Below are 72,089 nucleotides of genomic sequence, written 5' to 3'. Positions count from 1 at the left end.
TTTTATTTTATGAAGAAGTTGAAAGAATCTTGGGGGCTCCTGGTATTTTATTTTTAAAAGAATTACAAAAATCTTGGGGTACCTAGTGTTTAACTTTTTGAAGAAACTGAAGGAGTCTTGAAGACCTTTAATGTTTTATTTTTTAAGAAGTCCAAAGAACTTTAGAGTTTCCAGTGTGTTTCTTTATTTATTGCAGAAGATAAAAGAATCTTGGGAGACCCTTGTGTTTAATTTTTTGAAGAAATGAAAAAATCTTGGAGGTTCACAGTGTTTTATTTTTTGAAGAACTTGAAAGAATCTTTGGGGCACCTATTGTTTTACTTTTTGAAGAATTTGAAAGAACCTTGGGGTTTTTGGTGTTTCATTTTTTGAAGAAATTTAACGAATCTTGGAGATTCGTAATGTTTTATTTTTTGAAGAAGCTGAAAGAAGCTTGGAGACGTTTATTAATGTTTTAATTTTTGAAGAAGTAGAAAGAATCTTAGAAATTCCTGGTGTGTTTGTTATTTGAGAACGTTGCAAGAATCTGACCTCTAATGTGTTATTTATTGAAGAAGTTGTAATAATCTTAGGCTCACCAAGTGTTTTATTTTTTGAAAAAGTCGCAATAATCTTGTGTATCTACAGTATTTTATGTTTTGTAGAAGTTGAAGGAATCCTGGGAGCATCTGGTGTCTTATTTTTTGAAAAAGTTGGTAGAATCCTAGGGGCTCCTAGTATTGTATTTCTTGAAGAAGTTGAAAGAAATATGGAGTCTTTGGCGTTTTATTTTTTTAAGGTTTTAAAAGAATTTCGGGGGTTAGTAGTGTTTTATTTTTTGCAGAAACTGAAGGAGTCTTCGAGATTTTTAATACTTTAATTGTTGAAGAAGTAGAAAGACTCTTAGGAATTCCTGGTGTATTTTTTTTAGGACGTTGCAAGAATCTGAATTCTAATGTATTATTTATTGAAGAAGTTGTAATAATCTTAGGGTCACCAAGTGTTTTATTTTTTGAAGGAGTCGCAATAATCTTGTCTATCTATAGTATTTTATGTTTTATGAAATTTGGAGGAATCTTGGGAGCATCTAGCGTTTTATTTTTTGAAAAAGTTGGAAGAATCCTAGGGGTCCCTGGTGTTCTGTTTTTAAGGTATTAAAAGAATTTTGGGGATTAGTAGTGTTTTATTTCTTGGAGAAGCTGAAGGAATCTTGGAGACTTTTAATGTTTTAATTTTTGAAGAAATAGAATCTTAGAAATTTCTGGTGTGCTTGTTTTTTGAGGACGTTGCAAGAATCTGACCTATATTGTGTTATTTATTGAAGAAGTTGTAATAATCTTAGGCCCACCAAGTGTTTTATTTTTTGAAAAAGTCGCAATAAGTGTTTTATTTTTTGAAGGAGTCGCAATAATCTTGTCTATCTATAGTATTTTATGTTTTATGAAATATGGAGGAATCTTGGGAGCATCTAGCGTTTTATTTTTTGAAAAAGTTGGAAGAATCCTAGGGGTCCCTGGTGTTCTGTTTTTAAGGTATTAAAAGAATTTTGGGGATTAGTAGTGTTTTATTTTTTGGAGAAGCTGAAGGAATCTTGGAGACTTTTAATGTTTCAATTTTTGAAGAAATAGAATCTTAGAAATTCCTGGTGTGCTTGTTTTTTGAGGACGTTGCAAGAATCTGACCTCTAATGTGTTATTTATTGAAGAAGTTGTAATAATCTTAGGCTCACCAAGTGTTTTATTTTTTGAAAAAGTCGCAATAATCTTGTGTATCTACAGTATTTTATGTTTTGTAGAAGTTGAAGGAATCCTGGGAGCATCTGGTGTCTTATTTTTTGAAAAAGTTGGTAGAATCCTAGGGGCTCCTAGTATTGTATTTCTTGAAGAAGTTGAAAGAAATTTGGAGTCCTTGGCGTTTTATTTTTTTAAGGTATTAAAAGAATTTTGGGGGTTAGTAGTGTTTTATTTTTGCAGAAACTGAAGAAGTCTTCGAGATTTTTAATGCTTTAATTTTTGAAGAAGTATAAAGACTTAGGAATTCCTTGTGTATTTTTTTTGAGGACGTTGCAAGAATCTGAATTCTAATGTATTATTTATTGAAGAAGTTGTAATAATCTTAGGCTCACCAAGTGTTTTATTTTTTGAAGTAGTCGCAATAATCTTGTCTATCTATGGTATTTCATGTTTTGTAGAAGTTGGAGGAATCTTGGGAACATTTGGTGTTTTTTTTTTTTTGAAAAGGTGGTAGAATCTCTACAGGCTCCTTGTATTGTATTTCTTGAAAAAGTTGAAAGAACCTTGGGGTTCCTGGTGTTTTATTTTTTTAAGGTATTAAAGAATTTTGGGAGTTAGTAGTATTTTATTTTATTTTTTGAAAAAGCCGAAAGAATCTTAGGAGTTCCTCATGCGTTTGAGAAAGTTGCAAGAATTTGGTGGGGAGAGTTGTAGTGTATTATTTCTTGAAGAAGTTGTAATAATGATAGGGTCACAAGTGTTTTATTTTTTGGAGAACTTGAAAGAAGTTGAAAAAATCTTGTAGGTCCTTAATATTTTATTCTTTGAAGAACTTGAAAGAATCTTGAGGGCTCCAGTGCTTTATTTATTCAATAAGTTATGCGTGTATGGGGTGTTTCAACCCCTCTCAGGTATTGTGTAAGTTTGCGTAGTTGTTTACTAATGTTGTTAGTTTTATGGTTTAATTTTTTTCCCAATGTGGAATATGTTTCAGAAGTGAATTTAATTTCATTTTGGAAATTCATGTTATTTATTTGTTGTTATTATTATTATTAAAAATTGCAATTCTTCTCATTCCGCGTCTGTTATGACAGTGTTTTTCGCCCCGGAAAGTTCTCCGATAATTCGCGTTTTTTGCAAGATAGTGCGGAATAAAGCGGCTTTTTAATATTCAGCGGTGGGATGCTCACGTTTAGAGGTGTGCGTGGAACGTGCCTTCTGGTGAAGTTGCTGGCGCTGCAGCTTCCGTTATATTGGCATTATTTATTTCTCTGACATGTGTTCGATATGTATATTGTCGGTCAATCCGTATTGCCTTTCGGTTTTGGTGCGGCCCGGCTTTCCCTCTCGTACTTCATAAATATGCCAAGGAAACGGACGATGGCTCTGCGGACCGCCGCCAAACTGCAGCTAAACGATTTATAGTTTTATATATTGGGGATGGACGCACTTGGCGAGGTCGTTGAGGGAGCAATTGATTTAATTGAAGGAGGACACAAGTTTTTTCTGATTTAATCGACCCATCAATAATAGGTACACATACACCAGAGTCAGAAACATTTTTGCTTTTTCATTTTATGAATTTCCTAAAACGCGTGCGTCTGTTTGTTCCTTTATTTTCGATTTGGGGTCTTATTTTCCGAACACGCACTTGGTATAATAGCGGCAATCATCGTCGGGTGCAGTTTCTAGGTTGTCCGGTTGTTTGTGACAAGAATCGCAACGGTTAGGGCTCGATTGAGAGTAGATATCGATTGGGAGAGTATCGAAATGTGGAATCCCCCGATCCTGCCTATTTACCGGAACGAACCCACATTTGATTCTGATTGCGCTCATATTCGTAAGCTTTGAAGTGGATCCGGTTGTGCGTTCCGCTCCGGCCGGATTAGATTAAACAAAGTATCAGTTAAGACATAATCCTGCGAGGCTGGCCGGAAGACTCCGGGGCCCGGATTTATATCAATCGAATATTTATAATCCGGCGCGTCCGCTCAAACAGGACAAATTAAATATAATGCCGGACGAGGGGCAGCGAGCTGCCGCGGCCCGGATTTATTGGATTGCCGGATGGTGGGACACTCGGACGGAGTGAGTTATTCTTCTGTTTGTGTGCCGGCTTTTAATCAGCTTAATTTGGGGGAGTATGAAAATATTATTTATAAGTTGTCTTGGGGCGAAGTCGCGAAAAAAGCGAGAATTTCAAAGGTTCTAAATACTTCTAGTTATGAATAAAAAAAAACGAGAAATCAAAATTAAAAAGCCGAAAAAATGAAAGATCGAGCAATTCAGTGAAAAAAATATCTTAAATTTAAAAAATCGAAAAATGAAAATATCGAAAAATTGAAAATTTCGCAAAACCGAATTGTTGGAAAATTGAAAAATTGAAAACCTGAAAAATGGAGAAATCGAAAAACCAAAAAGTGGAAAAATTTTAAAAACAGAAAAATGGAGATGTGGAGAAATTGAATATTCGTAAAATCATAAAACTGAACTAGGTACATATTAAAAATTTAAAATTGGGAAATCGAAACATCAAAAAATCGTAAAATCGAAAAATGGCCAAATCGAAAATGTATTAATTTAAAAAATCGAAAAACTAAAGAAAACAAAAACTGGAAATCGAAGAATCTGAAGTTTAAAATATGGAAAAGTTCAAAATTCCAAAAACAGAAAAATCGAAAAATCGAGAAAGTGAAAAATTTCAAACTGAAATGTCGAAAAATTGGAAAATCGAAAAATTGGAAAACCGAGCAATCGAAAAAGCAAAATTGAAAATTCGAAAAAACGAAAAATCGAGCAATCGGATTATCAAAAAAAAACCTAAAACTTAAAAATTGAAAAATGAAAATATCGAAGAATTGAATTGTTGGAAAATTCAAACATCGAGAAAACGACAAGTCGAAGAGTATAAAAAATAGAAAAACCGAATGTCGAGAAATAGAAAATTCGAAAAATCATGAAATTGAACTACAAATTAAATGAAAATTAACTAACACAGGGAAATCGAAACATTAAAAAATCGTAAAATTGAAAAATGGAAAAATGGAAAATGTAATTAATTTAAAAAATCGAAAAACTAAAAAAACGAAAAAAAATTGAAAACTAGAAATCTGAAGTTTAATATATCTAAAAGTTCAAAAATCGAAAAATAGGAAAACTGAAAAACCGAAAAATTGGAAAATTCGCAAACTGGAATTGTTTGAAAATTGAAAAATCGAAAATTTGGAAAATCGAGAAATAGTAAAATCAGAAATACAAAAAATTTTAAAAATTGAAAAACCGAGATGTGGGAAGATCGAAAATTAGAAAAATCGTACAACTAAAATACATATTAAAAAATTAAAATCGGGAAACCGAAACATGAAAAATCGTAAAATCAAAAAATTGGATAAATCTAAAACGTAAAATTTAAAAATCGAAAAACTAAAAAACCAAAAAACTAGAAATCGAGAAATTTAAAAAATGGGAAAATTGGAATTGAAAAATTCCAAAACTTAAATGTCGAAAAATTGGAAAATTCGCAAAATTTAATTGATGGAATATTAAAAAATCGAAAACTAGGAAAATCGAGAAATCGAAAAAAGAAAAGTCGAAAAATTTTAAAAATCGAAAAACCGAGATGTCGTGAAGCAAATTCCAAAAACCATAAAACTGAACTACATATTAAAAAAATTAAAATCTGGAAATTGAAAAATCGGAATATCCACATCTCCATAAATCGAAAAATCTAAATACTGAAAAACCAATAAATCGAAAAAATCGAAAAATCGAAAGATTGAAAAATTTAATATCTAAATTCGAAAAATTGAAAAATAGAAAACTCAAAGAACTGAAAAATCGAAAAATTCAAATATCTTAAAATTGAAAAATTAAAAAATTAAAAAATTGAAAAATTAAAAAATTGAAAAATTGAAAAATCGAAAAATTTAAAAAGCCAAAAAATTTTTGAAATATGTATCGAAAAAGTAAAAAATCAAAAATTCGAAAAGTCAAAAAATAGAAAAACTGAAAAATCCCAATATTGAAACATCATAAACTTAAGAAAATCTAAAAATGCAGAAATAAAAAAATGAAAAATTGAGGAATCGGAAATCAAAAAAAACAAAAAATCGATTAATCGAGAAATTGAGAAATTGAGAAATTGAAAATTGAAAATGAAAAATTGATACATCAATAGGTACATCGCAATCTCAAAAACATCGAGAAATTGAGAAGTCAAGAAGTCGAAATATCGAAGAATTGAGAAATCGAAATAGTCCAAAATCGAAAGATTCAAAACCTTTAAAAACCGAAAAATTGAAAAACAAAAAAAATCTAAAAGCGAGGAGAAGTCAAAAAATCGAACGATCGAGAAAAGGAAACATCAAAAAATCGAGAAATCCAGAAATCGAGAAGTCAAAATGTCGAAAAATTGAGAAACCAGAATAACCTAAAATTGAAAAATCGAAAAATTTAAGTCGGAGAATTTTAAAATGAAAAAATCGAAATATCGAGAAATAGAAAATTCGAAAAATCATAAAACTGAACTACGTATTAAAAAATTAAACTTGGGAAATCGAAACATCAAAAAATTGAAAAATCGAAAAATGGAGAAATGAAAATGTATTAATTTAAAAAATCGAAAATCCAAAAAAACAAGAAAATTAAAAATACAGAAATCTGAAATTTAAAATATATCTAAAAGTTCAAACATCAAATAATAGAAAAATCGAAAAACTGAAAAATCGAGAAATTGAAAAATTACAAAACTGAAATATAGAAAAATTCGAAAATCGAAAAATCGAAAAGTTAGAAAATCGAAAAACCGAGCAATCGAAACACCGAAAAAAATCTAAAACTTAAAAAAATCGGAAAATGACAATATCGAAAAATTGAAAAATTCGCAAAATTGATTTGTTGGAAAATTGAAAAATTGAAAACTTGTCGAGAAAAATATTCGTAAAAAATTAAAATCGGGAGATTGAAATATCGAAACATCGATACCTCCATAAATCGAGAAATCGAGACATTGAAAAACTGAAAAATCAAAAAGCAAGAAGTCGAAAAGTCTGAAGACTGAAAAAGTGCAAAATTTAAAGTTTAAAAATTCGAAAAATTGAAAAATCGAAATATTGAAATATCGAGAAATCAAAATATCAAAAAATTGAAAAATCCCAGTACTGAAACATCATAGACTTGAGAAATCGAAAAACGAAAGAACCCAAAAATTAAAAAAATGAGAAATCAGGAGGTCGAGAAATCAAAAAATCGATTAATAGAGAAATTGAGAAATCGAAAAATCGAAACTGAAAAATTGGTACATCAATACACCGAAAAAATTCATAACTGAAACATCTAAATCTCGATAAATCGAGAAATCAAAAAAATTGAAAAATTGAAAAATTGAAAAGTTGAAAAACTGAAAAATTTAAAAACCGAAAATCTAAAATTTGAGAAGTCAAACAATTTTGAAAACTCGAAAAAGTAAAAAATCAAAAAATGTAAAAATCCCAGTACTGAAAACATCATAAATTTGAAAATCGAAAAACAGAGGAATTCAAAAATTTTAAAAATGAGAAATCAGGAAGACGAGAAATCAAAAAATCGATTACTGGAGAAATTGAGAAATCGAAAAATCGAAACTGAAAAATCGAAATCTCGATAAATCGAGAAATCAATAAATTGAACAATCTAAACAATAAAAAATCCTGAAATTTAAGAAATTCAAAAATCAAAAATTTTAAAAACCAAAAAATTGAAAACAGAAAAGAGAGGGGAACTCGAAAAATCGATAGATCCAGAAATCGGGATATCAAGAAATCGACAATTTGGAAAATCGAAAAATTCAGAAATCATAATAGCCCAAAACCAAAAAATCCAAAAATTCAAAATTGAAAAATGGAAAAAGCTAATAAAAAACGAAAAAGTAAAATATCAAAAAATCGAAAAGGCGGAAGACAGAAAAATTGAAAAATCGAAAATTCGAAATTGAAAAATTGATAAATCGAAATGTCAAAAGATCGAGAAATCTAGAGGTAGAGAAGTCGAAAAATCGGAAAATTGGGGAATCCAAATAATCCAAAATCGAAAAATACAAAAGTCAAAATTGAGACATTTAAACTTAAAAACTGGATAAATCGAAAAATTGAAAAACCGAAAAATCTAAAGGCGAGAAGTCGAAAATCGGAAGATCAGAAAACTGAAAAATCGAAAAATGGAGTAATCGAAAAAATGAAAAATTGGAAATCGAAAAATCGCAAATGAAAAATTGATGCATCAATACATTGAAACCTCAAAAGATCCAGAAATTGAGAAGTCAGGAAGTCGAAAAATCGAAGAATTGAGAAATCGAAATAGTCAAAATCGAAAAATTCATAACTGAAACATTAAAATGTCGATAAATGGAGAAATCAGAAAATTGAAAAATCAAAACATTTAATGTCCGAAATTTGAAAAAAATAAAAATATTAAAAAGCGAAAAATTGAAAAACAGAAAAATCGAATGATCGAGAAATCGAGAAATTGGGAAATCGAAAGAGCCCAAAGTCGAAAAATCTAAAAATTGAAAACTGAAACAAGTAAACTAAAAAAAAAAAAACTATAAAATCGAAGAATAAAAAAATTGGCAAATTGAAAAATAACACTGAGACTTCATAAACTTGAGAAATCGAAAAATTAAATAACTGAAAATTCGAGATTGACAAATTGATAAATCGAAACTTCAAAAGATCGAGAAATCTAGAGGTCGAGAAGTCGAAAAATCCACATATCGTGAAATTGAAACATCAAAAAAGTGAAAAATTTAAAAATTCGAAGAATAAAAAAGTTGAAAAATCTAGAAACCAAAATATCAAAAATTCGAAAAATTGAAAAATTAAAAAACTGAAAAATTGTAAAAATGAAAAATCTACAAGCGAAAAATTTTTAAAAATCGAAAAAGGCAAAAATCAAAAACTTTGAAAAATACAAAAATTGAAAAATTCCAATACTAAAACATCATAAACTTGAGAAATTGAAAAACTGATAAATTGAGAAATCAGGAAGTTGAAAAATGGAAAACACAAAAAATCGAGAAATCGAAAAATCGAAAAATCAAAAATCGATTAAACGAGAAATTCAGAAATCAAAAAATTGTAAAACTAAAATATTGGAAAATTGAGAAATTGAAAAAAAAACAAGAAACCGAAAATCGAAAAATGGACCCTATTACAACACTTCCTTAGATTCACCTCGAGAACTAACAAACACAAATGGCGGATGCGCCGGTACCCACATCCTTATCACTTATCAGTTATCACCCCCAAAATTTCCGCCTCTTCCATAATTCGTGGGTCTTTCTCTTTGCGGTCCTTTACAAAAGCCCGCAGCCCTTGTTAGCCGCCGTGTCAATATCGAGGTGATCGACAAATGTTGGAGAGGGCCGGGGCGAACGTGACGTATCAAAGATCTGACCCTGTAAAAGCCCGAACACAACCAACCACCCTCGTTAGATACTTGTCCGATAAAAAATATTCCTCCGCAGCGCATTGTCCTTGTATCAAGTCCGAACCTCACCTCGGAATTTTAAATAGGACAAAACGTTCCTTGGAATTTAAATCAGGACCGAGACTTGCTCGAATTGATATTGGTTGTTTTATGGACAGTTCTCTCGAGACGCGGATTCGTTTATTTGGTACGAATGGGTTCGGAAACTTGGAACATGGTCGAGAGTAAGAGGATTGCGGAGATCGACGCTCGGAAATATTGTTTTCGAATTTAAATTTGGCCTGAAGTGGATAGAAAGGCAACTGGGAAAAAATGGGTAAATACAGGATTTATAATCGATTCTGTTTACATCAAGCGACTAGAGTGTGAATGTCATTTTGCAACAAATCATTGATGAATATAAGAAATAATAAAGGAGCCAAATTTAACCCTTGTCGTACTCCAGATATCGGAACAACATATGAGAAACGTACACCCTGATTTTTAACAAACTAAGCAAAAATACGGTTTTAGGTCAAAACTGATGTTTATCACTTGAAGGTGATTTATACTACTCTGATCTCCTTGTGCTAACCTACTCCGATAATACGATCAGTCTGTTAATTAAATTAGCCGGTTAATTGAGTTTTTAGTGTCGTATTTGTGTACTTATTTCCTGAAAATCAGCTAGTGTGTAACCCCGCACGTGCGTATTCCCAAATCGCCAGTATCATAGTTCTCATCAAGTGTTTGTGACGTGTTTGCGCGTCCTACCGCTAACGACTTCTTCGATCCGTTCTTTTCTCGGCTAATTGAGTGTCGGTCGTCGCAGGGGTGTCCGCAGATGCGGTCATAATGAAGTTACCTTCGGTGGCTGCCCTAATGGTCGCTCCTGATAAAACCTCCGCTCCAGAAATAATGGTGTCGGACCGTGGGGTGCATTTATCACTGGCGGTAAATAACGCAACGCTTTGTCGTGCTGATTACGTGTCGTTAAGTGCGATGATCGCTCTTTATGGTGCGTAAACGCCGCTAATTCGATTAACTGCCGGTGGCCACAAAATTAAAGTAACGCGAATGTAGAATACTCCAGAGCACGACGTAGGTCCCGTTCCGCCGTTATTTTTCCAAGGACTTCGGCCACCTCCGGGAGCCGTGTCCTGCGGGAGCGTTTCCTGGTGCGTCAGAAGCCTCGCTATCGTCACACATAAAGTCAAGCCGTCGTGATTGGATTACATTTAGAGGGTAATCCGGTTGACGAGCGCCGAGGGAGTCCGGCTCTCTCCCGACTTTAATGACCCCTCGCGACAAATCGAGCGCTTAACCTCGCTCCCTCGGGAGCCCCGATCCACCGGAAGCCAGACATATTTTAGCACGTATGATCGGCCTTCGACTCCGGCCCTGATTTACGACCGCCTCCTCTTTATGGCCCAGTTTGTTCCGGTCGTTATTATATTAGAGCTGGATGCCGCAGTTTATCTGACACCCTTTACTAGTCCTGACAGTTATGCGGGGCTGGAGGTGCTCGAGGCCGTGGTTAAGTGGCGCGCTCGGACGCTTTGTTCGGGCACGACCTCCTTGGTATTCCGACGCGCTCCGGACCGGTCGCCCGGAAATGGCATTACCGGAGCGCAGACATGACGGGAATGCGCTAATTAACGGGCGGAGGCGGTCAGCGGCTAATTGAATGACGAAAGAATTCAAGGAGGGAAGCTGCGGACGTCTTACTGGCGGAGATCCTTATTACACATTTTTAGGTTTCTCTTAGAGTTTTCGAGGAACTTTTTTTATTTCATGGTGTCTCTAACTATCGGATGAAATAAAATCCATAAATTTTGTCCTAGTGGAAAGTTCTAAAACTTTGGCAAGTTTTTCAGTTCGAAAACAAAATGGAGCTCTGAACTGTGAATCGTATTATTTCTTGCTTTATTTGTCTCTAGGACTTTTTTTAATCTTCTAAAGCCTGGTTACCGAACAGATGGAGCTATCACGTGCGCTGCATCTCCCTATAAATTTATCTTGCATTTCTGTCATGACAAGTTTTGTGGTAAATTAATGGATGGATTGTAAAATACAGTCAACTTAAGGGAAGTATGTATTAATATTGGACAAAAATGAGTAGAGTTTTAAAAATCACGTGAAGATCACACACTTTTACAACTCCATCGGTTCGCTAAACGGTGTATAGAATTTTCTTGAAAATCCTTGTTTGCACCCTTTTTTGACAGTACTATTTTACACTATTGAAATTTCCAAAAGTAGTGTTTTTTCGAAGAGAACCTTCTAAATGCGTCTTCATGTTTACTTTGAATTTTAGCTCATTCTAATTCTGTTCACTATTACTTAAATTATTCTAAAACGTCCATTGTCAACTCTATAGAGAATATAATTCTTCTAAAACTTTCTTTAAATATCGTCACTTATACCACAATCTTTCTTCTCTGAAGAGAATTACTACAGAGTATTTTTTTTGTCGGATATTCTCTAATTTTTCTAAACACCACTACTACGATTGACCTAGTTTATAGGTCTATTGTTCAAAATTGTTCATCCTGAGGGCCCCTTGTGTCTTTTTTTTAGAGAGTGTGAAGGATTCTGGAGGGCTATTAGTGTCTTTTTTAAGAATTTGAAACAATCTTGGGTATCTCTAGTGGTATTTTTTCACTTTGAAAACTCCTTGGGGATCTCTGGTGTTTTATTTTTGAAAAAGTTTGAAAGAGTAATGCGGTCCTTGATGATTTTTTTATTAAATTTGAAAGATTCTTTGGAGCCCTCTGTGTCTTTACTTAAAGAACGAGACAGAATCTTGCTGAGCCCTTGCGTTTTGTTTTAGAAAGGGTTTTAAAAATTCTTGGAGACTCTTCGTGTTTTTTCTTTTTTTAAAGATTAATGACCTTGTATTTTGTTTTTGAAAGGGTTTGAAAGAATCTTGCGAGTATTTGGTGTTTTTTTTTAATTTGAAAAATTTTTGGGATCTCTGTTTTTTTGTGTTTAAAAAGATTTTGAAGAATTTTGTGCTGCAAGTGGTTCTTTTATTAAAATTGAAAGATTCTTGGGAGTTTTTCTGTCTTTTCTTAAAGAATGAGAAAGACTCTTGCGTCCCTGGTGTTTTGTTTTAGAAATGGTTTTAAAAATTCTTGGAGGTCCTTCGTGTTTCTTCTTTTTTTTTTAAAGATAATAAAGGAATCTTGGGGGCCACTTGTATTTTGTTTCTGAAAGGGTTTGAAAGAATCTTGTGGATTTTTGGCGTTTTTTTTTTAATTTGGAAGATTTGGTTTTTGTGTTCAAAAAAGTTTTGATGAATGTTTATTCTTTTTTTCAAACAATATGAAAGAATTTTGGGAGCCTCTGGTATTTTGTTTTTGAAAGAGTTTTAAAAAATTCTGAGGGCCCTTTGTGTCTTTTTTTAGGGAGTGTGAAAGATTCCAGCGAGCTCTTAGTTCTTTTTTCAATTTAAAAGGTTTGAAAGAATCTTGAGGCCCTTGGTGGCATTCTGATTAAATTTGAAAGATTCTTGGGAGCCATGTGCCACTTTTCTTATAAAATGGGAAATAATCTAAGGGATCCCCTGTGTTTTGTTCTTGAAAGGATTTGAAAGAATCTTGGGGATCTCTGGTGCTTTTTTCAATTTGAACGATTTTTGGAGATCTTTGGTTCTTTGTGTTTAAAAAGGTTTTGAAAAATGTTGTGCCTCAGGTATTATTTTTTATTAAAATTGAAAGATTCTTCGGTGCCCTTCGTGTTTCCTTTTTTTTTCAAACAATATGAAAGAATCTTGAGGTCTCTGGTATTTTGTTTTCTAAAAGGTTCGAAAGATTCTTGGAAGCTTTTCGTGTTTCTTCTCCTTTTTTTAAGATAATGAAAGAATCTCGAGGGTCTCCTCATTTTGTTTTTGAAGAAGTTTAAAGAATTCTGATGGTTCTTTGTGTCTAAGAATCCTGAGGGCCCTTTGTGTCTTTTTTTTAAGACTGTGAAAGATTCCAGTGAGCTCTTAGTATCTTTTTTTAAGAATATGATAAAATCTTGGGCCCCTGATTTTATTTCTTCAATTTGAAAGATTCTGATGACTTCTGGCGTCTTGTTTTTGAAAAGGTTTGAAGGAATCTTGGGGCCTGGTATTTTTATTAAACTTGAAAGATTCTTAGGACCTTTTGTATCTTATTTGAAAGAATGTCAAATCATTTTGGGGGAGTCCTTGTGTTTTGTATTTGAAAAGATTTGAAAGATTCTGGAAGGCTTTTCGTGTTTCTTCTGTTTTTTAAAGATTATGAAAGAATCTTGGGAGCTTTGGGCGTTTTTCTTGTCTCTTTTTTTAAAGAGTGAAAGATTCCAGGGAGCTCTTAGTGTCTTTTTTAAGAATTTAAAAAAATCTTGGGACCCTAGTGTAATTTTTTCAATTTGAAAGATTCTTGGGGATCTCTGGCGTTTTGTTTTTGAAGAGCTTAGAAAGAATCTTGGGGCTTGGTGGTATTTTTATTAAATTTGAAAGATTCGTGGAAGCCTTTGTGTTTTTCTTAAAGAACGAGAAAGAAGCTTGCGGATCCCTTATGTTTTGTTTTAGAAAAGGTTTTCAAAATTCTTGGAAGATCTTCGTGTTTCTTCTTTTTTTAAAGATTAATGACCTTGTATTTTGTTTTTGAAAGGGTTTGAAAGAATCTTGTGAGTCTTTGGTGTTTTTTTTAATTTGAAAAATTTTTGTTTTTTTGTGATTAAAGAATGACAAAGAATCTTGCAAATCCCTTGTGTTTTGTTTTAGGTTTTGTTAGGATTTTAAAAATTCTTGCAGGCTCTTCGTGTTTCTTCTTTTTTTTAAAGATAATGAAAGAATCTTGGAGGTCAATTGTATTTTGTTTTTGAAAGGATTTGGAAGAATCTTGCGGGTCTCTGATGTTTTCTTTTCCAATTTGAAAGATTTTTGGAAACCTCTGTTTTTTGTGTTTAAAAAGGTTTTGAAGAATGTTGTGCTCCAGGTGGTTTTTTTATTAAAATTGAAAGATTCTTCGGGGCCCTTCGTGTTTCTTCTTTTCTTCAAACAAAATGAAAGAATCTTGAGGCCTCTTGTATTTGGTTTTTGAAAGGATTTGAAAGATTCTTGGAAGCCCTTCGTGTTTCTTCTTCTTTTTTTAAGATTATCAAAGAATTTCGGGGACTCTAATATTTTGTTTTTAAAAGAGTTTTAAAGAATCTTGAGGGTCCTTTGTCTTCACTTTTAAAGATTGTGAAAGATTCCAGTGGGCTCTTGGTGTTTTTTTTAAGAAATTGAAAAAATCTTGGGCTCTTGGTGTTATATTTTTAATTAGGCCCTTTGTGTGTTTTTTTTTTTTTAGAAAGTGTGAAAAATTCCAGTGAGCTCTTAGTGTCTTAAAAATTTGAAAAATTCTTAGACCCCTGGTGTTATATTTTCAAATTAAAAAATTCTTAGGTATCTTTGGCGTTTTGTTTTTGGAAGGGTTTGAAAGAATCTTGGCGCCCTTGGTGGTATTTTTATTAAATTTGAAAGATTTTTGGGAACCTTTGTGTCGTGTGTTTTGTTTTAGAAAAAAATTATTTTTTTTCTTTTTCTAAAATTATGAAAGAAATTCGGGGGCTTCCTCATTTTGTTTTTGAAAGAGTTTTAAAGTATCCTGAGGGCCCTTTGTGTCTTTTTTTAGAGAGTGTGAAGGATTCCAGCGGGCCCTTAGTTTCTTTTTTTTAAGAATTTGAAAAGATCTTGGGGCCCTGGTGAAATTGGTTCAATTTGAAAAAATCTTGAGGATCTGTGGTGTTTTATATTTGAAAAGGTTTGAAAGAATCTTCGAGCCCTTAGTGGTATTTTTATTAAATTTGAATTATTCTTAGGAGCTTTTGTGTCTTTTCTTAAAGAATGAGAAAGAATTTAGCGGATTCCTTGTATTTTGTTTTAGAAAGGGTTTTAAAAATTCTTGGAGGGTCTTCGTGTTTCTTCTTTTTTTTTAAATATCATGGAAAAATCTTGAACGCGGCTTGTATTTTGCTTTTGAAAGGATTTGAAAGAATCTTTGGTGTCTCTGGTGTTTTTTTTAAGTTGAAAGATTTTTGGAGATCTTTGATGTTTTGTGTTTAAAAAGGTTTTGAAGAATGTTGTGCCCCAGGTGGTTCTTTTATTAAAATTGAAAGTTTCATTTAGGCCTTTGTGTTTCTTCTTTTTCAAATAATATAAAAGAATTTGGGAGGCTCTGGTATTTTGTTTCTGAAAAGACTTGAAAAATTCCTGGAATCCCTTCGTGTTTCTTCTTCTTTATTTAAGATTATGAAAGAATCTCGGGACCCTTTAGTACTTTGTTTTTGAAAGAGTTTTAAAGAATCCTGAGGGCCCTTTGTGTCTTTTTTTAGAGAGTGTGAAATGTTCCAGCGAGATCTTAGTGTTTTTTTTAAGAAATTGAAAAATTCTTGGGCTCTTGGGGTTATATTTTCAATTTGAAAGATTCTTTGGGATCTCTGACTTTTTGTTTCTGTAAAGGTTTGAAAGAATCTTGGAAACCCTTCTTGTTTCCTTTTCTTTTTCTAAGATTATGAAAGAATTTCGGGGGTCTCCTCATTTTGTTTTTGAAAAAGAATCCTGAGGGCCTTTGTGTCTTTTTTTTGAGAGTGTGAAATGTTTCAGCGATCTCTTAGTTTTTTTTTTTAAGAAATTGAAAAATTCTTGGGCTCTCGGTGTTATATTTTCAATTTGAAAGATTCTTGGGGATCTTTGACTTTTTGTTTTTGGAAAGGTTTGAAAGAATCTTGCAGCCCTTGGTGGTATTTTTATTAAATTTGAAAAATCCTTGGGAATCTTTGTGTCTATTGTTAAAGAATGAAAAAGAATCTTGCGGATCGCTTGTGTTTTATTTTAGAAAACGTTTTAAAAATTCTTCGAATGTCTTCGTGTTTCTTCTTTTTTTTTAAGATTATGAAAGTATCTTGGGGATCCCTGTTTTTTTTTCAATTTGAAAAAATTTTTAGAGATCTCTGGTTTTTTGTGTTTAAAAAGGTTTTGAAGAATGTTGTGCCCCAGGTGGTTCTTTTATTAAAATTGAAAGATTCTTCGCTACCCTTCGTGTCCCATTTTTTTCAAACAATATGAAAGGATCTTGAAGGCCTCTGTTATTTTGTTTTTGAAGTGGTTCAAAAGATTCTTGGAAGCTCTTCGTGTTTCTTATATTTTTTTAAAGATTCGGTATGAAAGAAGCTTTGGAACCTCTCGGGTTTTCTTTTCGATAGGATTTGAAAGAATCCTGAGGGTATTTTCTGTCTTTTTTTAGAGAGTATGGAAGATTTTGGGATCCTCAATGTTTTTTTAAAGAATGTAAAAGAGTTTTAGGGGCAGTTGAAAGGGTTTTGAGTTGAGTTGTTGTATTTTTTCTAAGATTTCTCATTCTGGACAGAATATTTCTAGAAATTTCTTTCCTCAACTTCAGTTCTGGCGTGAAGTCCCTGAGAATGGAAATTTTATGCATTTATTTTCAACCGACGTGAACTCTCTTGAAACTGACCTGACTTGACCTGGAGTGACCTGGCTTGAACTGGCATAACCCGACTTAACTTAACCTGACCCGATCTAGCCTGACTTGGCTTGAGTTGACTTGGTTTGACCCGATCTAACATGACCTTACCTAATCTAACTTGACCCAACCTAACCTAACCTGAGCTGACTTGACTCGTTTTATTCTGACTTATCAGAGACAAAAATTTTTCCATTGTTTCTTCTTTCTAGATAGTATTTTTCTGCAACTTTTTTTAAAATTAGCGATTACACTTTTTTCTCAGTTTCAGTTCAATCTTGAAGTCCCTGAAAATAGAATTCTTCTAGAATATTGGTCTGACTTGATCTAATCTAACCTGACTTGACCTGCCCTGACCTGACCTGACCTAACCTAATGTACCCTGATCTGGTAAAAGAGTGTAGTGATCATCAATGGTCTGTTGATTTAAAAAAAAAGGTATGGTTTTTATAGCGCACCACCGAAAACACAGCTGTTGGATATAAATGAGTCCACAAATGCTTAGAATTTGACTTAATATCATAATTTAAGTCACAAATATAGACTTTGTAAGAAGCTTTGACACCCTTTTTAATTGTTGATCTTAGAATTATAGAAGAATATGACAGGACACAGACACAGCATACTCCAATTCTCGTTTAATCACTTTCCTTACACTTCCACTATAATCCAAATACCGCCCCTCAGATCGGGGCATAAATTGGCACCGCCGCCCGCCGCCAATAATCAGCTCGTGGTCCCCGGTTTGTAATTAGATGCGTGCAAAATCCATAAAAGTGACCGTGCGGGGTCGTCATCTGCTTTTTTACTGTTTCCGCATAATAATAAAAGGCTCGCCTTAGACGCCGTTACTGGCAAATGTTACTCGGCATTTGCGTTTTTGGACATTTATTATACGACTGGAAGTGATGTCCACGTTCTTACGTCCGTCCCCCTTCTGATACCGCCGCCGCCGCCGTCACCGCGCTTCGCTATATCCCACTTCGGTTCCCCCGCAGATGGGATTTGTTTTATTGAGTCTCCTACGCTCTATTTGTTCCTTATTGTGCCAGATCCAAAATCCTATGGCGTATTGATTATTACGGGAGAATCCATAAAGCAGTGAATTCCTGTTGTAAAAGTGGGAGGATGGGATTATTGGGGGAGTTTATGGTGAGGTTTCGTAACTTTGTGAGATGTTATTAGATGATTCTGAGGAGGACTTAGTTCTAGTAGTTATATGTACATTTACTGGAAGTGTAGGGTTAGTCGGGTGTGATAATGAGCCTGGAGTCAATTGAAAGCAACCAGTAATACATATCTAGGACTAATACCATGTATTTAATAGGGTAAGATCAAGATTTAAAAAAAAAAAAAACAAGATTGATAGGAAGCTATTTATTTTGACATAAATATATACAGTATAACCTCTATAAACCTCTATCATTTTTAAAAATTGCGATATTTCGGTGAGTCATTCTGGAGAAACGGTTGGAGTTATCCGGAAGTGACTTATGCGGCCCGAAATCTACAAGAAAATGTAATTAATTTCGAAAGTCGTCGAAAATAAGTCGAAATTTGCATAAAGGGGGAAAATCAAAAAATTAAAAACTAAAACTAGGAAACACCAAAGACCGAAAAATCTAGAAGTCGAAAGATTGCACAATTGAGAAATCGAAATAGCCGAAAAATCTGAAAAACCGAAAAATCTAAAATCGAATGATCGAAAAAAAAATTGAAAAATTACAAACTGAAAGACGATGAATTGGGTAATCGGAACATCGAAAAATTGAGAAATTGAAAAATTGATAAACTAAAACATCAAAAGATCGAAAAACAGAACAATTGAGAAATCGATGTGACCGCAATCGAAAAATCGAAATTTAAAATAAAAACCAAAAAATTGAGAGACAAAAAATCTAACCGAATGATCGAAAAATTGAATGATCGAGAAATCGAAACATTCAAATTAAAAAATAAAAAAATTCCAAACTGAAATGACGAGCAATTGGAAAATTGGTACATTGAAAATCCCAAAACCGAAATACCGAAAAAATGAAAAATCGAAGAAAAATTAAAGAATCGAAAAATTGAAAAATCGATTACCCGAAGTCGGAATATCGAAAATTTTAAAAAACGGGGAAATCAAAAATCTTATAAATCGAAAAATTGAAAGACAAAAAACACAAAACCGAAAAATCGAAAAATCGAATGATCGAGAACCAAACTGAAATGACGAACAATTGGAAAATCGAAAAATTGGAAAACTAAAAAATTGATAAACTGAAGCATTGAGAAACGAAACATCAAAACATCGAGAAATCGAAAAACTGAAAAATGGAGAATTTGAAAAATCGAAACCAAAAACTGAAAAATCGAAAGATTTAAAGACAAAAAAATTAAAGAATCGAAAAATTTAAAAACAAAAAATCGAAACAGAGAAATCGAACATCAAAAAAATGAAAAACTTAATACATCAAAATTTGAAAACTTGAAAAATGGAAACATGGAGGAATTGAAAAATAGAGAAGTCGAAAAATCTAGAATTTTAGAAACTGCAAAGTCAAAAAATCAAATCTTAAAAAACGAAAAATTGAAATACAAAAATCGAAAATAAAGAAGTCGAGCAAAAGACCTGAAAAATCTAAAATTCAAAAATTCGAAAAACAATAATGAAAAAATGAAAAATCGAAGAAAAATTTAAAAAATCGAGAAATCGAAAAATCGAAGCCGAAATATAGAAAATTAAAAAAATGGAAAAATAAAAAATTTTAAAAACCCAAAAATTGAGAGACAAAAAATCTAGTCGAAAAATCGAAAAATCGAATGATCGAGAAATCGAAACATCCAAATTAAAAAATTAAAAAATTCCAAACTGAAATGACGAAAATTGAAATATTGAAAATCCCAAAACCGAAATATCGAAAAAATGAAAAATCGAAGAAAAATTAAAGAATAGAAAAATTGAAAAATCGATTACTCGAAGTCGGAATATTGAAAATTTTAAAAAACCGAGAACTCAAAAATTTCATAAATCGAAAAATTTAAAGACAAAAAATCTAAAACAGAAAAATCGAATGATCGAGAAATGGAAACATCTAAAATTAAAAAATAAAAAAAATCCAAACTGAAATGACGAACAATTGGAAAATCGAAAAATTGAAAAACAAAAATATCGAGGAAATGAAAATTTTAAAAACTGAAGGATTAAAATATCGAAACATTGAAGAATCGAAATACTGAAAATCCCAAAACCGAACTATCGAAAAAATGAAAAATCGAAGAAAAATCTTAAGAATCGAAAAATTGAAAAATCGAAAAATCGAAGTAGAAATATCGAAAATCAAAAAAAAAAAAAATGGAAAAAGCAAACATTTCAAAAATTAAAAAATCGAATGATCGAGCAATCGAAACGTCGTAAATTAAAAAATAAAAAATTGAAAAATCGAAAAATTTAAAAACCAAAAAACTGAAATTTTAAAAATTGAAAAAGTGAAAAATCGAAAAATTGAAAATATGAAGAATCGAAAAATTAAAGATTTGAAATATTGAAAAATTGAGAGATCGAATATATGAAAAATCGAAAAATTGAAAAATCGGAACATCGAAAAATTGGAAAACTGAAAAATTGAAAAACTGAAGCACTGAGAAACGAAACATCAAAAGATCGATAAATCGAAAAGTCAAAAATTAAAAAATCCTTACATCGAAAAATTGAAAAATCGAAAAATTGAAAAACTGAAGAATCGAAAAATTGAAAAATCTAAATCCCAAACATCAAAACATACAAAAACCTAAAACAAAATTCGAAAAATTGAGAAATCGAATGACTGAAAAATCGAAAAATTGAAAAATCGGAACATCGGAAAATTGGAAAACTGAAAAATTGAAAAACTGAAGCACTGAGAAACGAAACATCAAAAGATCGATAAATCGAAAAGTTCAAAATTAAAAAATCCATACATCGAAAAATTGAAAAATAGAGAATTTGAAAAATCGAAACATCCAAAAACTGAAAAACTGAAAAATTTAAGGACCAAAAAAATTGAAAAATCGAAAATTTAAATACAAAAAATCTAAAATCGACATCCAAAAAAATTGATTAAATTGAAAAACTGAAGAATAGAAAAATTGTAAACTCGAGACATCGAAACAGCAAAAAAAATTGAAAAATTGAAAAATTAAGAAATCGAATAACTAAAAAATCGAGAAATGGGTAAATCGAAAAACTGAAAAATAAAAACTTGGCAATTATTAGGAAAATTGAAAATCGACAAACCAAAAAACTCATTAAAAAATCGAAACATTCAAATATCGAAAAATTTCAAAACCGAAAAAGAAAAAAAAACGGAAAATTGCAGAATCGAAATATTGAAAAATCTCACAACTGCAATATCGAAAAATTGAAAAATCGAAAAAAAAAACTCAAACCGAAACATTGAAAAATTGAGAAATCGAATAACTGAAAAATCGAGAAATCGAAAAATCGAATATTAAAAAAAAAAACATTAATCGAGAAATTTTAAAACTTGAAAAATTGAAAAATCGCAAAATTAAAATATGGAAAAGTTGAAAAATCGGAAAAAATCCCAAATCGAAACAATGAAAAATTGATTAATCGAGAAATTGAGAAATTGAAAAATCGAACATTTGGAAACGTCAAATACTGAAAAATTGAAAAATCGAAAAATTGCAGAATCGAAATATCAAATAACTGAAAAACCGAAAATTTAATAATAAATAGAAAAATTGAACAATCGACAATACAAAAAATTGATTAATCGACAAATTGAGAAATTGAAAAATCGAAAATTTGGAAACGTTAAAAATTGAAAAATCAAAAAATTTAAAGATCGACAAATTAAAGTATCGAAAAATTGAGAAATTGAAGAAAAAATGTCCCAAAACTGAAACATTAAAAAATTGAGAAATCGAATAACTGAAAAACCGAGAAATCGAAAAATCGAAAATTTAAAAATTCAAAAACCTGAAAATAAAAATAAAAATTCAAAAATCGACAATCCAAAAAGTCAATTAACCGAGAAATTTTAAAAATTGAAAAATTGAAGAATCGGAAAATTGTAAAATCGAGACATCGAAACTTCAAATCATAGAAGAAATCGAAAAATCGAAAATTTAAAAAATCGAAAAACTGAGAATTAAAAACCTGAAAATAAATAGAAAAATTGAAAAATCAACAATGGACAAACTTCATTAATCGAGAAATTTTTAAAGTTGCAAAATTGAAGAATCGGAAAATTGAAAAATTAAGAAATTGAAACATCAAAATATCGAAAAATCTAAAACAAAAAACGAAAAATTACAGAATCGTAATATTAAATAACTGAAAAACCGAAAACCTGATAATAAGTATAAAAATTGAACAATCGACAATCCAAAAAATTGATTAATCGAAAAATTGAGAAATCGAAGAAAAAATATCCCAAAACTGAAACATTAAAAAATTGAGAAATCGAAAAATCGAAAATTTAAAAATTCAAAAACCTGAAAATAAAAATAAAAATTCAAAAATCGACAATCCAAAAAATCAATTAACCGAGAAATTTTAAAAACTGAAAAACTGAAGAATCGAGAAATCGAAACATCAAATCATAGAAGAAATCGAAAAATTGAAAATTCAAAAATCGAAAAACTGAAAAATCAAAAACCTGAAAATAAATAGAAAAATTTTAAAATCGACAATCCAAAAAATTGATTAATCGAGAAATTGAGAAACCGAAAAATCGAAAATTTGGAAACGTTAAAAATTGAAAAATCAAAAAATTTAAAGATCGACAAATTAAAGTATCGAAAAATTGAAAAATCGTAAAACTGAAAAGTCGAGAAACCTAAAAGCCGAAAAATCGAAAATTCGAAAAATTGAGAAATCCAAAAATTGTTATAATAATTGCATTTATTAACGCCAATAAAGCTATTACAGAGTCAAATAAAGAAAAAAACTACAATAAACTACAAAATATAAATTGATTTTTTTTCCAAAAATGTGTCAGAGATAAAAATTCAACACGGATTCATAAACCGCAAGTAAGATGACATCATCGATTCTTGGGGAGGGGAGCATGAACGGAGAAATTAATTTAGGGATAGCAAAATTAGATTCATATTAGAGAAGTTTCCGCAGTCATAAAAACATTCGATTGTTACTTACTGACGCTCAGCGCGTTGACGTGACTGATTCTTCCTGTTTTCGCATGCTTTTCACACAGAGACTGTCCCCTCCAAAACACCAGCAACATATTTCATATTAAAAATCCAATTTTTTAATCATGAAAGACAAAGTTAAAACAAACCTGTAACTGCTTTTATCATCCTCCACGTAAAATCACAGTCCGTAATTTGTTATCGACGACGTGTTGTTTCTAGTTATGTATAACTGGTTGCCCAACTAATTATCTTCAAAAACCAATAACGTTTTTTGCGCGATTCGATCCGAGCCTCCCTCTTCCGGCTCCCCACACGGAACGTCTTCATTTCGGCACCAGCACCCCATTACCCTCCCGCCGTCCGCCCCCATCGCTCTTCCTTGTAAAATCGTCACCGTGTCCGCCCCCTCTGCGAACATTTTTAAGGCCCCACTTATCTGGAATCAGAGAGAATTTATGCGCGCTTCCCCTTGTCCGGTGCAGCTGCGTCTTTTTTATTATAATCGTCCGGGCTCGGAGGGGTCGTCGGGCATCTAATTACGATAGTTGGCGGCCCATCGGCTGATTATGGCCATCGACGGCGATGCGCCCATATTGTGTATTCCGCCTCCGAGGGTCCGAATGGCCGGAGTCGATCTGCTTTATCGAGGTAGCTCGGCACTATTTATTGACTGCTACTGGACATCGCCCATAAAATATATCGGATCCGGTCCGTCCGGACCAGGGAGGGACCATTACGTCCGACGTCGTAAAAAGTTAGCGTCGCACCGAGCCATGCGTCATTATGGCACACACCAGATACAAACAGCTTCTTATCGAAAGAGGAGACACAATAGCTGTTCCGGGAATGTCGACGACATTCTTCTTGGCCGACGGTACGTGATGTTTGCCGGTGGATGGAGTCGGAGATGATGGGGCAGGGGGTTAGAGCCGAGAGGATTTTCTTTTTTAGACGGGAGGCGGCGGGGTGAGGAAATGAGAGCTCGGTTGTTTGTGTAAATTGATGGTTGTTTTAATAACCAACTTTGTTATAAATAATATTGCGCGCTTTGGTAATAGGCGAAGGTTATCCACCTCGTGAGCGCAGTGGCGTAACATAGGTGTCCATTTTCAATCTGGGGTTTCAAAATATCGTAAAGAACTTCAAAAAGAAATTATTTTGTTTGTGGTAAAGTGGAATAAAAATCCATCAAAAAATCTAGGACAGATCGCGACGTGGGGCAAGATTTTCGAAATATTCGATTTGGAAATCAATTTTTTTTTAATTCTCAAAATTGTCATATTTCATATGAGCAATTTTGGAAAAATGGCCGGAATTTTCAAAGAAATTTGGAACATAAAAACTGTAGTTTCTGAAAATTTTAAATAGTCAAAAATTCGGAACAGTCCAAAAATTGCCAAAACAATTTCGAAATTTAAGAAATCCGAAAATGACTAAAATTCGAAAGTACTCTGTTTTTAAAAATTAAACTACTTTCTAAGATTTCAAAAATAACAATAACTGCACAAAAATGAAAAAATAGCTAAATACTTCAAAAGTTCTAAATATTAAAGTAAATTGGAACTTCCAAAAAAATTTTTGAAAATTTGAAAACCCAAATTCGGAATAGTCTAAAAATTAATAATTAAAATTATGAAATACACTATCTCTTTGACAAAGAAGGTAACATTCAAACGACTTGATAAATTAAAAAAAAATCGAACATTGTGAAAAAACAATTAAAAAAAACTAAAAAAGCTTCAGAAACTTTGAACTTCAAAAATTTAGTACTCTTTGAAAATTTGAAAACTAAAAATCTCGGAATAGCCAAAAAATTTCAGAATAATTTCGAAATTCATAAAACTGGGAAATAAATAAACTTTTCAATTACACTGTTTCACCAAGGAAAGTTACACTGAAACGATTTGGAATATCAAAGATTTTGAAAATTAAATTAATTCCTAGGACTTGATAAATGAAAATAAATTCAAATATTGTCAAAAAACAAATAAAAGAAAAAGCTTCATATTTTAAAATTTACAAATTATTATTAAAGAAATTTTGAACTTTATGAAAATATGAAAGCTCACAATCTCGGAATGGTCCAAAAATTTCAAAACAACCTCGAAAATCATGAAATTCGAAAATAATTAAATTTCTGAAATACATTGTTTCACAAAGCAAGGTAACATTGAAACGGTTTGGAACATCAAAGATTTTGAAAATGAAATGAATTCCTAAGACTTGATAAATGAAAATAAATTCAAACATTGTAAAAAAACATTTTAAAAAAATTAAAAAAGCTTCAGAAATTTTGAACTTCAAAAATTTTGTATTCTTTGAAAATTTGAAAACTAAAAATCTCGGAATAGCCAAAAAATTTCACAACAATTTCGAAATTCATAAAACTGGGCAAAAAATTAACTTTTGAAATACACCGTTTCATCAAGGAAAGTAACATTGAAACGATTTGGAATATCAAAGATTTTGAAAATTAAATTAATTCCTAGGACTTGATAAATGAAAACAAATTCAAATATTGTCAAAAAACAAATAAGAAAAGCTTCATATTTTAAAAGTTACAAATTAGTTATTAAAGAAATTTTGAACTTCGAAAAATTTTACACTTTTTGAAAATTTGAAAACTCACAATCTCGGAATAGTCCAAAAATTTCAAATCAACTTCTAAATACACTGTTTCACAAAGGAAAGTAACATTGAAACGATTTGGAATATCAAAAATTTTGAAAATTAAAGTAATTCCTAAGACTTGATAAATGAAAATAAATTCAAATATGGTGAAAAAAAAAAACTAAAAAAGCTTAATAAATTTTTAACTGTTTTTTGTTTTTAGTAAAGTTGCATAATAATCCAAAAAAAATCTAGGACAGATCCCGACGTGGAGCAAGATTATCGAAATATTCGATTTGAAAATAATTTTTTTTTAAATCCTGAAAATTGCCATATTTCATGAGCGATTTCGAAAAAATGGCCGGAATTGTGAAATAAGTGAAGCTTCTGGATGTCGTAAACTAAAGAAAATTTTCTTTTTTTTTTCGAAGATAGTTAAAAAAAGTCGAAAATTCCATGAAAAATTGAGCTTTTGAAAAATTCTCGAAACATACATAAAAAGTTCTAGGAAACAGATTTCGACGTTGTGATTCGAAAAATATAGTGTATTTATGGTCTTGCAGCAAGATTTTCGAAAATCCGGTTTGATACTAATTTTTTAAAATCCCAAAATTTGTGATGTTTCTTTTGGGCGATTCTGGAGAATTTTCGAAAAAATGGAACCGAAAAAACTTTTGGAGGTCATAATCTGCAGAAAAATCTGTTCAGGTAATTTTCGAAGGTGGAAACTTTTACAAAGGAGAAGGAAATTGAATATAACACTGAAAGCATCCGAAATATGGAAATTTTTGAAAATCAAATGAATTTCCAAGACTTGAAAATTGAAAGACAAAGTCAAACTTGTGAAAAAACAAATAAAAAATACCAAGAGGCTTCATATTTTGAAAGTTGCAACGCTAAAGAAATTTTGAACTTGAGGAACTGCACTTTCTGAAAATTTGAATAGTCAAAAGTTCGGAAAAGTCCAAAAATTTCGAAATTTATGAAATTCGAAAACGTCTAAAATTCTAAAGTACGCTGGTTTTGAAAATTAAATTAATTTCTAAGATTTCGGAAATAAAAATAATTGCAAAAAAAACTAAAAAAGATATCTAAATATTTCAAAAGTTCTAGACGTTAAAGAAAATTGGACTTCCAAAAAATTCTACTTTCTGAAAATTTGAAAACCTAAAATCGCGGAATAATTCAAAAATTAATAATAATTAAAATTATGAAATACAATTCTCGAAATTGCCATATTTCATATGAGTGATTTTGGAAAAAATGGCCGGAATTTTCATAAAGTGAAGGCAAAAATAGCTTCTGGATGTCGTAAACTGCCGAAAAATTTCTTGAGTTGAATTAAAATTTCGTAGATGAATGAGAAAAGGTCGAAAATTCCAGAAAAAATTAAACTTTTGGAAAAGTTTTCTAAAATCCAAAAAAAATTCTAGGATATAAATTTTGACATGTTGATTCGAAAAATATAGTGTGTTTATAGTCTCGGAGCAAGATTTTCGAAAAATTTGGGTTGAAAGCTAATTTTTTTTAAATCCCAAAAATTGTCCTATTTCTACTGGGCGATTTTGAACAATTTTCGAAAAAATGAAAATCTGTTTAGATAATTTTCGAATGTGGTCGAAAAAACGACGTTTTTGAAAATTAAATTAATTTCTTAGACTTGACAACTCAAACTTTGTGAAAAAAAAAAACAAAAAAAAATACCAAAAATTGTACTTTCTGAAAATTTCCATTGTCAAAATTTCAGAATAGTCAAAAATAACTAACAATTTCATAATTCATGACATGATTCTGAAATTATTACAATTCTGGAATACAAGGCGGTTTGACAAATGAAAATAATTCTGAAACGATCTGGAATATGAAAAAATTGAAAATTTAAATTAATTTCCAAGACTGAAAACTGAAAATAAATGTAAACATTGTGAAAAAAAACAAAACTTAATAAGTATTTTAAAAGTGAAATATTTTAAAAGTTGCAAATAATAATGAAAAGTGGAACTGTGGGGTCCAAAAATTTCAAAAAATTTTCGAGATTCGTGAAATTCAGAAATAATTAAAATTCTAAAATACACTATTTGACAAACAATAATAATGCTGAAGAGTTCTAGAATATCAAAAATTTGATAACTGAATAATTAATTTATTCTATAATTCTAAGACTTGAAAAATGAAAATAAATTCAAACATTGTGGAAAAAACAAATCATAAACACTACAATGTTTCGTATTTTAAAAGTTGCAAATACTAAAGAAATTTTGAACTCGAAAAATTCTGTATTTTCGGAAAATTTAAAAGTAAAAATTTCTGAATAGTCCAAAAATTTGTGAACAATTTCAAAATTCATGAATCATGACATTCAGAAATGATTAAAGATCTGAAATAACCTGTTGACAAATGAAAATAACAATGAAAAGATCAGGTATATGAAAGATTTTGGAAATTAAGTTAAATTCTAAGATTTGGGAAATGAAAAATTAATGAAAGTATTGGCTAAAAAATATGAAAAAAAAGTTGAGAGGCTAAATATTTCAAAAGTTGCAAATACATTTTAAAGAAATTGTGTACTTCAAAATTTCTGTTTTTCTGAAAATTTTGAACTCACTTTTAGAATAACCCAAACATTTCAAAACAGTTTCGAAATACACGAAATTCGGACACGATAAAAATACTGAAATGTATTGTTTGACAAAGGTAAATTACATTGAAATGAACTACATTTTCAAAGATTTTGAAAATGTTATTAATTTTTAAGACTTAAAATTGAAAATAAATTTGAACATTCTGAAAAAAACTGAAAAAGCTTCAAATTTTAAAATTCGAAAACACTAAGAACATTTTAAACTTTCTGAAAACTTAAAAAGTTAAAATTTCCGATTAGTCCAAAAATTGCCACTAATTTCAAAATTCATGACATTCAGAAATTTAATTAAAGATCCGAAATATCCTGTTGAAAAATGGAAATAACAATGATAATGAGGGATATGAGAGATTTTGTAATTCTAAGATTTTAAAAATAAAAATTAACGAAACTATTAGAAAAAACGAATTAAAACACAACTTCAAGAGGTTAAGTTGCAAATAACATTTAAACTTCAAAAAGTTGAGTTTCTGAAAATCTGAAAATTCAAAATCTTAGAATAGTCCAAATATTTCAAACAATTTTGAAGTGCATGAAATTTGGAAATAATTAAAATTCTGAAATACACTGTCTGACAAAGGAAAATAACATTGAAACGAACCGCAATTTCACAGATTTTGAAAATTAAATTAATTTCTATCACTTGAAAAATGAAAATACATTAAAAACATTCCGAAAAAAAATTTAAAAACTAAAAAACTTCCAAAATGTGGAAAGTCAAAATTTCGGAATAGGCCAAAAACTGCCGAACAATTTAGATATTCTAGCATATGAAAATAATTAGAATTGTAAAATACGTTGTTTGACAAATAAAAATAACACTGAAACCACCTGTAATTTTAAATATTTTGAAAATTAAATTAATTTGTAAAATTTGAAAAATGAAAATATGTAATACTTGTGAAAAAAAGTCAAACTGAAAAAAATTAATAAAAAAACTAACCAAACCAAAGGTTGAAAATATTAAAGAAAATTTGAGCTTCAAAAATTTTGCGCTCTCTGAAAATTTTAAAACTCAAAATCTCGGAACAGTCCAAACATTTCAGAATAATTTTAATTCGTGAAATTCTAGAATTCACTGAGAAATGGAAATAAAGCTGAAACAATTTTCACGCTCTAAAAACCAAGTCTTGATAACCCCCGAATTTTTGCACCTGAAATTTTAAGAAAATTTGAAAACGGGAAAAATTTTGAAAATTAGCATAAACTGGAAAATTGTATTCACTTTTAAAAACCACGTTCGAACTGTGTGTGGCCCTGAAATTTTGTTAAATATGAAAAGAAAACAAATTAACATTACTGTCAATAATGGAAAAAAATACCTAAACCTAAACCATAAAAAGTAATACAAAATTTGAATTTTTCAAAAATTTGATGAGGATTTTCTTAACTTTAAAACAGGAACAATTGAAGATCTTCAGGAAAAGAAAATAGAAAAAGCTCATAATTTGGAAAATTTCTGATTTCGGTGAATATTTGTTACGGAAATTTTCTTGTGCCTAAAAATCAAAATCAAACCGTTATGAAGCCACACAGTTCTCAAAAACACACTACCTTCATGAAAAAGAAAAATTGATAACGGAAATTTAGAAAATTGTAAAATCCAAAAAACCTGAAAATTTTGAAAAATCGAAAAGACCAGACTTGACTTGACTTGACTTGATTTGACATGATTTGATCTGACATGGCTTGACTCAAAGTGGAAAAGTAGTCCAAAAATCCAGAAAAAAATCTAGGATATAGATCTCGACGTGCTGATTGAAAAAATATAGCATGTTTATGATCCAGGACTTTGATTTTCGAAATTTTCAGTTTCAAAGTAAAATTGTTAAATTATCCCAAAAATATATTTGAAATGTCCCTTAAATATAATATCTACATAAAATCTTTCTACACTTTATGATTTTCAGAAATGCCCAAACTGCTGATAATAAAAAAATAATAAAACTCCATCCCTAAAACAGTCCCGAAATCCCCGTTTAATCGCCGCTTTCCCGCCACAAAATTAGACAACCAAATAAAAACCACCCATCACCATCCCGACACAAAAATTATCCCATCCGGCCATCGCAATAAAAGAAGCGGATTAATACGGCACGTTTGTTGAAGTAGTTTCCAATAACACGATAAATCCCGGCTCGCCCTCCGACCTAACGAACCTAATTCGCACCCTCGCCGTTGACACATATTCCCGTGACGTCACTAATTGTAGTCGTGTCCGGGCGCGCAGCCTAAAAACGGTGATTTATTCAAAACCGGGAGAAAAACTAATCCCGGCCGAAAAAACACGCTTGTTTTAATTTTTTCCCGTGTTCATTCTATTAAGCCCCTCGGGATTAGCCCGGGTCTTCGGCATTATCACTCGGGGCTTCCTCCCTTTGACTCCCTTTGATATGGTTGACCCTCTTCGGACTTGGGCCGATCGATATTACAATTAAGCGGTTCGAAATCGATGACATACTTTTGAGGATTCGGATTTCTGGATTTGGTGGGTCGTTCACCCGAGAGATGGGTGTCATAGAAAAAACGACGTTTGCGTTTTTGAAGTTGACACCGATTTCGCCAGCGGCGGCGCGAAAACGGGGGAAAAGGGACCAAAAAGTTTACAACTTTGTTAGCACTTTAAGATTAAGAAGATTTTCAAAATTTTCCACTTTGTTGTAATTTTTACAAAATTTTTGACTTTTTCATAATTTTTGACTGTATAAAAATGACTGATTGGAAAAAATCGCGAACCTTAACAACACATCGTAGTTATTTTCCTGATGCACATGCATTTCATCCCAGGATGTGCAGTCCACCCCTAATTCAGCCGATGATTTAAGGGGGTGTTTACGTTCGAACTGGAAATAAATCTATTAAGGGAAGATAAATATTTCGAAAAATCGATAACAACCTCCAACCATCTTGCAAACTTCACTAACCATTTCCCAGCATTTCGCGTCCCAACAAGTGCATAATCCGTCGACTTCTCCCCTCGTTCCAACCCCGCCCCTCTTCAAACGAAATTATAATTACTCTTCTCTCAATTAAAGAAATGGGCGGTGTTGGAGCCGGCACGGGATCATATTCTTAATTTAACAAGTGACGGGTAGGCGGGAGAATCGCAGTTTTGCCGCCTGACGTGATTCCTACCCCTAAACGACACCCCCGCATGATAGACTGCAGCAGGGGGACAAAGAACTATATCACGTAAAACGATTGCTAATACTTTATACGTGAAGCCGACCATCTCTTATAAATGGATTTTATCAATTTTAAACTGAGCTGCTTGATTTACGCCCCTGGGGTGGTTAAACTGCTGGGACTTATTACCACTAATCAAATCCAATTTTTTTTGATGGGTTCTCGGGATTTATGGAGCGGATGCTGGTGGGTCAACGGGCGGCTGCGGAGGGGAGAAGGCTGCGATCTTGCAGTTTTTGCTTTTTGGAGGGTTTATTGGGTAATGAAGGGACGACACAGTTTATAATATTTTTTATTGGCGGCGTGTTTGATTTATGGGGGAGGAAATTGTTATGGCGTAGTGAACAGGTATAACCGAAGTTTTAGTATTTTATAGGGACACTTTTTATCCAAGGTTCGAACGTCCACAAGTTAGGTTAGTAATTTTTTTTCACAAAGAATTGTGTTCACTCAAGAAGATTTAATATTATTTTCACTCAAGAAGATTTAATATTATTTTTGACTTACACAATAGAACACTCTTGTGTTTCTACAATTTCAAAAAATTCCTAAATCAGACAAATTAAATAAATTATGCATGATTTTAATAACATTGAGCCATTTTTTTATCTTCTGAAACAAATACAAAACATGAAAATTTGTTCACAAAAATTTTAAAATGACTTCATCAGTTTTTTTTTAGAGTCGTATATTCAAAATCGTTTTTTCTTTGTTGGTAAAGTTAAAGAATTATACCCAAATCTCTAAGGCCTTATGTTTTTTTAACCATTTTCCCTAATTCGAACTTCTTTGCTGTCAAAAAAATTGCAGGCCGGTTCTTTATTATTTTTGGATTGTTTTGTATTCGAGATTTTGAAAATGTCATCGTCCGACAAATGGGTTGATAGATTCTAAACGGACACGGACTTCGGCCTGAAAATGAGCGAATCTGACTGAAAGACTTCAAGAAAGCGAATGGTGAAAACCGGAACTATGAATCTCAGCCGGTTCCGGAGTTATGGACCGTCAAACTCAAAATTTGATACGAATTTCCTTTAAAATAGTGAAAATTTCCAACAACTGATCCCAGAAACGGACTTAGCGGGCCCAAACTAGTCTAGAAATAGAATTTCAGGCTGATCGGAAAATGTTTATTTTTTGAGCAAACTTTGCCTTATGGTCAAAATTTTCGGGTTTCACTTCAACCTTCAATTTTCCAATGTATGTTAATTTTCAAGATATTTTCCCTGTTTTCAAATTTGCTTAAAATTTAAAGTTTAAAAGTGAAAATTCCGAGGTTATCAGTTTTGCTTTTAGAGCGTGAAAATTTTTGGAAAACGTAATAAAAATTTTAGACGGTTTCAACTTTATTTCCATTTCTCACTGAATTTCAAAATTTTATTTTTTTTCGGAATTTCATGAAATTTTTTACTATTCGGAGATTTTGAATTTTCAAATTTTCGGACACTGCAGAATTTTCGAAGTTCAAATTTTCTTTAATATTTACAACTTTTGAAACATTTTGCCTTTTAAATTTTTTTATAAGACTTTCGTTATTTTCATTTTCTAATTTTCGACATTAATTTAATTTTCAAAATCGTTGACGTTTCAGATCTCTTCAATGTATTTGTTTTAAATTTTTTTCACTATTTTGAGATTTTGAGTTTTCAAATTTTCAGAAAAGGCAGAATTTTTGAAGTTAAAATTTTCTTAATATGTATTTGCAAATTAGGGGATGGGCATTTAGTCTTTTTAAGTTCTTTGTACAACAGTTTCCGTTATTTTCACTTTTCAGTTCTTAGAATTTGACTTAATTTTCAAAATCTTCCATATGGCTGATCCTTTCAATGCTATTTTCATTTGTCAAAAAGCTTATTTCAGACCTTTAATTATTTCTGAATCTCATGAATTTTGAGATTTTTTGACTATTTTTAGACTAGATGGATTTTTTTTTTCAAATTTTCAAGAAATGCAGGATTTTTCAATTTCAAGTTTTTTTTCGTTTTATTTTTTTCAGAATATTTTCAATGTGGTTTTTCAACTCTTGGAAATTAATTTCATTGTCAAAATCTGTGAAAGTGCAGTTCGTTTCAATGTCATTTTCCTTTGTTAAACAAACGATTTTTGGAATTTTTTTTATGTTCGAATTTTCGAAAATTGACACTGCCTGATAAATAAAGGCGCAAATTCTAAATAGGCACAGACTTCGGCCTGAAAATTAACCAATGTAACTGGAAGACATCAAGAAAGCGAATAATGAAAACCGGAACTATGAATTTCAGCCAGTTCCGGAGTTATGGACTGTCTAACTCAAAATTTTTATTTTTGAGTATGAGTTAATAGGGATTTCCTTTAAAATAGACAAAATTTTCAACAACTTCTGCCAAAAACGAACTCAGCGGACGGAAATTATTCTAGAAACCAAAATTCAGGCAGATCGGAAAATGTTTATTTTTTTATCCAATTTTTCCTTGTGGTCAAAATTTTTAGTTTTAATCCTATCAAGTTATTGCGCTTAAACGGACCTCGATTTGATTAAAAATTGCTCTCTTCCCTAATTCGAACCTCGTGAACAAGAATCTGGTATCAAAAAAATTGCAGGCCGGTTTCTGATTTTTTAAAATTTTTTTATGTTCGAATTTTCGGAAATAGACACCGCCTGATAAATAAAGGCGCAAATTCTAAATAGGCACAGACTTCGGCCTGAAAATTAACCAATATGACTGGAAGACTTCAGGAAAGCGAGTGGGGAAAACCGGAACTATGAATCTCAGCCAGTTCCGGAGTTATGGACTGTCAAACTCAAAATTTTGATTTTTGAGTACGAGTTAATAGGGATTTCGTTTAAAATAGAGAAAATTTTCAACAACTTGTGCCAGAAACGAACTCAGCGGGCCGAAATTAATTTAGGAATCAAATTTTAGGCAGATCGGAAAATGTTTGTTTTTTTATCAAATTTTTCCTTGTGGTCAAAATTTTTGTATTTAATCCTATCAAGTTATTTTGCTTAAACGGACCCCAATTTGAATAAAAATTGCTCTCTTCCCTAATTCTAACCTCCTGAACAAGAATCTAATATCAAAAAAACTGCAGGCCGCTTCCTGATTTTTTTTTGGATTTTTTTTATGTTCGAATTTTCGAAAATTGACACCGCCTGATGAATAAAGGCGCAAATGCTAAATAGGTATAGACTTCGGCCTGCAAATTAACCAATATAACTGGAAGACTTCAAGAACGCGAATGATGAAAACCGGAACTATGAATCTCAGCCAGCTCGGGAGTTATGGACTATCAAACTCAAAATTTTGATTTTTAAGTATGACTTAATAGGAATTTCGTTTAAAATAAAGAAAATTTTTAACAACTTCTGCCAAAAACGAACTCAGCTGGCGGAAATTAGTCTAGAAACCAAATTGCAGGCAGATCGGAAAATATTTATTTTTTAATTAAATTGTTCCTTCTGGTCAAAATTTTTGGATTTAATCCTATTAAGTTATTTGGCTTAAACGGACCCTAATTTGATTAAAAATTGCTCTCTTCCCTAATTTGAACCTCCTGAACAAGAATCTGATATCAAAAAAACTGCAGGCCGATTCCTGATTTTTTTTTGGAATTTTTTTATGTTCGAATTTTCGAAAAATGACACCTTCTGATAAATGAAGGCGCAGATTCTAAACGGATAAGGACTTTGGCCTGAAAATTAACGCATGCGACTGGAAAACTATAAGAAAGTGATTGATTAAAACCGGAACTAACAATTTCAGCTGGTGCCGGAGTTATGGATTGTCAAACTCAAAATTTGGTTTTTGGGTATGGCATAATGCGGATTTCGTTTAAAATGGTGAAAATTTTCAAAAACTGAAGACAGAAACGGATTCAGCAGGCCGAAATTAGTCTAGAAACCGAAATTCAGGCATAGTGTAAAATGTTTATTTTTTAATCAAATTTTTTCTTATGGCCAAAATTTTTGGATTTACCTTAGATCATATTAAGTTATTTACCCTCTAATAAAATGAAGGCGCAAATTCTAAACGGACAAGGACTTTGGCCTGAAAATTAATCAATGCGACTGAAAAACTACAAGAAAGCGAACGATGAAAACCGGAACTAAGAATCTCAGCTGGTTCCAGAGGAATGGACCGTAAAATTCAAAATTTGATATCTGAGTATGAGTTAATGAGGATTTCGTTTAAAATAGAGAAAATTTTCAACAACTGATGCTAGAAACGGACTCAGCAGGCCGAAATTAGTCTAGAAACGGAAATTCAGACATATTGTAAAATGTTTATTTTTTTATCAAATTTTTCCTTATCGCCAAAATTTTTGGATTTAGGTCAAATTAAGTTATTACGCTTAAATGAACCCCGATTTGTCTAAAATTTGCTCCCTTTCCTAATTCAACAATCTGGAACAAGAATCTGGTTTCAAAAAAACTACAAGCCGGTTCCTGATTTTTTTTTTATTTTTTTTCTGCTCGAATTTTCGAAAAATGACACCTTCTGATAAATGAAGGCGCAGATTCTAAACGGACAAGGACTTTGGTCTGGAAATTAACGTATGAGACTGGAAAACTACAGGAAAGTGAACGATAAAAACCGGAACTAATTATTTCACCTGGCTCCGGAGTTGTGGACCTTCAAACTAAAAATTTGATTTTTGAATATGGGATTATAAGGATTTCGTTTAAAATTCTGGAAATTTTCAAAAACTGACGACAGAAACGGACTCAGCAGGCCGAAATTAGTATAGAAACCGAAATTCAGGCATATTGTAAAATGTTTATTTTTTAATCAAATTTTTCCTTATGGCCAAAATTTTGGTATTTAGGTCATATCAAGTTATTTCGCTTAAATGAACACCGATTTGTCTAAAAATAGCTCCCTTTCCTAATGCAATAATCTGGAACAAGAATCTGGTTTCAAAAAAACTACGGGCCGGTTCTTGATTTTTTTTTTTAATTTTTTCTGCTCGAATTTTCGAAAAATGACACCTTCTGATAAATGAAGGTGCAGATTCTAAACGGACAAGGACCTTGGCCTGAAAATTAACGCATGCGACTGGAAAACTACAAGAAAGTGAACGATGAAAACCGGAACTAAGAATTTCAGCTGGTTCCGGAATTATGGACCGTCAAACTCAAAATTTGGTTTTTGAGTATGGGATAATAAGGATTTCGTTTAAAATGATGAAAATTTTCAAAATCAGACGACAGAAACGGACTCAGCAGGCCGAAATTAGTCTAAAAACCCAAATTCAGGCATATTGTAAACTGTTTATTTTTTGATCAAATTTTTCCTTATGGCCAAAATTTTTGGATTAAGTCATATCAAGTTATTTCACTTAAATGAACCCCGATTTGTCTAAAAATTGCTCCCTTTCCTAATTCAACAATCTGGAACAAGAATCAGGTTTCAAAAAAGCTACAGGCCGGTTCCTGATTTTTTTAAATTTTTTTCTGCTCGAATTTTCGAAACATGACACCTTCTGATAAATGAAGGTGCAGATTCTAAACGGACAAGGACTTTAGCCTGAAAATTAAGGCATGCGACTGGAAAACTACAAGAAAATGAACGATGAAAACCGGAACTAAGAATTTCAGCTGGTTCCGGAGTTATGGATTGTCAAACTCAAAATTTGGTTTTTGAGTATGGCATAATGCGGATTTCGCTTAAAATGGTGAAAATTTTCAAAAACTGACGACAGAAACGAATTCAGTAGGCCGAAATTAGTCTAGAAACCGAAATTCAGGCATATTGTAAAATATTTATTTTTTAATCAAATTTTTCCTTATGGAAAAAATTTTTGGATTTAGGTCAAATTAAGTTATTTGGCTCAAATGAACCCCGATTTGTCTAAAAATTGCTCCCTTTCCTAATGCAATAATCTGAAACAAGAATCTGGTTTCAAAAAAACTACAGGCCAGTTCCTGATTTTTTTTTTAATTTTTTTCTGCTCGAATTTTCGAAAAACGACACTTTCTGATAAATGAACGTGCAGATTCTAAACGGACAAGGACTTTGGCCTGAAAACTAACGCATGCGACTGGAAAACTACAAGAAAGTGAACGATGAAAACCGGAACTAAGAATTTCAGCTGGTTCCGGAGTTATAGATTGTCAAACTCAAAATTTGGTTTTTGAGTATGGCATAATGCGGATTTCGTTTAAAATAGTGAAAATTTTCAAAAACTGACGTTAGAAACGGACCCAGCAGGCCGGAATTAGTCTAGAAACGGAAATTGAGGCATATTGTAAAATGTTTATTTTTTAATCAAATTTTTTCTTATGGCCAAAATTTTTGGATTTAGGTCATATCAAGTTATTTCGCTTAAATGAACCCCGATTTGTCTAAAAATTGTCCCCTTTCCTAATGCACTAATGTGGAACAAGGATCTGGTTTCAAAAAAACTACAGGCCGGTTCCTGATTTTTTTTTTTATTTTTTTCTGCTCGAATTTTCGAAAAACAACACCTTCTGATAAGTGAAGGTGCAGATTCTAAACGGACAAGGACTTTGGTCTGAAAATTAACGCATGTGACTGGAAAACTACAAGAAAGTGAACGATGAAAACCGGAACTAGGAATTTCAACTGGTTCCGGAATTATGGACTGTCAAACTCAAAATTTGGTTTTTGAGTATGGGATAATAAGGATTTCGTTTAAAATGGTGAAAATTTTCGAAAACAAACGACAGAAAATGTTTATTTTTTAATCAAATTTTTCCTTATGGCCAAAATTTTTGGATTTAAGTCAAATTAAGTTATTTCGCTTAAATGAACCCCGATTTGTCTAAAAATTGCTCCCTTTCCTAATGCAATAATCTGGAACAAGAATTTGGTTTCAAAAAGCTACAGCCCGGTTCCTTATTTTTTTAAAAAATTTTTCTGCTCGAATTTTCGAAAAATGACACTTTCTGATAAATGAAGGCGCAGATTCTAAACGGACAAGAACTTTGGCCTGAAAATTAACGCATGCGACTAGAAAACTACAAGAAAGTGAACGATGAAAACCGGAACTAAAAATTTCAGCTGGTTCCGGAATTATGGACTGTCAAACTCAAAATTTGGTTTTTGAATATGGGATAATGCCGATTTCGTTTCAAATAGTGAAAATTTTCAAAAACAGACGACAGAAACGGACTCAGCATGCCGAAATTAGTCTAAAAACCGAAATTCAGGTATATTGTAAAATGTTTATTTTTTGATCAAATTTTTCCTTATAGCCAAAATATTTGGATTTATGTCATATCAAGTTATTTCCCTTAAATGAACCCTGATTTGTCTAAAAATTGCTCCCTTTCCTAATTCAATAATCTGAAACAAGAATCTGGTTTCAAAAAAACTACAGGCCGGTTCCTAATTTTTTTTTAATTTTTTTCTGCTCGAATTTTCGGAAAATGACACCTTCTGATAAATGAAGGTGCAGATTCTAAATGGACAAGGACTTTGGCCTGAAAATTAATGCATGCGACTGGAAAAGTACAAGAAAGTGAACGATGAAAACCGGAACTAAGAATTTCAGCTGGTTCCGGATTTATGGACTGTCAAACTCAAAATTTGGTTTTTGAGTATGGAATAATAAGCATTTCGTTTAAAATGGTAAAAATTTTCAAAAACAACCGACAGAAACGGACTCAGCAGGCCGAAATTAGTCATGACACCGAATTTCAGGCAAATTGTAAACGATTTATTTTTTGACTAAATTTTGGGTATGGCCAAATTTTTCGCTTTTAGGCTATGTCGATCTATCTCACTTAAACGGACCCCGATTTGTCTGGAAATTGCTATCTTCCATAATTCGAACCTATTGAACAAGAATCTGGCCTCAAAAAAATTAGAAGACGACTACCGTTTTTTTTTTTTTAATTTTTGTATGTTCGAATCTCCGGATAATGACACCATCCGTTAAGTAGGTGCCTAAATTCTAAACGGACAAGAACTTGGGCCCGAAAATTAACTGGAAAACTTCAAAAAAGTGAATGATGAAAACCGGAACTATGAATATCAGCCGGTTCCGGAGTTATCCATTGCCAAATTCAAAATTTGTTTTTTGAGTATGCGTTACTTGCCAAAAATGGACCTATACTTTAAAACAATTTTGTAGTCCACCTGCAATCAGTCAATCTTCAGTAAATCTGACTTCTAGTATAGTTTAACGCTCACTTCTAATTTTCACTTAAAACAAATATGTAATATCTGGAGCTCGAATACTTTCTTCTTTATTTTGTCTACAATACAAGTTACATACCAGGTGTCACATCAAAGTGGGTGCTGAAATTTGCCGCCTTGTTGAAACATGAACTATAATCAGATCTACAGATGTTGCCTATCAGTTTAGAAAACTTATCGAAGGTTTCTGCAAAGGTATGCGGCAAATTTTGACAACCCGTATGTCATATCATCAAACTTGGACCAGTGGCGTCCAAAACCACCTGGGGGTTAAAATCCTCGTCCACCTCCCACCTCCATGTCCTTGTCGAGTCAAAGGACGCCACCCAACGCCGCAACTTTTCCACCGTGTTGATAACGACAATATTGCTGATGTAATTTCCTTCTAGCCGGTGTTGGGTTACGTGTGGCCACAGGAGCCGTCTCCGGATCGCAACAAACTTGTGCTGAACTCGCACTCCTCTACTGCGCCTCTTTGTTTCGCCGCTTTCCCACCATCAAACGCTTTATCGCGGCACACAACACCACCACTGTCGATAAATCGCCAACAAATCCCTACTTTGTTGCGCGAAAAAAGGCAAATTAAAATTCCGATTGACGATAAGTGCGAGGAGCCCCGATAAATCGCGCCAAATTAAAAGGGTTTATTTATTTGCGGCGTAATGAGCGTGACGTCAGCGGGGGCGGCGGGGCGGGCAGGGTCAGATTTGACTGCTGACCAATAAAGGGATGGCGGCGCGCGATTGGCGGATGGCGTCGCGGCGGCGCACCTTGCCGCGACGCCCAGCGCAATTAAGCTCACCTGAGCCGCGGGCGGCCCTTCGAAGGGCTAAAGCTGGTTTATGGGCTGCGAGTTTGTTGTTGGCGCGGAGTTATGGCGACAGGTTCCTTCCAAAAATCATAAACATGAAGCAGGAAAGCGGGGGCGGCGGGCTGGAAGCGGGAGACGCTAAATCTCGGGAAGGTGTTTTCCGAAAAGGATTAATTTTGAAATAACGATATAACACAGTGGTTTTATTGTTCAAAGACGGAAATGCTTTTTCTTCGCTCTAATGTAGCATAGGTGGCACTTTACTTTTATTTAACTGATAACAATTTATCAAAGAAACATTCATTCACTCGATACATTAAAAAGAAAAATGTGTGCCTACGGTGAATCACCTCGATGATTAATTAGCACAAAATCGGTGAAGTTATTAACACTTACTAAGACTGCATACCTTTCAATTTCGAGGAAATTTTATTTTATTAAAAATTTATTCAAAATGATGCGATAGTAATTTCGGGGAAGTAGCCATGTCCGATATCCCTCATGCACGTTTAACCTGTCCCATCCAAGTGGAAAATGTAATAATTATTAATTAGCTCCGCTGACCTCCACTGTGCAAAAACAAACAAATGATGCATGACCTTCTTCGTAAATTTCAAACACTTGATACGAAATAGTCAAAACAAAAAAATAAAGAACTGTGTCATTGGTGCCCTCCAAGCTCCCAGGCGACGAACTCGCACTCTTCATAATATTTATTTAAGGTTTAAATAAGCCACAAAAAAAAACAAACTCATCGTTTGGCTATAAATTTTCTGATACGCGTTAATGCTATCCGAAATAACATAACTCGATGTAATAGGATTCTGAGTAATGTGTAATTTCATGTTGACTGGACTTTTCACAGGTCCTAGAATACGGAATTGTAAATTTAATAGAGAAGAATCTTCCACGAATCTATCAATTTGCTTTGTATTATACAGGCTTTTATTAATAAATTGATATCTAGTAGGCCATGGATTTTTAACGCACGACTTTGAACATCAAACGTCAAATGTCAAATTGAACTTGATATTGTCGGTAGTAATCGAGGAGGATTCATAAACCACTAGTACAGTATTATATGGAGATAACCTAAACTACTCAAAATAATGAACGAACATCTTCAAATTGGTAACATAGTAACACACATATAAAATTTGCCAACAATCGGTTCGGTAGTTTCGGAGAAACGTTGAGAAAACATGAAAGTAGCCAGTCGCCGGAGTAGAAATGAAGTTTGAACTAAATCAATTCAAGAATTACACTAGCTCAAACAAAATTTATTGACTAATCCCCTGAAAAAGTTGATGACGTCATCCCTCAAAAACCTATTTAGTAATAAATTTGTATTTTTGAAAAATCATTCAGGATTGTATTAGGAACTTGAATATTTTTTATTTTAAATTTCAAACTTCTGTCGTCTGTCTGGGATGTGTCGATTTTCATCAGACAGATAATTATTTCATTTAAAAATATGTAAAATCTGGATTCGGTTACCGAAGCTTTTTTGTCACAGTTCCAGAAAATTCCCGATTTTCAGAGGGACACATCCATTCCTACCTAACCCTCGGGATCTTTCTGTGTATTGTCTTTGAAGCAATTTGAAAGAATGTCGGGGATCCCATGTGTTTTATTTTTGAATTAATTTGAAAGAATCTTGGGTATCTTTTGTCTTGTTTTTGAAGTAATCTGAAACAATTTCTGGGAACCCTTGTGTATAGTTTTTGAAGTGATTAAAGAATCTCAGGGAACCCGTGTCTTAGTTTTGAAGTCGTTTGAAAGAATCTCGCGGATTCTCTGTGTTTTATTTTTGAAGCAGTTTGAAAGAATCTTGGGGATCCTTTGTATTGTTTTTAAAGTAATATGGAAAAATCTCGGGATCTCTTGTCTGCAGTTTGAAGTAATTTGAAAAACTCTCGGGGATCCCTTTGTGTATAGTTTTTGAAGTAGTTTGAAAGAATTTTGGGGATCCTTTGTTTTGTTTTTGAAGTAAGTAATCTGAAACAATTTCTGGGACCCCTTATGTTTAGTTTTTGAAGTGGTTTAAGAATCTCGGAGATCCCTTCCCTTATTTTAAAAGTAGTTTGAAAGAATCTCGTGGATCCCTTGTGTTTTATTTTTGGAGTAGTTTAAAATAATCTCGGGGACCCCTTGTGTTTTGTTTTCGAAGTAGTTTGAAAGAATCTCGGGGATACCTTGTCTTGTTTTTTGAAGTACATAATTTGAAAGAATCTCGCGCACTTCTATTGTCTGGGTTTTGAAATACATAATTTGCAAGAATCTCCTGTGTTTTTATTTTTGAAGTAGTCTGAAAAAATCTCGAGCACCTCTTGCGTCTGCTTTTTGAAGTAGTTTGAAAGAATCTCGCGGATCCCATGTGTTTAATTTTTGAAGTAATTTGAAAGAATCTTGGGGATCTTTTGTTTTGTTTTTCAAGGTAATCTGAAACAATTTCTGGAAACCCGTGTGTTTACTTTTTGAAGTATTTTAGAAAGAGTCTCGCGGATCCCTTGTGTTTTATGTTTGAAGTTATTTGAAAGAATCTCGAGGACCCCTTGTGTCTAGTTTTTAAAATAGTTTGAAAGAATCTCAGGGATCCTGTGTCTTAGTTTTGAAGTATGTAGTTCGAAAGAATCTCGTGGATCCCCTGTGTTTTATTTTTGAAGTAGTTTGAAAGAATCCCGCGGATCCTGTGTGTTTTATTTTTGAAGTAGTTTGAATGAATCTCGCGAATCCTCTGTGTTTTACTTTTGAGGTAGATTGAAAGAATCTTGGAGATCATTTGTCTTGTTTTTGAAGTAATTCGGAAAAATCTCGAGATCCCTAGTCTTGATTTTGAAGTAGTTTGAAATAGTCTCGGGAATCGCTTGTGTTTTATGTGTGAAGTAATTTGAAAAACTCTCAGGGATCCCCTTATGTATAGTTTTTGAAGTAGTTTGAAAGAATCTTGGGGATCCCTTGTCTTGTTTTTTGAAGTAATTTGAAAGAATCTCGCGGAATTCTATTGTCTATATTTTGAAGTACATAATTTGCAAGAATCTCTTGTGTATTTTTTAAGTAGTCTGAAATAATCTCGAGGACCTGTTGCGTATGATTTTTGAAGTAGTTTGAAAGAATCTCGCGGATCCCCTGTGTTTTATTTTTGAAGTAATTTGAAAAAATCCTGGGGATACCTTGTCATGTTTTTGAAGCAATTTGAAACAATTTTTGGGTACCTTGTGTTTAGTTTTTGATGTGTTTAAAGAATCTCGGGGATCCATTATCTTGTTTTTGAAATAGTTTGAAAAAATCTCGGGGATCCCTTGTCTTGTTTTTTGAAGTAATTCGAAAGAATCTCGCGGACTTGTTATGTCTGGGTTTTATTTTTGAAGTAGTTTGAAATAACTTCGAGGATCTCTTGCGTCTGGTTTTTGAAGTAGTCTGGAAGAATCTCGCGTATCCCCTGTGTTTTATTTTTGAAGTAATTTGAAAGAATCCTGGGGATCCCTTGTATTGTTTTTGAAGTAATTTGAAACAAACTTTGGACTTGTGTATAGTTTTTGAAGTGGTTAAAGAATCTCGGGGATTCATTATCTTTATTTTGAAGTAGTTTGAAAGAGTCTCGAGGATTCCTTGTACTTTATGTTCGAAGTAATTTGAAAGAACCTTGGGGAGCACTTGTATCTAATTTTTGAAGTAGTTTGAAAGAATCTCATTGATTCCCTATGTTTTATTTTTGAAGTAATTTGAAAAAATCTCAGGGATCCCTTGTCTTGTTTTTTGAATCAATGTGAAAGAACCTCGGAGACCTCTTGTGTTTTATTTTTGAAGTAGGTTGAACGAATCTCGGGGACTTCTTATGTCTGGTTTTAGAAGTACAGTGGACGCCGCTTAATGTGATCACTTTGGGACTCAGACAAATTGATCACACTAACCGACTGATAATAATAAGCGAAAACCACAATCAGAGACAGTAAAACTCGAAACAAAACAAAATCATGAACAAGACAGTGTTTATTACGCTGGTAGATGAAGGTACATAAACATTAGAATTTATTTTAAATTTTGGTTACCATTCCGAGAAAGGAACCCTCGATTTACTTTGGTTGTTGTAGAAATTTGTTAAGTAAGGGCTGAATTTTTTTTTTTTTTCTCTGATAAACTGAGATTTCGTCGTTTCGACGTGTTAATTGTTGCATAAGTCTACTCAGATTTAAAACAGAAAAAATTCGTTTGTTCAAAAGTCGAAAACGCACTGATTTTAAGTCTGTTTTTGACCACTGATTGTGGTTGTATAAAATGAGTAGTACCTTTTGAGAGCATTTAAAACACAATACTAGTTTCAGTCGTTTCGCTTCTCCAAAAAAGCAATTCCCGTTTGTTTAAGAATTGCGAGATTGATCACAATAAGCGAAATATTGATCACAATAAACGGAAAAATTGTAATGCATAGGTATTGCGTGGGCCCGTTCCAAGCCATTTTGATCACACTAAGCGATTGATAACATTAACCGTGATCATATTAAGCGGCGTCTACTGTACATAATTTGTAAGAATCTAGGGAAACTCCTGTGCATTAGTTTTGAAGTAGTTTGAAAGGATCTTGAGGACCTCTTGCGTCTGTTTTTTGCAGTAGTTTAAAATGTGTTTTATGTTTGAAGTAGTTTGAAAGAAACTTGGGGATCATTTGTCTTGTTTTTGAAGTAATTCGGAAGAATCTCGGGAATCCCGTCTCTTGTTTTTGAAGTAGTTTGAAAGAATCTCGCGGATTCCTTATGTTTTATTTTTGAAGTAGTTTGAAAAAATCTCGGGATCCCTTGTCTTGTTTTTTTAATCAATTTGAAAAAATCTCGGGGACCTCTTGTGTTTTATTTTTGAAGTAGGTTGAAAGAATTTTGAGGATCATTTGTCTTGTTTTTGAAGTAATTCGGAAGAATCTCGGGAATCCCGTCTCTTGTTTTTGAAGTAGTTTGAAAGAATCTCGTGGATTCCCTATGTTTTATTTTTGAAGTAGTTTGAAAAAATCTCGGGATCCCTTGTCTTGTTTTTTTAATCAATTTGAAAGAATCTCGGGGACCTCTTGTGTTTTATTTTTGAAGTAGGTTGAATGAATCCCGGGAACTTTTTGTGTCTAGTTTTTGAAGTAGTTTGAAAGAATCTTGGGAATCTCGTCTCTTGTTTTTGAAGTAGTTTGAAAGAATCTTGGTGATACCTTGTCATGTTTTTCAAGTAATTTGAAAGAATCTCGGAATCCTGTGAAAAATAATCTCTAAAATTATCGAATCGATGGTTGTTGAATTTTATGTATTTTGAGAAGTTCCGAGTAGCTGGTAAAAAAATTAACCAAAATTTGTTAAATCATCCCCACCAACAATTTGATGTTGTCATTTCAAAACTCTGCATAATATGTTCCATCTAAATTTTATAAAATAACATATTTCTGTAATCGTGGTGTATGAATCCGTCTTGAGTTTTTTACAAAAAAATACAAATTACGTTTTACACCAGTATGGCCCGTTACACTGTGACTGACTATCTATATTTTTGAACGTGTAAGGAATATCAAAAGAAATAAAATTTTGCAAAATCAAATTTTATAAATTTTCGAAGAAACTGGATTTGTTGGGTCATTTTTTTATGGAAATCTCACATTATAGTAGAAGTATAATAAAAGGGATTCGCGAAAATTTGATTTAGTGTTGTTAACAATCTAAAAACAAAATATCTATTTTAAACAACACAAAACTGACGATTAAATATAAAAATCCCATCCCAATCTGTAATGCTCGAACGTTTGTCCAAATTTTTTAGGTAAAATCTATATGCGGAAATTTAAAAAACTTTGCAATAAAATGAAACTATAAATTCTTAAATGTTTAAAAATCTGAAACCAACAAATTTTTAGAGGAATTCTAGAACACAATCGGCAAAAATATAAAAAAAATACAGAAAAACAAGCTTCTGAAAAATGGGCAAAGGCGGTTGAAAACGATGAAAAAATAAGGAAAAAATATTTGAAGAACATAAACATGACATAACACGTACGAACTAAAAAATTTTTGAAAATTTAAAAGTGTAATTCGTAAAATTACAAAATTTGTCTTACTCTCGAGAAGTAAAAGTGTGATGTTCTCGGCCGAAACACTTCCACGATTTACGTCCTTGGTGACTCCACCAAAGTATAAAATAAAACAGTACATGATCTCTAAACCATAAATTTATTGATAAGTACTAATGTTATTTACACAATAACGTAACATATTATATATCATCCAAACACAACCGCCGTCAGGTCGCTTTCACCACCCGATCCATATAAAAATATATCATCGTAAAAATTATAAAAGAAACAATAAAAAAGATATGCAGTATCACTTCAAGTGACTCGGTAACGAAACAAACTCAGAGCGAATCCCTAACCTAGAAACCGCAACGCAACGTCACTTTGTACAAGTCTTTGCCTCAGGGGGTCGAAATCACTAGATCCTCCGACCCGGAAAATGGTGTCACAGGTAGAACTCGGGCGAGCTCTGCCCGTCGGAGTTGAGGTGCTGCATCTGCTGGCGACCCAGCTGGAGGCGCTGCTTGAGCAGGTCCCGCTCCTGGCTCACCCGCGCCAGCTCGATCTTGACCCGGTGCAGCTCGCTCTGCAGGCTGCGGTTGGTCTGCTCCAGGTCGTGGCGCTGCTGGAGCCGCTTCGAGCGGCAGTTCTGCGCGTAGCCGCGGTTCTTGAGGGTGCGCCGCTTCTGCTTGAGCCGGACGACCTCCTCGCGGGGGCAGCCGTGGAGGCGCTTGTTGAGCTCGCGCACGGACAGGGTCATGAGCATCTCGTCGTTGAGGCCGAGGTCCTCGCTGCAGGTGGAGTAGCCGCTGGTGGTGTTGTGGTTGAGGCGGGGGGAGATGGTGCTGGCGCCGGAACAGACGGACTGGGGCCTGGAAGAAAGCAGAAGTGAAGAAAGAAAAAAAAGAGAACAATTTTTTGACTAACTATAGAAGAAACTGCAAAATTTCGAAAAAAATCCACCCTTCTGTGCACTAAAAAAACGTTAAAAATGAATTACATTTTCATGACTTCACAAACTTTGTGGAGTGTATGAAAGGACAAATTTTTCATAGGCGTTTCATCACATTTATAGTAATCCTAAAAATAAGTGGTCTGGAACTTTGTATAGAAAGAAATATTAAATACAGAAAACTTTTGGATTAGTTAAAGCACAAGCGGTATCTCATCTCAATAAAAATTTGTTGGTTATTTTTTTTAGCATGCCAACTTGGCAGACAAAAATATATAAAATTTTATTTAATATAGCTTTCGAAAAATATATACTTATATAGAAAGTTTATTCGTTGTGTGAAATTTAATTTATATTGATCTCATCACAAAGGATATTATAAGAAGCCTTAGAAATTTTGTAAAACGCATTTGGTTTTAGGAGAATTTTGAATGATGGTTGAATCCGATTATAATATTAAGTCTGCTAGTAGGTCATGAAATTTATTTTTAAAATAATGATGTTGGCAACCCCAGAGCGCTCCTTTCAGTTTGACAGCGCCGCCGGTTATATAACTGTCAAATAAATTGTCAAATATCTGCAATGCCAACATCATTTTTTTTTAATAAATTTCATAGCCTACTACAGAACTTTTTTGATCAGATGATATTATGTAGTACCAAGTACCCGCTGGCTATTAACAATTGAAACCAATTTTTGTGCTGGCAGTTCTGAATTATTGGCAGCAATGCTAGGATGTCAGTTCATAGTTAGTGTTGAAAAGTTGGCAGCTACTGATTTAGGGTCATTAATGTCAATTTCACAATCAGGTTTGCCATCCTAAATTTTAAATATGTTGTCTCTGTCATTTTTTAACGCATTTGTGGAATTTTTATTTTCCATCAATTTTTTTGGAAAATTTTTGAAAATTCTGTATAAATTTTTTTTGGTTGTTTAGTAAGGTATCGCAAATACAACTTCAGATTCGTACTCTGTAAACATTTGTCTATCAGACAATATTTTTGTCGGTCCAAAAATAGCCATTTTTGGCCAATTTTTAAAAATTTTTTGAAAATTTTATCGTTTCTTGATTTTTTGAGAAGGTATCGCAAATCCTATTTCAGATTCGTATTTTGTGGACAATTGCAAATCAAATAGTATTTTTCTTAGTCCACAAAGAGCCACGCTTAACACTTTTTTGGGAAAGTTTTGGAAATTTTATTTACTTTCCTCGTTAATCTGGATATGTAGTATTGAAAATACGTTTTCGAATTTATCATCTGTGGAGAATTCTGTATAAGGCAGAATTTGTTTCCACTGGAACAGAGGCACGTTTAACTATTTTTTGGAAAAATTTTGAAAATTCTGTGTAGTTTTTTTTTTGTCGTATAGTGAAGTATAAAAAATTTTAATCATCTGTTTTTGTTCTTTTTTTGAGGTGGCATCGCAAATACAATTTTAAATTCGTATTTTGTGAACAATTACACATAAAAACGTATCTTTCTTAGTCCACATGAGCAACTTTTAACACTTTTTTGGAAATTATATTTCCACTTTCCTCGCTCATCCGGAGATGTATCGCAAATATATTTTCAGATTTGTCAACTATGGAAAATTCTCTATAAGGCAGCATCTGTTTCCACTGGAATAGTCACGTTTTACTATTTTCTTGGAAAATTTTTGAAAATTCTGTCTAGATTTTTTGTTGTTTAGTGAGGTATCGCAAACACGACTTCAGATTCGTTGTCTGTGCGATTAATTACCCATAACACATCTTTCTCGGTCCAAAAATGCCACTTTTGGCGATTTTTGGAAATTTTTTAAAATCTAATCTTCTCTTCTCTTGAGTTTTTGAGGAGGTTTCGCAAATATAATTTAAAATTCGTATTTTGTGGACAATTGCACAAAAAACAATATCTTTCTCAGTCCACAAGAGCCACTTGACACACTTTTTTGGAAAATTTTTGGAAATTATATTTCCACTTTCCTCGCTCATCCGGAGATGCATCGCAAATATAGTTTTGGATTTGTCATCTGTGGAGAATTTTCTATTAAGGCAGTATCCGCCGTTTCCACTGGAATAGAGACACTTTAAAGTATTTTTTGGAAAATTTTTGAAAATTCTGTCTAGATTTCTTTGGTTGTTTAGTGAGGTATCGCAAACACGACTTCAGATTCGTAGTCTGTAAACAATTGTCTATAAGACAACATCTTTCTCGGTCCAAAATAACCCACTTTTGGTCATTTTTTGGAAAATTTTTGAAAATTTTATGCCCTCTTTCCTTGTTTGTTTTGAAGAGTTATCGCAAACACAATTTCAAATTCGTATTTTGTGGGCTAATGCGCATAAAACAATATCTTTCTTAGTCACAAAACAGCCACTTTAACACCTTTTTGGGAAATTTTTGGAAATCATATTTCCACTTTCGTTGCTCATCCGGAGATGCATCCCAAATATATTTTCGGATTTGTCACCTGTGGAGAACTCTCTATTAAGGCAGAATCTGTTTCCGCTGGAATAGAGTCATGTTTTACTATTTTTTCGGAAAATTTTTCAAAATTCTATCTAGACTTTTTTTGGTTATTTAGTCAGGTATCGTACACACGACTTCCGATTCGTCTTATGTATATAATTGTCTATAAGACATCATCTTTTTCGATCCAAAACCACATTTTTGACCATTTTTTGGAAAATTTTTGAAAATTTTACTTCCGTTTTTCTTGGTTATTTGAGAAGATATCGCAACAACGATTATAGATTCATATTTTGTGGACAACTGTTTAAAAACTGTATCTTCCTAGGTCCACAAAGAGTCACTTTTATCGCTTTCTCGGAAAATTTTTGGAAATTTGTCTATAAGACAGTATCTTTCTTGGTCCAAAAAGAGCCACTTTTGGCTATTGGAAATTTGTTGAAAATTTAATCTCCGCTTTTCTAGGTTATTAGAGAAAGTATCCCAAATACGATTCCAGATTCATTTTTTGTGGATAATTGCACACGAAACACTTTTTTTTGGAAAATTTTTGGAAATGTTATTTTGTTTCCGCGCTCATCTGGAGATGTATCGCAAATACATTTTCGGATTTGTCATTTGTGGAAAATTCTCTATTAAGTTAGCATCCGGTTTCACTAAAATAGAAACACGTTTATCAACTTTTTTGAAAAAATTTTGAAAATTCTGTCTAGATTTTTTTGGTTTAGTGAGTAACGCAAATAGACTTGAGATTCATACTCTGTAGACAACTGCACATAAGACAGCATTTTTCTTTGTAAAAAAAAATTTTTCGCCAAATTTTGGAAAATTTTATTTTGGTTTTTTTTATTATTAGAGAAAGTGTCGCAAATACAATTTCAGATTTGTCTTTTGTGGATAATTGCATATAAAACACTATTTTTCTTAGTCCGCAGAGAACCGCTTTTAACACTTTTTTGGAAAATTTTTGGAAATTTTATTTCCACTTTCCTGACTCATCTGGATTTGTACCGCAATTACATTTTCGGATTTGTCATCTGTGGAAAATTCTCTATAAGGCAGCATCAGTTCCACTGCAATAGAGACACGTTTTACTAGTTTTTGGAAAATTTTTGGTTATTCTGTCTAGTTTTTTTTTTGGTTTTTTGATGAAGTATCGTAAATAGACTTCAGATTCATACTCTGAGGACAACTGCTTATAAGACAGCATCTTCCTTGGTCCAAAAAGAGCCAGTTTTGGCCCAATTTTGAAAATTTTATCTTCGCTTTTCTTGGTTCTGGATTCTGGATTCTTAATTTTTCTTGGTTATAGAGAAAGTATCGCAAATGAGATTTCAGATTCGTTTTTTGTGCATAATTGCATATAAAACACTATTTTTCTTAGTCTGCAAAAAACCGTTTTTAACACTTCCTTGAAAAATTTTTGGAAATGTTATTTCCACTTTCCTATCTCATCTGGAGATGTGTCACAAATACATTTTCGGATTTGTCACTTGTGGAGAATTCACTAAAAGCAGCATCTTTTTTTCACTGGAATAGACACGTTTAACTATTTTTTGGAAAATTTTTGAAAATCCTGTCTAGATTTTTTTGGTACCGCAAATCGACTTCAAATTCGAACTGTATAAACAATCGTCTACAAAATGAGTTAAATAAGTAAATTGTGTGAATTATTTAATTTTCTACTATTGTTATTGGTTATCCATAAATTATAAATTCTGTTTAAACAAATCAATAATAAATAAAGTCATCGTTTCTGAAAATGAAATGTAAAATTTGGTTATTCAAACATTTTTTTTAACAAATAATAAAATTGTAATAATTGTAACTGGAATTTACTTGTCAAACTTTTAAGACTACGTCATCAGTTTGATGGAGGGGATGTGTGGACAAATTTTGAGTAACGTTTTACCAAATCGACAGATTTAAAGAACGTCAGTTAAAAATAATTACATCCATTTTTCTACATTTGCGCCAATTAGAATACAGAAAACCCTAAACACAATGAATACACAATTTTCACACTAGAAGACTTTCCTAAACGAACAACCTCAAATAACAATTACCCTAAAATACCAACACTACGGCAACAATTTTACTAACTTAATTTTAGCCGTAATGTTGGTTGATTCGTATCTGTTGTTAGAAAAAATTAGTCTCATATTAGTAGACAGATCTTCCCCCGCTCCTGAAGTATAGTCCTACAAATCTACTTTTTTCGAAAAAAATAGATAATACCGGTCACAGTGTAGGAAAAAAAGCACTGTTGTTTTATAAAATTTACTGGATACTTAAATTAAAATCCAAAGCGGATTCATAAACAACAAGTAGAGGAGTATGCTTTTTTATAAATTTTATGACATTTAATAGCATTTACCGTCACAAAACGTCGAGAGAACATGACTGTAGCCATTCGTCGGATGAACTCTATTATAATTCATTCTTAGCTTATGCTCGGGAAGTAAAAATGAAAGTTGATGCTGGAAATGCAAAAACTTGAACTTCCACAAGAGTTCGAACTTTTATTTTTCTTATTTAATAAAATTGATGAAGAATGTTGACCTCACGGCGTACGTAGGGTGCTACTTACGCGTTCACGTCACTTACACTTTTTCAAAAACAAATAGTCTCAAATATTTCCGCACCACAATTTAACAAACACTTCTTCGAAATAATTTTAAATAAAACTATTATTTCTTGGCTTTAGCTCGAATAACGCACAACAAAGCTCAAACGAATTTTACAGGAATACCACCAGTTTTAAAATTTTCAATTCGCTATTTTTGATTCACCTCTACATATGAAATATAGCGAGCGCAGCGAGCGTCATGTACCAACAAAATTTACATATTTAAAAGGAAACTAGCCGTTTAATCCGTGCTTCACATCCCTCAATTCCAAGATTTTCGTAGTGAGTTGTGTGATCAAGATATACCAAACATAGCAATGAAAATATACAATTATAAATTTAATTTTTTTGTAGCTAGAAGACATGTCGGGACGTCACTGATTAACTTTTTTAGTTGACAAAATTAACTGCTCAAGATTCTCTAAAATTCTGGAAGCAGAGTGACGATATCAAAATTTTGAGTATTTTTCCTAAGTAAATATTAAAATATCGAAAATTTTTCAAAATTTCGGATTTTAAGTACTTGCATTTCAAAATGACGAGTCTGTGATATTAAATAATTTATAAGCATTAGGAGAATGGGCGAAATGTTTGAGTTTTTAAATTTTTAAAATAGGCAAAAATTTTTGTAACATCCATTTTTTGATAGTTCACACAATCGTCACATTTTTGAAACCGAATTCTCCAACTATAACACCAAAAGCGGATATCAAAAACTACTATCGGAAAACAAAGTCATTCTGAAGCTTCAGTATCTATTTAGATTGTATTTATTTAAATTATTTAAATACTTGTATGTTAATTACCAAACAATGTATGTATATCAAAGCATCAAACATCATTAACACTTAACCTTTCACTACAGATGTAAATATGACCCATATTATCCACGTGGTTTTTTAAAAATTATAATGATAACAACATATCTACAATAATTCAGCTTGAAATAATTTCCAAATGAAGCAAAAAAGTAATGATAAAATCGAATGCAATGAACTTGTGAAATGCACATGTGCCACGTATTGATAACAGAATAATTATATCAAAATTTCTACATTAAAAATACATTTTGATTTTATGGTTTGAAATGATCTTAAAATCACCTCTGGTATCAACGACAATAAGACTAACAATAGAATCAATGACTTGACAACCAACACAATCACTTCATCCGTCGCCAAAATAGAACAAAGATTCACTTGATAAATGAACAAATATCAATCTCGTGACAATTTTGAAAGTCCGTTTGTCCAGTAGAACTTACAGATTTAATATCAATTTGATATTTAACTTCTAAAATTCTTACTTCATTCGTTGCCAAAACGCGACCAAACAAGAATTCTGGATCCAAGACGCATGTACTCAGAAGAACTCGCTGCCAATATCAATTTGATATTTGGTTCAAGCCCACCACTTCACTTATCAAAACAGAAACAGCAACAGCAATCAACGTTGTCGACAGCTTCTGATCAAAGGAAGAACAAGAACAGCCCATACCTTTGGTGGATGATATGGTGGCTGCCGTTGTCCATGACCATCCCCGATGGGATGTACTCCCGCCGCTCCCAGTCCGGCTCCCCGCCCATGCAGTGCAGGGGGCGCAGGTCCAGGGGCTGCGGCTCCGGGCGCATCGTCTGCGGGAACCACATCATTTCGTCCATCATGTTCGGCGGTCGGCAGTTGACCGGGGAGTTGCTCGGCGGCGTCTCCGGCGGCGTGCCGGGGTCGTTCATCAGCGTCATGTTGACCAGCACCGGCTGCTGGGGGTAGATGGGGTCCGGGGGCGGCGACAACGGCGGCATCCTGCGCTCGTCCGGCCACTGGCGGCAGCGCTCCCAGTCCGCCTCCGCCATCCGCTTGTCCTCGCTCTTCACCGTGACGCCCTCCAGGTGGTCGAGGACGAAGTCCTGCACGTATTCTTCTGCTAGATGCTGGTCCTCTTGGTCCATCCTGGCATGTGCACCGACAGTCTGCTGCATACGCACTGACACCCGTTTTCGCGTGGCATTCGAATGTCGCGGCGGCGGCGGAATGCGACTGAGAGCGGCGGCGGCCCGCGCGGCGGTTCGAGGGGGGCGGCGACTCGCTGGCACCGCCCCCGCCGCCGACGATAGGTGCGGGCGATTCCGCCGCCGAAATTTGTTTATACCTCTGTAGCCAGTCATCACGGGGGATATTCGCACCATATTGTTGTTAGAGGGCTCTATAGCGCCCATATTGCGACGGTGAAGTGCGACGTACCTATGCGGAGATGGGTTGGAGGGTTTTATTAAAAGGGTTTCGGAGCGCGAACGAACACTACAACTACTGCTGGATGGCCCGGCTTGATTTATCACCCTTGAAAGTCCGATAATATCGGACTTTTTCAGGGAGAGCTTTAAATTATTGATCTTGGGGGATTTCGGGCGGCAGCGGACCGACGCTCAAACAAATTGATTACGGGGTATTGTTTTTCAGCGTTTAGAAAGTGGACCACACGATACCAAAAAACACAACAAGAATTTACCAAAAAATATTACAAATATGTACTTCCAAAGCTTTAGAAGCTTAATAGGGCTTTAAAACTCTTCAGGTCAGGTTTTTCGAGCAGCCTTATTAAAAGTGGAGACATTATTCTTACAATTTATGATCATCTAATGATTTTGGAACACATAATATATTAAAAAAAATTGGTCTAAAGAGTTTAGACAGTACTTCCCTCGCTGTCGGAAACGTGACGACTGCATGCCTATTATGTTTTTTTTTCGCAGTGGATTTCAAAGAATTCGGTTTTGTAGTTCCTGAGTAAATCAATAAAATAAATTTACGCATTCATTAATTTTTTTGAGTCACCCTGTATATGCAAATCCAAAAAAAATCAATGGAGTGATAAATCACAAGTACAGACTCATCATATTTTGTACAGTTTAGATAGGATTTATTCGGCAAACTTTCGAGCTGACGTCATCAATTTTTTGGAGGGGATAAGCAAATGTATTTTGACTAAACATTTATTATGCTCTTTATAACCTTAAAACATCTGCAAGATTTCAAAGCATTCGGTTTTGCAGTTCATGATTAAATCAAAAAAATAAATTTACGCATTCATTAATTTTTTTGAGTCACCCTGTATATGCAAATCCAAAAAATATGAATGGAATGATAAATTACAAGTACAGACTCATCATATTTTTACAGTTTAGATAGGATTTATTCGGTAAACTTTCGAGCTGACGTCATTAATTTTTTGGAGGGGATAAGCAAATATATTTTGACTAAACATTTATTATGCTCTTTATAACCTTAAAACATCTGCAAGATTTCAAAGCATTCGGTTTTGTAGTTCCTGATTAAATCAATAAAATATACTTACGCATTCATTAATTTTTTTGAGTCACCCTGTATATGCAAATCCAAAAAATATGAATGGAGTGATAGATCACAAGTATAGACTCATCATATTTTGTACATTTTAGATATGATTTATTCCACAAACTTTTGAGCTGACGTCATCAAGTTTTTGGAGGGGATAAGCAAATATTTTTTGACTAAAGATTTATGATGCTCTTTATAGCCTTAAAACATCTGCAACATTTCAAAGCATTCTGGTTAGCAGATTAAAAATTAAATTTCAAAATGTTGTTTTATAATTTTGATTTTTTTTCCAAAAATCTGGACGTTTCGGGTGAAAAGTCGATTCAGAGTTGTAAACTACATGTGTAGGACTATGCTATTTTATACAATTGAAAACCCATTTACTATGTACAATTTTGAAGTGACGTCATCGCATTAGTGGTGGGGATGATTAGACAAATTTTAGTTAGCGTTTTACCATCTACATGATATTCTTAATATAAGTACAAAATTTCACAACAATCGGTCGAGTACTTTCGGAGATTATCTGTCTAATAAAATCCGGGACAACAGACGGACAGACGGACGGACAGACGGACGGACAGACGGACGGACAGACGGACGGACAGACGGACGGACAGACGGACGGACAGACGGACGGACAGACGGACGGACAGACGGACGGACAGACGGACGGACAGACAGACGGAAATGGGAGACCTATTTCTTCGTCTTCTAGGGGTCATGAAAGATCGAGAAAACGTAAAAGTAGAGAGTCGGCCGACGGACTCGATTACAATACTTCCTTTGCTTACGCTCGGGAAGTAAAAATAAGTATTGCTCAATCCAACGGACAATTTTCTCAGTAATTAGAAATAACAGCAGTCAGAAAATCATCTTCCTTTCATAATGAATTTTTTTCGTGGCTTCCCTTACACGATCCAATATAATTACCAAACAATCGGTATTTTCTTTTAATTTTCTGATCCATAAATGACCAATGAACAAGCTAAATTTGAAAAGATAGACACTTCTATTTGACGGCCCTTCAATTACCAAAGGGTTAGAAACAATTTTCAGAGAACTTGGTGCAAAAGTTGTTTATGCTTCAGGTATGAGTTTTCAAAATCTTCTGGGCAGGGTCTAACGAAAAATCTGGTTTTCGTGAAATTCGTTATAAAGATTATACCTATTCAGATAAAAATTTGACAAACGAGGTCAGTTATCGTAGATACACTGGTCACTGCAGATTCAGGTTTTCTCCCCACTCTTCTCTCTTCATCTATCTCATGAAGAGTAAATGACAACGCAATCCAATGACAGTCAGTCTTCAGGTTTTGTTTTCTCTATAAGTGTGAAGATGCCAACGTAACTGGCGAAACGTGTCGACATCTGTATCAAACTTTTTAGGTGTTCTAGGTACGTTGTGTTGTTGTAGTGCGCCGAATAATGAAAGTGAAAATTTTTCTTAAATGGTCACAAGGTTTGTAAATTGTAGGTATTTTCGTTGTAGTTTATTAAATTATATTTTGAACAGTCGGACGTCGACAGCACCCTTGACACCTTCTTTTTTAAATCATAGAAATGTACCTATTTAATAGTGGAATATGAAAATTTTTAGTTACAAATTCTAGCTAGTTTCAGAAACACTTCTAATTTTTCTTTACTTTTAGGCTTTTTCGACGTTTCATGACCCCTAGTGTATGAAAAAGTAGGTCCCCGTTTCCGTCTGTCTGTCCTCCGTGGTCTGTAGCCTGTTGTCTGTAGCCGTCTGTATCAACTTTTATTACACATCTCTGAAACTATGGACCTATTGTTCTTAAATTTCGTGTAGATGGTAAAATGGTAACCAAATTTGGATAATCATCCCGACCAGCAATCTCCAAAATACAATAGTAATTTGTTTTTTATTGTATTCCATAATACTATACACTTGTGGTGTATGAATCCGTTTTGAGTTTTTACCCTACACGCCCAAATTTTTGAAAAAAAAAATCAAAATTGTTAGAAATGTTGCGAAAATAGTGGATATGTTTCAAAGTACTTCAGGGGCGAGGAAAATACTGGATCTTCATACGCTAGCATATATCACAGTTGAAAAAATCACGTTGGTGTTGTTTTTTTGATCGAAGAAATGCATAGGTAAATTCCATTTGACAGAATTGTTGAAAAGTGTCAATTTTATGATACTGAAAAATGAGGTTAGGTTGTATCATGATGACTTTTTCAGTTGAACACCCGATTAACTAAAATAATAGCCTACTTTTGATTTTGTTTTAAATCTTAGATTCTACCCTTGTCAAAATAGAATTCAATTCCCACTGTCCAGTAATTAAAATAAGTCAGTGAAATAGAGAAAAAAGGTGGGCGGAGCTGAGTTTAGCTTTTTTCTAAGAATCTACTAAGCAATAGTAGCCCCGCCCATTGACACCCTCGTCGTTCCAGTGACTACTCTTATTATTATGCAGTCTTACCTTAGCAAATAATAGCCCCGCCCACCCGCCCTCTATTTTCTTAGAACGTATGTCATTTGCCAAAATTAGTCTTATCTTAGCAGGTACTTGGCCCGCCCACCCGCCCTCTCTTTTCTTAGAGGATATATTATGTGCCAAAATCAGTTCTATCTTAGCAAATACTAACAAAAAAAAAATGAAAAATTGAAGACGTCAAAAACTGAAAAATCGAAAAATAGATACATAATTAAAAATTGAAAACTAGTGAAATTCTTTCTTTAGAGCCAATAAGAACGAATCATCAAAATGGAGTAGGGGTGGGTGGGCGGGGCCACTTTTTACTTTGTTTTAAATCTTAGATTCCACCGCTTGTCAAAATAGAATTCAATTCCCACTGTACAGTAAATAAAATAAGTCAGTGAAATAGAGACAAAAGGTGGGCGGAGCTGAGTTTAGCTTTTTTCTTAAGAATGTACTAAGCAAGCAGTAGCCCCACCCACTGACACCCTCGTCGTTTCAGTGACTACTCTTATTATTAAGCAGTCTTACCTTAACAAACATTAACCCCGTCCACCCGCCCTCTATTTTCTCAGAGTGTATGTCATTTGCCAAAATTAGTTTTGTCTTAGCATGTACTAGGCCCGCCCACCCGCCCTCCCTCTTCTTAGAGGATATGTTATTTGCCAAAATCAGTTCTATCTTAGCAAATACTAATAAAAAAAAATAAAAATTGAAGACGTCAAAAATTGAAAAATCGAAAAGTGGATACACAGTTAAAAATTGAAAACTCGTGAAATTCTTTCTTCAGAGCCAATAAGAATAAATGATCCGAACGGAATAGGGGTGGGTGGGCGGGGCTACTTATTATTTTGCTTTAAATCTGAAATTCCACCTCTTGTCAAATTAGATTTTAATTCCCACTGTACAGTAAATAAAATAAGTCAGTGAAATAGAGGCAAAAGGTGGGCGGAGCTGAGTTTAGCTTTTTTCTTAAGAGTCTTGTAAGCAAGCAGTAGCTCCGCCCACTAACCCCCTCTTCTTCGTTCCAGTGATTACTCTTATTATAGTATGCATTCTTACCTTAGCAAATACTAGCCCCGCCCACCCGCCCTCTCTTTTCTTAGAAGGTATGTCATCTGCCAAAGTCAGCTTTATCGTAGCAGATACTAACCCCGCCCACCCGCCCTCGCTTTTCTTAGAGTGTATGTCATCTGCCAAAATTAGTCTTATCTTAGCATGTACTAATTAGAAAAAAATAAAATTGTAACTTCATTGCAATAATTGAAAAGTACAAAATCAACTAAAAAAATCTTAACTGCTAAAAAATCAAAATATGTATATCAATTATATTCCTACTGTTTTGGGTCACATGATAGTAGCTGCCAAGATAAGACTGATTTTGGCAAATCACATGCCTTCTAAGAAACGAGAGGGTGGGTGGGCGGGGCTAGTATCTGCTAAGATAAGACTGAAATGGCTGATGAGATACTTTCTAAGAAAAGAGAGGGTGGGTGGGCGGGGCTAGTTCTTACTAAGATAAGCGTGATTTTGGCAAATGAGATACCTTCTAAGAAAAGAGATGGTGGGTGGGCGGGGCTAGTACCTGTTAAGATAGTACTGATTTTAGCAAATGACGTACCCTCGAAGAACTTTAATTAAATTATTATGAGAAAAGACACTAGAGGCTCCAAAGCACTTCCAAATTCTTTCCAAACAGGAATACCTAGAACCTCAAAATTGTTTTAAATTTTTCAAAAAAAAGAAAACTGGGTCTCAAAATTAACTCAAAAACTGGTAAGGTTAGAATTTTTCAAAAACAGGACACTAAAGTCCCCCAAAATTGTTTTAAATAATTTAGAAAAAAAGTCCCCCCACCCACCCTCTATTTTCTTAGAGGGATCTCATTTGCCAAAATCGATCTTTTTTCAGCAGGTACTTACTTAATATTTTGGATGGCTAGAAAAGGAGAAAAAATTTCCAATTTTTTACCTCTTTAACCATTTTCAGGTACAGAAAAAATACCTTTTACCTACAAGGTGTTTTAAAATTAAATTCATAAAGTAGGGAAAAATATAATTCTGCGTATTGAAAATGGAAAAACGACTGAAAAGATCTAATTAAAAAAAATGTATTTGCAGATTGCAACTAATTTTATTTAGTTTTTTGAGGCATAACTGACAACTTAGTTTTCCTTAATAGAACACCCTATATATTTTTAGACATTTTAATTAACCTCTTCCTAGGTTTTATAACCATAGTTTATTTTAGAAATTCTGATGCGACATTGCCACGTTATTCCAATTTTCTGGATTTTTTTGGTAACGTAAGGGTTAACAAAAAAATAACAATCATGTTATATTTTAGATCGTGTTGGAATATTTCAGGGAGAGATAAACCGAGGTAAGAGCTATATTGTGGTATCAATTCAATTAAATTTTAACATACGGCGTATTTATAAAAAAAATTATAACCCACAAATTTCTAACATGAATATTTCAGTGTTTTCAAACAGGACACCCCGTGTATTTTTTGTTCTCGTTCTGTCAATATATCAATTTACCTCTGAAAAAAGTAAAAAATTGCAATAACTATCAATTTTAAATATACTAAAAGGAACAAAAATAGAAGAAAATGTAGTAAGAAAATACAGGTTGTTTCATTTGAAAAAACCCACATCGATATTTGAAAATTGTAAAAATTATTGTTTTATAATTAACCTGTATATTAAGACTCAACTTTATTTGCAACATAAGAAAGACGTACCTTTTTTTTACCTCCTATTATAATTTTTTTGTGAACCGTTCCATAAAAATCTGAAGAAAACTGGAACAACGTGACAACAGCGCATCTGAACTTGAACATTGTAGTAATTTGAAAGAATTTCGAAAACCACTTGTGCCTTGTTTTCGAAGTCATCTCAAAAATCTTGAAAACTACTTTTGTTTTGGTTTTGAAGTAATTTGAAAGAATCTCGGGAACCCTTTGTGCCTGATTTTTGAAATAGTTTAAAATAATGTTAGGAACCCCAAGATTTGGTGTTTTCATGCTATAATTTTTTAAAGAAAACGTATGTGATTGAATTCTCAGTGATAAATTCCTGGACATTTTAAACAGAATGTTTCCTATATTTTAGATAATATTGCAATTACGACTAAAAAATTCCAAAATTGGAAAAAACCGAAAGGGAAGAAGTTTTAATCGAATAAATCAGTAACAAGTACTAGATAGCGACAATTTTTTTTTACAGTTATATGCGCTTTAACTAAACGTCAACTGTCCTCCACATGACCAAAATTCGTTGGAATTACCAACCCTCGCAGAAAAATCCCGCCCCACCGCAATTTCCCCGACAAAACGCGTTTAATTAATGAGCGCTTAAACGCCGAATTGTGCAAGAATATGTGTCGATTTGCTCCAATTCCTCATTTGGCGGAATTGTTAGGTGGTGAGCGAGCGAGGGTGGCCCCATTCAGGCGTAGAACAATGCCGTTATTACGTCAGTCTAAATGACAGAATGCATGTTGACTTATTAGCTGATCTTCCGGGGATTCGACTATTATTTATGTTACCCTCGGGAGGGCTGATGACATTCTGACGACACTCGCAGGACAGCATTATTATGTATACGCAGAACAGTTATTAACCTGTTGACGTCAGATGAGCAAACTTTGGGGACGTCGTTGACGAGATAATCTTGCGGAAAAAATCGATTTCATTCGAAATTACGTATCGATGAGTGGATGGCCTTTGGAGCTTTATTAATGGATCGCGCGATTAGGATTTTTGCAAGTCGACGAAATTTTGCGGAAATGAGGGTAAATAAACATGGTGGAAAGGTTAATGGCTTGATAGTCGGAGAGAGAGAGATTTTCCATTCATAATAATAGTTGGTGCGGGAAGATTGTGGGACTAGTTCTAGTGCTAGACTACAACTATTTGGAGCTTTAAATCAATAGAATATTCCACATATTCGTACGTCGCTCTTACTTATTTCTTGGTTATACCCTGCTATTGTTGTATGGCTTTACACACACTAAATAAAAAATTAAACACTCAAATACATACAGCGAAAAATTAAGTTGTGTGTTCCAAATCATAATTTGTACAACTATGTTGCAAATCTGTGAAATGAACCACGACGTGACGTATTTTGCGCTGATAAGGATTCAGGATCATGAATTAAATGTGCGGAGCTTATAAAAATTTCCTTCTTAAAATAGAGTTTTACTATCGTTATCAAGGTCAAAGATTATTATTAATTAATACCAGAGAGAAATCGCTCCAAAATAGACATGGTTCAATTTTGAAATTTTTTCCACATATGTATCTACTTATAATCAAGAGATCTCCGAAATTCTTTCAAACTATGTACTAATACTACCTAATTTTTCTAATGTCTTTTGTGGTTCATAAGTATATAGGCACCATTTGGTCTAAAGTTATGTCGTTTAATTTTGTTTAATTTGATTTTGCTTTTAATTTGGCTTCCAAAGCTAATTCTAAAATGTCCTTATATAATTTTGATTCTTTTTCCAAAAAACTGAATGTGTAGGGTACAAACTCAACACGGATTCATAAACCACAAATGCAAGAGTGTGTTATTTTATAAAATTTAAATAATATTCGACTAAATTTTAAGATGACGTCTTCACTTTAGGGGTGGGGCAGTAGTTCAATATGTATAACTTTTTAACTCAGAATTTTTTTGCTTAGTTTTCTTAATCAAAAAAGTTAAGTTATAATATTTTAATAATAAATCAACAAATTTTGATTGAAATTAAATGTCACTCTCAACCATGTCAGATTTCGACTTAATTCAACTTTTTATGTCCATAATACATCGAAAGAATTCGACTATTAAGCACGTATAAATGCTGGTGATTTTGTGTTAAAATAAAATTTTATTGATTTTGTCTCCTGAAAACAGAGGAAAAGGCTGACTTCAATTAAGATACAATGGAGCAAAACATTCTGAAGTTTTTTGAGTAAGTGGCTATTATTTTGATAATTATTTTAGTTACGCCACTGGGTCACATTGACGATTGTTTAATTTCTGAAATCATGTCAAAATTTTGCCGAACAAATTCTACCCAAAATGTGAAAAATATGATGAGTTTTCACTTGTGATTTATCATTGTATTCATATTTTTTAGATTTGCCCCCTATTTTCTCGGAAGATATGTCATTTGCCAAAATTAGTCTTATCTTAACAAGGATTAGCCCCGCCCACCCGCCCTCTGTTTTCTTAGAGGGTATGTCATTTGCCAAAATGAGTTTTATCTTAGCAAGTACTAGCCCCGCCCACCCGCCCGCTATTTTCCCAGAGGATATGTTATCTGCCAAAATAAGTGTTATGTTAACAAGTACTAGCCCCGCCTACGCGCCCCCTATTTTCTCAGAGGATATGTCATTTGCCAACATAAATCTTATCATAGCAAGTACTAGTCCCGTTCACCCACCCTCTATTTTCTTAAAAGGTATATCATTTGCCAAAATACTAGTATTTGCTAAGATAAGACTGATTTTGGCAAATGACATAATCCTGTGAGAAAATAGGGGTGGGCGGGCGGGCCTAGTACTTGCTAAGGTAAAACTGATTTTGGCAAATGCCATACTCTTTAAGAAAATAATATGCACAGTTCTTTAAGGACTATACTCTAAAATTATTTATAACTACATAGGTAATTCTGAATGTTTTTAGATGAGGTGAAATTACCAAAATATAAAACTTGGTGTTCAAAATGATAAATTTTTGTAGGAAAGTCTGGATTTTGCCATTACGCTCGGCCCCTCAGTCTAACAACGAATGAAAAATTCATCACAATTGAGATCGGGTGGGTGGGCGGGGCTTATATATTCGTATAGAAATCTGGATTTTGCAATTACAATCCGCCTCTCAGTCTGACAACGAATGAAAAATTCATCACAATGGAGATCGGGTGGGTGGGCGAGACTTATATTTTGCCCTTTTTTTTCTTAATATGTGTAATCTTCTTTCGGATAGAAATTTAATATTTTGCAAGTCGGCACATCACATAAAATTTTGTGGCGAAATTTTAGTCAAACATTTAAAATTTATATTTTGGTCACAAAATGTCAAAATTTAGATTTCGTGATTTTTGGGATCCATAAAAATTTTGGTTTATATTTTTAGACTACTTGTTATTTTTCGCTTTTTTGATCCAAAGTATTTTCAGTTTTTTTTCCGTGCAGAAATTTTTAAAATTTTAATACGGAAATTTTTGTTAAAATCTTTAAAATTTATATTTTTGAAAAAAATGTCAATGAAAACATTTAAAATTTAAGATTTTTATCACCCACTGTAATACTTGGATCTTAAAAATTTTAAGTTATTTATTTTTAAATAATTTTCAGAAGTTTGACTTTTGTACAAGAGTTTTTGTTTATATTTTTAGACCTTTGTGATTTTCTTTTCAGCTTTTCTGTTCCAAATTATTTTCAGTTTTTTCCAAAATGTGCCGAAATTTTCAAATTATTTCTCGGTAAAAAGTCTCAATTAAATTTTTTTTTTTCAAAATAATGCTAACATTTAAAAAATTATGGGTTGCATAATTTGAAAGTAATTATCAAAATTTCGCTTTTTTGTGATTTTAGGATCTACAGGAAATTTGCTTTATTTTTTAGATCTTTCTCGGCTTTTGGAATTGAAATAATTTTGAATTTTAGTGTTTTTTTGATGTGTTGAAATATCCAAAACATAAAATTTGGTGTTCAAAATGATAAATTTTTGTAGGGAAATCTGGACTTTGCAGTTACCCTCCGCCTTGATATATATACTTTCTTAAACTTAAATAAGGCTAATTCTATAAAAATACTGGATCACGTAACATTAAAAGTTATAAGTAACATAATTGGCAACTAATTATCACAATTTAGCCTTTTTGTAATTTTGGGATCTACAAGAAATTTTCTTCATATTTTTTGATATTTTGTTCTCAACTTTTCGGATTGAAATCATTTTGAATTTTAGTTATTTCCAAAATCTGTTGAAATTTTCAAAATTTTGTGACGCAGTTTCATTCAGAATATTTATAATTTATATTTTATTCACTAAATATCAAAATTTTGTCCTTTTTGTGATTTTTATGATCCCCAATAATATTTGCCTATATTTTCAGAGCTATTTTTTGAGTTTTTATGATCCAAAGTATTTTCAGATTTTTCCAAAATGTGCCAAAATTTTGAAAATTTTTGTCGGTAAACTCTTAATGAAAATAATTGGAATTTATATTAGAGTCCTGTTTTAACACATATTAGTTTTTTTTTATTATTAAATACCCTATATATTTTTACATATTCGTATTAGCCTGTTCCTAGGCTTTATAACTACGCTTTATTTTTGAAATTCTGATGCGACGTTGCCAGGTTATTCCAATTTTCTTGAAATGTTTTATCAGTGTCAGGGGTTTACAAAAAAATTGCCATAACGCCATTTTTGTGACCTATACGCGCTTTGTCATGGTATCAATTAAATCAAATTTTAAAAGACAGGGTGTTTATAAAAAATAAACGTTACAATTTTTCAAATATCGATAATTCAGTTGTCTTAAATAGAACACCCTGTATTTTATTACAACCTCTTGCTCAATTTTTTGTTTTCGCTCTTCCAATAAGTCGCTAAAAAACTAAAAAATCTCCATAACTACCAACTTTTAAATATTGAAAACACCAGAAAAAAATACAGGATGTTCTACTTGAAAAAACTGAAATATCGAAATTTAAAAATTGCTACAATTAACTTTTTTATAAACACTTTATATATTTTCTGTAACCCAGATTTTAAAAATAATAGCGATTTTTTGTGAACCCTTCCATTAATAAAACAATTGGCCGAAAGTTATTTAAACAGAACTTCCCTCGCTCCTGAAATAAAATGAAACATAAAAATACACACCCAATCAGATTTAGGAATTTAACTCGTTACTATGGAAATTTGCAATTTAACAGCTTTTAATTTTAACAAGTTTTTATAAGATTAATAGAGACGAAATCAGTCTTATCTTAGCAAGGAGTAACCCCGCCCACCCGCCCCCTTTTTTCTCAGAGGTTATGTCATTTGCCAAAATAATAGCACATACTAGCATTTTGGCAAATGACATACATTTTAAGAAAATAGAGGACGGGTGGGTGGGGCTAGTACTTGCTAAGATAAGACTGATTTTGGCAAATGACATAATCCTCTGAGAAAACAAGGGTGGGTGGGCGGGGCTAGTACTTGGTAAGATAAGACTAATTTCGGCAAATGACATATCTTCTAAGAAAACAGGGGTGGGTGGGCGGGGCTAGTACTTGTTCAGATAAGACTTATTTTGGCATATAACATATCCTCTGAGAAAATAGGGGGTGGGTGGGCGGGGCTAGTATTTGCTAAGGTAAGACTGATTTTGGCTCTATTAATCTTGTAAAAACTTAATAAATTTAAACGGTGTTATATTGCAAATTTCCATACTAACGAGTTAAATTCCTAAATCTGATTGGGTGTTTATTTGTATGTTTCATTCTACTTCAGGAGCGAGGGAAGTTCTGTTGAAACAACTATCGACCAATTTTTTTATTAATGGAAGGATTCACAAAAAATCGCTATAGGGTTATTTTTAAAATCTGGGTTACAGAAAATATACCAAGTGTTTATAAAAAAGTTAATTGTAACAATTTTTAAATTTCGATATTTCAGTTTTTTCAAGTAGAACATATTGTATTTTTTCTGGTGTTTTCTATATTTAAAAGTTGGTAGTTATGGAGATTTTTTAGTTTTTTAGCGACTTATTGAAAGAGCGAAAACAAAAAATTGAACAACAGGTTGTAATAAAATACAGGGTGTTCTATTTAAGACAACTGAATTATCGATATTTGAAAATTTGTAAAGTTCATTTTTTATAGACACCCGGTATTTTAAAACAGACCTTAAAAATGATGTCATGAATTTCAAAAATGAATTGTGATTGTAAAGGGTAAGAAGAGGTGAATTAAAATATTTAAAAATATATAGGGCATTTTATTTAAAACACTAAGTTGTGTGTTATGCCTTAAAACAGAACATCCTGTATAGTTAAAAATAATCTGTAATAATTAATGAGAGATCGAGGACCTCGTCTTTAGTGACTCACCTTGTATATTCTGATTGACGTCTTCTTAGACTTATAATAATTTATTTTGGAAATTCCCTCCTTAAAAAAACGACGAGTTATTTGTACGAGGTGTTCATAAAAAATTAATTGTAACAATTTTTAAATTTCGATATTTCAGTTTTTTCATATAAAACTTCCTGTATTTTATTACTACATTTCATTTTTTTTGTATTTTCTATATTTAAAAGTTGATATTTTTTTATGGAACACACCGACTTATTGTAAGAACAAAAACAAAAAAATTGAGTGAAATGTAATAAAATATTCTATTAAAAAAAGTTGAATCAATATTTGAAAAATTGTAACGTTTGTTTTTTGTAAACACCCTGTATTTTAAAATTTTATTTAATTCATACCATGACAAAGCGCGCATAGATCTTAAAAATGGCGTTATGGCAATTTTTTTGTAAATCCCTGACATTGGTAAAACATTTCAAGAAAATTAGAATAACGTGGCAACGTCGCATCAGAATTTCAAAAATATAGCGTAGTTATAAAGCCTAGGAACAGGCTAATACGAATATGTAAAAATATATAGGGTGTTTATTTAAAAAAAAAAAAAACTAATGTGTGTTAAAACAGGACTCTAATATAAATTCCAATTATTTTCATTAAGACTTTACCGACAAAAATTTTCAAAATTTTGGTATATTTTGGAAAAATCTGAAAATACTTTGGATCATAAAAACTCAACAAATAGCTCTAAAAATATAGACAAATATTATTGTGGATCATAAAAATCACAAAAAGGACAAAATTTTGATATTTTGTGAATAAAATAGAAATTATAAATATTCTGAATGAAACTTCGTCAGAAAATTTTGAAAATTTCAACAGATTTTGGAAAATAACTGAAATTCAAAATGTTTTCAATCCGAAAAGTTGAGAACAAAATATCAAAAATATCAAAAAATATGAAGAAAATTTCTTGTAGATCCCAAAATTACAAAAAAGGCTAAATTGTGATAATTAGTTGCAAATTATGTTACTCATAATTTTTTTAATGTTACGTGATCCAGTATTTTTATAGAATTAACCTTATTTAAGTTTAAGAAAGTATATATATGAAGGCAATTGCAAAATCCAGATTTCCCTACAAAAATTTATCATTTTGAACACCAAATTTTATGTTCTGGAAATTTCAACACATCTAAAAAAACACTAAAATTCAGAATTATTTCAATTCGAAAAGCCGATAACAAAAGATCTAAAAATATAAAGCAAATTTCCTGTAGATCCTAAAATCCATAATTTTTTTAATGTTAGCGTTGTTTAAAAAAAAAAATAATATTTTAATTGAGACTTTTTTACCGAGAGATAATTTGAAAATTTCGGCACATTTTGGAAAAAACTGAAAATAATTTGGAACAGAAAAGCTGAAAAGAAAATCACAAAGGTCTAAAAATATAAACAAAAACCCTTGTACATTCCAAAAACGTCTAAATTTTGACAGTTTGTGAACAGAATATAAATTCTAAATGTTTTGACTAAACCTTCACCTCAAAATTATGAAAATGTTGGCACATTTTGGAAATTACTGGAAATATTTTGCATCAAAAAGCTAAAAAGAACAGATTTAACAATATAAACAACAATTCTTGCAGATCCCAAAAATCATAAAAAGTCAAAATTCTGAAAATTATTTCAAAATAAATAACTTAAAATTTTTAAAATCCAAGTATTACAGTAGGTGATAAAAATCTTAAATTTTAAATGTTTTCATTGACATTTTTTTCGAAAATATAAATTTTAAAGATTTTAACAAAAATTTCCCTACTAAAATATTAAAAATTTCTGCACATTTTGGACAAAAACTGAAAATACTTTGAATCAAAAAAGCGAAAAATAACAAGTAGTCTAAAAATATAAACGAAAATTTTTATGGATCCCAAACATCACGAAATCTAATTCTTGACATTTTGTGAACAAAATATAAATTTTAAATGTTTGACTAAAATTTCGCCACAAAATTTTAAGTGATGTGCCGACCTGCAGAATATTAAATTTCTATCCGAAAGAAGATTACACATATAAAGAAAAAAAAGGGAAAAATATAAGCCCCGCCCACCCACCCGATCTCCATTGTGATGAATTTTTCATTCGTTGGCAGACTGAGAGGCGGATTGTAATTGCAAAATCCACATTTCTATACGAAAACATAAGCCCCGCCCACCCACCCGATCTCAATTGTGATGAATTTTTCATTCGTTGTTAGACTGAGAGGCCGAGCGTAATGGCAAAATCCAGATTTTCCTACAAAAATTTATCATTTTGAACACCAAATTTTATGTTTTGGTAATTTCACCTCATCTAAAAATATTCAGAATTACCTATGTAGTTATAAATAATTTTAGAGTATAGTCCTTAAAGAACTGTGCATACTATTTTCTTAAAGAGTATGGCATTTGCCAAAATCAGTTTTACCTCAGAAAGTACTAGCCCCGCCCACCCACCCCTATTTTCTCACAGGATTATGTCATTTGCCAAAATCAGTCTTATCTTAGCAAATACTAGTATTTTGGCAAATGATATACCTTTTAAGAAAATAGAGGGTGGATGAACGGGACTAGTACTTGCTATGATAAGATTTATGTTAGCAAATGACATATCCTCTGAGAAAATAGAGGGCGCGTGGGCGGGGCTAGTACTTGCTAAGATAACACTTATTTTGGCAAATGACATACGCTCTAAGAAAACAGAGGGCGGGTGGACGGGGCTAATCCTTGTTAAGATAAGACTAATTTTGGCAAATGACATATCTTCTGAGAAAATAGGGGGCAAATCTAAAAAATATTAATACAATGATAAATCACAAGTGAAAACTCATCATATTTTTCACATTTTGGGTAGAATTTATTCGGCAAAATTTTGACATGATTTCAGAAATTAAACAATCGTCAATGTGACCCAGTGGCGTAACTAAAATAATTATCAAAATAATAGCCACTTACTCAAAAAATTTCAGAATGTTTTGCTCCATTGTATCTTAATTGAAGTCAGCCTTTTCCTCTGTTTTCAGGAGACAAAATCAATAAAATTTTATTTTAACACTAAATCATACTGTTTATCTGGCGCCGCTTATTCTGGTTGACCAGCTTTTATACGTGCTTAATAGTCGAATTCTTTCGATGTATTATGGACATAAAAAGTTGAATTAAGTCGAAATCTGACATGGTTGAGAGTGACATTTAATTTCAATCAAAATTTGTTGATTTATTATTAAAATATTATAACTTAACCTTTTTGACTAAGAAGACTAAGCAAAAAAATCTGAGTTAAAAAGTTATACATATTGAACTACTGGCCCACCCCCAAAGTGATGACGTCATCTTAAAATTTAATCGAATATTATTTAAATTTTATAAAATAACACACTCTTGCATTTGTAGTTTATGAATCCGTGATGAGTTTGTACCCTACACATTCAGTTTTTTGGAAAAAGAATCAAAATTATATAAGGACATTTTAGAATTTAGCTTTGGAAGCCAAATTAAAAGCAAAATCAAATTAAACAAAATGAAACGAAAGCGGGTGGGCGGGGCCAATCATTGCTAACATAAGACTTATTTTGGCAGATAACATATCCTCTGAGAAAATAGGGGGTGGGTGGGCGGGGCTAGTACTTGCTAAGATAAGACTTATTTTGGCAGATAACATATCCTCTGAGAAAATAGGGGGTGGGTGGGCGGGGCTAGTACCTGCTAAGATAAGACTGATTCTGCCTCTATTAATCTTATAAAAACTTGTTAAATTTAAAAGGTGTTACATTGCAAATTTCCATATTAACGAGATAAATAAATTTGTTTATTTTTTATGTTTCATTCTACTTCAATAGCGAAGGAAGTTCTGTTGAAACAACTTTGGACCAATTTTTTTTATTCTATGGTTGAGGTTTTGTGTGGGTTTTGAGTAGTTGTGTTACCGTACCTAAGTAATTAAGTACCTCAGGGCCTAAATTAATGTGCACTTCTACACATTTTGTGCAGTTCGAAAATGCATTTGTGCAGCTGGAAATTGCAATTTGTGGAGCAATTTTTTCACATTATTAATATTTTTACTTCCCGAGCGTAAGCTACCACTACTGACGCCGGTTCATCCCTTCACCGAAAAGAATCGAGGAATTTTTATGATTTTGTTTGTCAAGTTGGGACCTCAAGAAACGCCAGATGTGCTATTTTCGCTCTGTCACGTACCTGCTTAACAATAATACTTGTCTCAGTGATTTCGAAAAAGTGCACAACAAAAATTTATCAGTCGTAATTGCGGAGTCGTACTGCCTTCACAGCTGTTATCACTTTGGTTTTTTCTTGCATTGGTAATGCGCTGTGACTAATTTTCTTTTGTGCTATGACAAGTATTATTTACGTTATTGGCGTCATCACAAATTTTTTATTGATCCAATTAAGAACGTGTCACCCCATTTTCTCAAAAATATGAGAATACGCAAGTAATTATGAAAAATGTAAAGTAATAATGACAAAATAAGAATTATAATAATAAATTTCAGAACATTTTGTTCGATTGTGGCTTAATTAATTATTTTAGTCTTCTGTTTTGGGAAGACAACACACAAACTTTGGTGATGTACCTTTAAATAGTGATATATGTATGTATTAATAGTGTCGGTATAATGCCTGTTTTACATTTTTGTTTATATCTTTATAATATATTTGCGTTTTACTATTATTTATTTATTATTAAGGTGTAGGTATTCTCACAAAATCGACAAAATCATTTAATGTGGGGGGGGGGGGGGGGGGGTAGAAGTAGTATTGAGGACACAAGGGGAATTATTGGGATTGTGCAGTTGGAAATTTTCCTTAATTTAGGCAGTGAAGTACCTAGATAAATAAAAATAATATATGTAATTTGGCTTTCAGTGGATAA

At 32.7% G+C, this 72,089-nt stretch overlaps 1 protein-coding gene across 1 annotated transcript; it reads right to left on the bottom strand.

The window, feature by feature from the left end:
* Nucleotides 1-46,451: 46,451 nt before the first annotated feature.
* On the bottom strand, nucleotides 46,452-61,668 carry LOC135133815 (transcription factor MafA). The gene is made up of 3 exons (XM_064062337.1): nucleotides 61,623-61,668; nucleotides 53,765-54,689; nucleotides 46,452-47,105 (listed from the first exon to the last, which is right to left on the bottom strand). Exons 1-3 carry the CDS (start codon nucleotides 61,666-61,668, stop codon nucleotides 46,679-46,681), a joined length of 1,398 nt encoding a protein of 465 aa, XP_063918407.1. The 3' UTR covers nucleotides 46,452-46,678.
* Nucleotides 61,669-72,089: the final 10,421 nt, after the last annotated feature.

This window comes from Zophobas morio, unplaced genomic scaffold, assembly GCF_036711695.1.
Source record: "Zophobas morio isolate AGI-343-1 ecotype UQ-CSIRO unplaced genomic scaffold, CSIRO_AGI_Zmor_V1 ptg000022l, whole genome shotgun sequence".
Classification (NCBI taxonomy): Eukaryota; Metazoa; Arthropoda; class Insecta; order Coleoptera; family Tenebrionidae; genus Zophobas; species Zophobas morio.
This window is presented reverse-complemented; position numbering and strand designations above follow the sequence as displayed.

Excerpts from the sequence above, each read along its gene's own strand:
- LOC135133815 (XM_064062337.1), bottom strand. The coding sequence starts at position 61,668 with ATGCTGTCCTGCGAGTGTCGTCAGAATGTCATCAGCCCTCCCGAGG. Across the intron at positions 54,690-61,622 it reads TGTCATCAGCCCTCCCGAGG|CGTCGGTCCGCTGCCGCCCG; the intron begins GTAACATAAATA and ends AATTTGTTTGAG. Across the intron at positions 47,106-53,764 it reads CACCATATCATCCACCAAAG|GCCCCAGTCCGTCTGTTCCG; the intron begins GTATGGGCTGTT and ends GCTTTCTTCCAG.